This window comes from Panicum virgatum, chromosome 9N (genome assembly GCF_016808335.1).
Source record: "Panicum virgatum strain AP13 chromosome 9N, P.virgatum_v5, whole genome shotgun sequence".
Taxonomy (NCBI): domain Eukaryota; kingdom Viridiplantae; phylum Streptophyta; class Magnoliopsida; order Poales; family Poaceae; genus Panicum; species Panicum virgatum.
In genome coordinates this window covers 43166302-43238390 of record NC_053153.1, presented here as the reverse complement: position 1 = coordinate 43238390, position 72089 = coordinate 43166302, and the positions used below count along the sequence as shown (strand labels likewise).

The 72089-nt window shown below is 46.8% G+C and overlaps 2 pseudogenes across 1 annotated transcript; both read right to left on the bottom strand.

The window, feature by feature from the left end:
- Positions 1 to 14398: 14398 nt before the first annotated feature.
- On the bottom strand, positions 14399 to 22606 carry LOC120689023 (annotated as a pseudogene).
- An 8828-nt stretch (positions 22607 to 31434) lies between these two features.
- LOC120690969 lies at positions 31435 to 40239 on the bottom strand (annotated as a pseudogene). The gene is made up of 10 exons (XR_005682056.1): positions 40002 to 40239; positions 39745 to 39881; positions 39556 to 39605; positions 38215 to 38555; positions 37290 to 37372; positions 36833 to 36908; positions 33441 to 33502; positions 33193 to 33298; positions 32948 to 33109; positions 31435 to 31748 (listed from the first exon to the last, which is right to left on the bottom strand). The product of XR_005682056.1 is annotated as an alcohol dehydrogenase-like 4 (transcript).
- Between the last annotated feature and the right edge of the window lie 31850 nt (positions 40240 to 72089).

The following is a 72089-nucleotide window of genomic DNA, read 5'->3' as shown; positions in this document are numbered from 1 at the left end:
CACCTTATTCATGAGGGTCATGAAAAAGGCAGGGGCATTAGTCAGACCAAAAGGCATCACTGTGAACTCATACTGGCCATAACGGGTCCTGAAGGCTGTCTTGGAGATGTCCTCTTGTCGCACTCTGAGCTGATGATAACCTGACCTTAGATCTATCTTGGAGAAGAACTTAGCTCCCTTCAGCTGATCAAACAGGTCATCAATCCGAGGCAGAGGGTACTTGTTTTTGATGGTGACTGCATTCAGGTCACGGTAGTCCACACAAAGTCTCATGCTTCCATCTTTCTTCTTCACAAAGAGCACTGGGGCTCCCCACGGAGAAGCAGCGGGTCTAATAAATCCCTTTTGTTGAAGCTCTTCAAGCTGCTTCTTCAGCTCGGCAAGGTCTGGGGCTGCTAACCGATAAGCATTCTTTGCTATAGGCTTGGTTCCAGGGACTAAGTCAATAGTGAACTCTACATCTCTTTCTGGAGGCATACCGGGTAATTCATCTGGAAACACATCTGCGAATTCCCGAACTACTGGCACATCTTCTGGGGATTCTACTTGGATGTGGTTCACCATGGAGTCTGACAGGCTAGGCTGGATTTGGCATGTGACTGTTAACCCTTGGCGGTTGGTGACTGTCACTGCTCTCTCAGCACAGGCTATGTTTCCTCGGTGCTTGGTGAGCCAGTCCATACCGAGTATGACATCTATCCCTTTGGAAGCAAGGACTACTAGGTCGGCGAGGAATACTACCCCACTTAGGTTTATAGGGATATCTAAGACACCTAAGTGGCAAGGTATATGGCCTCCAGGCGAACGTGTTATTAGCGGCCTCTTAAGGGCTATAGTAGGTATATCATGCTTTTCTACAAAGTGGGAGGATATAAAGGAATGCGACGCTCCAGAATCAAAAAGCACTGAGGCTAGAGCTGATTGGACCAGAAACTCACCGAGAATCACTCCTGGTGCATCCTCTGCTTCTTCAGCATTCACATGATTCACTTTTGCCTTGCCGTAAGACTGTTGCTGACTCTTAGCTGGTGTTGCACGGTTGGCTTCAGTCGGCTGCTTTGGTCCTTGAACCGAGTTGGAGAAAACAGAAGGGGCGGGCTGATTAAGATACGGACAGTTGGCCTTGTAGTGTCCGGCTTCGCGGCAGTGGAAACAGGTCTTCACATTGGTCACTTGACTTCCACCAGACGGTTGGGTGCGGAAGGTACTCTGGGTCTTCATAACAGGAGCTGATTGGGCTGGCTTCTGGAAAGAACCGGGGTGCGCTTTGAATGAAAAGGCACCCTGGCTTCTCGGCCCTGAGTGAGCCGGATACTGAGTCCTCTGAAACTTCTCCAACTGCTGGGGTTTCTTGCTTTCAAACCGACGTTTGCGCTCACTGAGTTCCGCCTTCCTGTTTCTCTCAGTGGTGATAGCCTTATTGACCATAGCATTAAAATCACTATGGGTGGTGACTTCAACCAAGGTCCTGATTTCAGGGTTAAGCCCACCAAGAAAAGCTTCTTGCTTTTTCTCGTCATCATTGATATCTTCTGGTGCATAACGGGACAGCTCTGTGAACTTATGAAGATACTCTGTCACAGTCATACCACCTTGACGAAGCTTTCTGAACTCATACCTCTTGAGCTTCATAACACTACTGGGAATGTGATGTTCTCTGAAGATCTTGACAAAGTCAGCCCATACCATCTCGTTGGCATTTTCATTTATTTCCCGGTAACTTTGCCACCAAGCAAGGGCTGGTCCCTTTAATTGCTGTACTGCGAGCAAAACCTTGTCTCTATCATCTGCATGGACCACTACGAGCTTCATTTCAATCTCTCGCAGCCAATCATCTGCCTCAATGGGGTTATCAGATCCTCCAAACTTAGGTGGCTGCAAGCGGTTGAAATCCGCAATTCTGCTGCCATTGCCATTAGGATGCATTGCAGGTCTATTGTTGCCAAGATTGCCTTGAGCTTGAGCTGTGAGAGTGGTCACAAGAACTTGAAGGAGTTGATTCTGCTGCTGCAGTATGGCTGCCAGATCAATGGGTGCTGGGGCACGGGGAGGTAGCGGCGGTAGGTGTCCATTTTCTGGTGCTTCTGGGGCTACATTCAGAGGGGCCTAGTTTCTCGGGTTGACCTCGTCACCGTCTTCCTGAGCATGGAGTCCCTGGACTCGGCTCGAACGACGGGACATCTACGGTCAGGGAGCGATAAGGTAAGATTAGGTGACTCTCCTAATTTATTACTGGCGTAGAGTTGTATATATTATAGCACACAACACAAACAAATCATTCAAGCACCACATAAGCATTCATTCAAACAAGCAGGGATACATGACACGACATATTACAATAATGCGGCTCGACTTTTAAGAGTCGGCCGGAACAACTTGACTACTGGTCCCTACGACACGGTCTTCGGGGTCACTGTTTCCGGGATCTCTGGCAGATGCGGGAGGCGTGGGTGGCACTGATTCACCAATCCTCCTGCGCGGTTGGGACAAGGGATACAGCGGAATTCCCTCTAGTATTGGTGGCTCCGCGGCAGTCCTGGGATGGCGTTCCTTGCGCTTGGCACGGTCCACTAGATAGACACCCCTAAGGAGCTGACTGTGGCGGTCTACTTGCTCCTAAGATTCTCTTCGGCTGTAGCAAGGCGGCTTTCAGCTTCAGCTGCTCGGGCTTTTGCTTGGGCTAAGGCCAGCTTGGTCTTACGCCAACGGGACTCCGCACTCTCAGCACGTTGGATGAGATCTTTCACGCGCTGGTGCAGTTGGTCGCACAAATCGTCAAGGCTAAGCAAATAGGCAGACATAGCGACAACTAAGGGGTCCTTCTCGGTTCCTGCGGTGCTTTCCAAGTTGCGGATCCTCGCCGCCCAAGCAGGACGGTTACGATCCAGCGGGGGAAAATACTTCATGGGGGTGGAACCCAAGTGCCATTCGAACATTTGGCACAGGTACCACAGCGCCTTGCGAGCTACAACCTGAATGGTGTCAGTCATACGGGCTCCAGTGGCGGTGACGCTCCAGGGTTGCATCTCCAAGTACTTATCACTGGCGCCAATATGGATGGTGACCTCACAGCTTTCGGTGCCATGCTCCATGAACTCGCGACCCACGTACTCCGGACGTTCCAGAATACCAAGTCACACAGTGGCAGCATAAAGCACCTTGGGAAATCCATCTTCGTTGATGCAGTAGGTGGTGGTCCTGTCATCAGCCATCTGATTTACAAGGGTAGGGTTAGCATAACAACGATAAAGTTTAAGGAGTAACAGGGTTTCAAGGATTGACCATCCTAGGCCTCCTACGGTCATTGTTCACTATGGTTCGCGTCCTACAGCCAAGCATGGCTCTGATACCACCTTGAAGCGCCCCGACCCGAAGATCAAGGCTAAACCATGTATTAATTACCGAATAAGGTCTCCGGCATAATACATGTTACATCAAGTTGAGTCCAGAGTCATACAGAGCTTTATTTAACACGTACATGAGGAGTAAAGTGACAACACAGCGCTACACAGAATAACCACAGGATCACAACTAGCATAACGACATGCAAGACTAGCTCTTCGTCCATCCCGGCTCCACTCAATCACCTTGGGTGAGGACGCGATCTACTCGTAATCTTCAGGCACAAAGTCAGGATCCTCTGAAAAAAAATGATCAACAAGGGTTGAGTATGAAAGTACTCAGCAAGTCCCACCTCACCCTTACGGGGAGGGAGTTACAGATTAATATGCGAAGGTCCATTAACCAACTAGAATAAATAACAAATATAGTATTAAAGGTAACCCAACCAGTCATCCATCTCATATGCTAGGTAGCTCATCTAGTTGAGATGTCCACACCGTAACCTGTCCAAACCGAGGACACGGACCATTCGAATGGATTGTACACTCTGCAGAGGTTGTACGCTTTACCCACACGCACTTCACCGTCCAGAGACGGCTTCGTCATAGCCGACACCCAGCCGTGGCTCAACCCCGACTAGTCGCCCACAAATCCCCGGGTCTTGACCAATCCAGGTCTCACCCCAAACATAACCACCTCGGACGACTACCAGGTTAGCCAGTGGGATTAGGCTAAGGCTTGCCCATACAAGCTCATGTGGTCGTACTGAAAGTAGGTTAGGTGAGATGGCACCACAACACACGGTCCTTAAGGTTCATCAGGGCAGCCACAACCATAACCAACCAAACCCGAGATGTCACAACGACAGAGCTTGGTCGCATGTCTACCACCACGGTAGCGCATGCACCAACACATCCCACACTGCCCTGATCTCATTACCAACACAATTTCATCATTTAACAAGATCTGATCAGCATGCAACATGGCTTCATCCAGTGGTTTCTCTCATTCTCTCAGTGTTTCATCTCATGTCATCCCTATGTCTATCGAGTTTTATTTAACCTCACTTAGGATCAATCATGGTCAACGTAAAGGATCGATGAGACTTGCCTTCGCTTTCGTATGCGTCGGTGGCGGCGCCTTCCTGGTCTCCTGGTTCCTCCGGGTTCTCCTCTGGAACCGGTTCTACTTCATCGTACGCAAACAACAGAGCACATACATCAATACATTATACAAATAAGTTGTTTTGGTAGAGTTGATTTTAGATGAATTTAGGAAAAAGAATCAACTCAATGGGAGCTTAGATGAGTGAAATATGAGGCGTGTAGTATAGGCTGGTGATTAAATCTAAAATAAAATGAAGGGGTTTAAGGCATGGCTCTTGCTTGCACGTGATGGGCTGGGTTTCTCTCTTTTTTTTTCTTTTAGGTGAGCTAGGCTTGTGTGGTCTGTACTTGGGCTTTTAAACTGGAAGTGTTTTGGGCCTGGATGAAGAAAACAGGAGGGGCACTACACACAGGGTCTTCGTGCTCCCCAGCTCCGGTCACCATGCATGGACATGCCGTGCTCTCTGGAGCTTGCCGCACGGCAGCTCAGGCTATCATACGGGAAACTGAGTATACGGGGAGAGAGAGGAGGGCGAGGGCGTTCCATTTTGGTGACTTCGAGCATGTGAGGCGCAGGTCGGCTCCGGCCGCCTGGCAATCATGGCCGTAGCATCTGAGCTCGTCGAGCTCGGCTCAGGAGAGGAGGCTACGATGGGGATGTGGTGAGTTGATGAGAGAAGCTGCCATGGGTCTCACCTTCACTGGGAACAGCTCGAGCAAGGGGACGACTCTCGGTTCTTGTGAGCGGTGGATTAGCTAGTGGAGCGGGAAAGCTTAGCAAGCACTAGATGGCGCGGCGGGGAAGGGAACTCGGCGTCGCCTTTTATAGGCCAGGGATGGGAATGCGGTCGGCAAGTGCGGCCGAGCGTGGCGCTGTGCTTGACGGCGCTGGCGACGAGGCCGGGTAAAGGCCGGCGACTGTGCGTGGCGACGTTGGCATAGCAACATCGCAGAGTTCCGAGGTGAGCAGGATGATGCGGCCTGCGGTGGGGGCACGGCTCAGGCGTGGATTGCGGAGGGTGGCTGGCTGAGGGCGTCGTCGAGCTGCTTGCTATCTCTCTGCTGGTGGAGTCACTTCGAGTCTTCTCAAGTCCGGCGTGCTCTCTGCACGACGGGTCTTCCCACGGTTGGCAGCGACGCGTCGGAGTCCGGCAGCGTGGCGTTCTCCTTTGGGCAAGGTGATATAACCAGATGGCAAAGGCTCGACGGTGCACTGAGGCGGTGCAGCTTCTTCACGTTGCTTCTCTTCGTCGGTTTGCAAGTAACTGCGGGTAGGTGCTGCCACTAGTTGACGATGAGTTATGGCACGGTACGACGAGCTCGAGAGGCTTCCGATGGGAGAGACATGGCGAACCAGTTTCTAGAATGGCTATGGCGTGTGCTAGCTGCTGTGTGCGTGCTCTTGGAGAGAGAGAGAGAGGAAGGAGAAGGTATTTGCTTTTGCGTGGACAGGGAAGGAAGAGGGCAGGAGCACGTGGCTGGTCAATGGAAATGAATGGGCTGTTGTTCAAAGTTGGAGTAGCACAATGATTTTCGTAGTCTTTTGTGAACAAATTTTGGTGTGCGTGATTACGAGAGTGAGCAGGAAAGTTAACTTGAGAGAAGGAACTAGCTTGACTATTAATTATCTAGTATGTAATACCATCCACATAAAATAGTATCACTGGCTCTAATTATTTGTATTTTTTTTTAACTAGTAGTGAAAATCAGGATGTTACACCGAAGTCCTAGGAGAAGTCAAGAAAGAGGTGGAGAAGATGTTAGATGCTGGGTTCATCAGGCCATGCCGGTATGCAGAATGGATCTCCAGTGTGGTACCGGTGCAAAAGAAGGATGGCCGATGGCATGTCTGCGTCGATTTTAGAGATCTCAACAGAGCGACACCAAAGGACGAGTACCCGATGCCTGTTGCAGAGACATTGATCAATGTAGCTGCCGGCCACAAGATGGTGAGTTTTATGGACGGTAATGCCGGCTACAACCAGATCTTCATGGCCCCAGAAGACGTGAACAAGACCGCGTTCAGAGTACCAGGCGCAGTCGGCTTGTTCGAATATTTGGTTATGACCTTTGGACTGAAAAATACCGTACCAACGTGCCATGAATTACATTTTTCATGATCTCATCGGCAAATTGGTAGAGATCTATATTGATGATGTCGTGGTAAAGTCCAAATCAGCTGGGGGGCATCTAGAAGATCTGCGTCAAGTTTTGGAGCGGACTCGAAGGTTTGGGCTTAAAATGAACCCAAAGAAGTGCGCCTTTGGAGTATCGGCCGGTCAATTTTTTGGATTCCTGGTGCATGAACGGGGAATTGAGATCGGCCTGAAGAGTCAAGAAGCTGTGAAGACGATGAAGCCACCAACTACGAAGAAAGAGTTGCAGAAGCTCATCGGTAAAATTAACTTTGTCAGACGATTTATTTCTAATCTGTCTGGGCGTATTGAACCGTTCATGGGTTTAGTAAAGATCAAATCCGATGATGAGTTTCGCTGGGGGGCAGAACAGCAGCAAGCTTTCGATGAAATTAAAGAATATTTGTCCAAGCCTCTAGTGTTGGTTCCTCCTCAACAAGATAGGCCGTTCTACGTGTACCTATCCGTGGGTGACACTTCCATTGCTTTGGTGTCAGTCCAGAAGCACGACGGTCAGGAGAGGGTGGTTTTCTACCTCAGCAGGCGCATGTTAGACGCCGAGACCAGGTATCCTGAAATTGAGAAGCTTTGCCTTTGCTTATTCTTTACATGTACAAAGCTTCGCCATATTTTGCTCTCGGCGGAAACAATTGTCATATGCAAATCGGATATCATAAAGCACATGTTGTCGGCTCCTGTCCTGAAAGGCCGGCTTGGAAAATGGATATTTGCATTGTCAGAGTTCGATATTCGGTATCAGCCTGCAAAAGCAGTCAAAGGACAGGTACTGGCGGATCTTGTTGCAGACAGGATCAGCACGGATATTGCTGCACTATTTGTTCGTGCTTGGGCTATGTTTTTTGACGGATCGGCTTGTGATGATGGATGTGGTGTGGGAATTCTGTTGGTTTCGCCTCGAGGGGCGACTTACTCCTTTTCCATCAGGATGACTGCCCCGTGCACCAATAATTTGGTTGAATATGAAGCCGTTCGCAAAGGGATGGAACTGCTCCTCGAAGCTGGTGCAGAAGCGGTGGAAATTTTTGGAGATTCAAAGTTGGTGATTTCTCAGCTCACGGAAAAATATAGATGTGAGAGCGAGGCTCTATTTCCGATATGTATGCAGTGTCGTGAGTTGATGTCACAATTCAGGTACATCAATTTCCACTGGATACGCAGAACTCTGAACAATGAAGCCAATGATTTGGCACAGATGGCTTCCGGGTACAGGGAAGCGGCCGATGGAGTTGACGTGGAGATTCAGTTTCTAGAACCCGGAGACTGGAGAGCCGATATCTTCAATTACTTGAAGGATTTGGCTCGGGGGGCACCCAGAAGGATAAGACTCAAGGCCATGAAGTATGTTCTGATAGGGGATAACATATTCTACAGGACCTTGGAAGGACTACTACTTAAATGTCTGGGACCTTCAGAGTCAAATCGGCTCTTGCATGAGGTTCATGAAGGAGCCTGCGGTACTCACCAATCAGCTCATAAGATGAAGTGGCTGATTAGGCGATCAGGTTATTACTGGCCCACTATGCTTGAAGATTGTTTCAAATATTACAAAGGGTGTCAGGCATGTCAGAGGTTTGGCAAAATTCAGATAGTGCCAGCATCAGTAATGAATCCTATCATCAAGCTGTGGCCATTCAGAGGTTGGCCCATGGACATGATTGGTCAGGTCAAACCGTCGTCTAGCAAGGGTCACCAATGGGTCTTAGCTGCCACAGATTATTTCACAAAGTGGGTGGAGGCAGTACCCATGAGGTCAGTAGCGTCGAAAGATGTGATCGGCTTTGTCAAAGAGCATATCATTCACAGATTTGGGATTCCTCAAACCATTACGACCGATGGAGGGTCGGTTTTTATATCAGAGGAATTCAGGAAGTTTGCCGATGACATGGGAATTAAGCTGATCAGATCATCTCCATATTATGCCCAAGCTAATGGACAGGCTGAAGCATCCAACCAGAGCCTCATCAAGCTCATAAAGAGAAAGATTGATGAATATCCTAGGCGTTGGCATGAGGTGTTATCAGAAGTTTTGTGAGCATATCGTATTTCATGTCATGGGTCCACCAAGACGTCGCCGTACCATCTAGTCTACGGCCAAGACACTGTGTTACCATGGGAGATCACGGCCGTATCAAGGCGTGTCGAGTTCCAGAATGATCTGACAATTGAACAGTATGCAGCCTTGATGAATGACAACGTGGAGGACCTGACAGAGCTAAGGCTTTGGTCGCTGGAGAAGATCAAAGAAAATAAGGCTAAAGTTGCTCGTGCATACAACAAGAAGGTCAAGCCGAAGAATTTCCAGATTGGGGATTTGGTTTGGGAGGCAGTTTTACCATTGGGAACTAAAGATAGAAAATATGGCAAGTGGTCTCCAACTTGGCATGGGCCGTACAAGGTTGATCAGGTTTTGCCTGGGAATGCATACATGCTCGAGGAATTGGACGGTGTCAAGTTTCCTGTCGCTATCAAGAACATTGACTGTATCGGCTTGTTCCTCGTTTGCATCCATCAGTGCATCAGGAGTTGCAGCCATCTCATGTTGATCCAGGCTTTCTGCATTGGGGATTTCTTCAGCTGCGTCCTGAAAATAGAATTACAGTCAACCAGAGTACACATGTATGAGATAAAGAAAAAGTTATAGAAAAATGAGTTACCTGGTTGGTGTTGGACTCTGATGGACTCGGAGAAGCTGGTGCTGGTTTTTTGATCACTCGCCTCGTGATCATCTTTCTTTTCTTGGTCAAGACTTGGGGGGCAACGCTTGCAGGAGTTTGTCTTCGTTTGGAAGCCGACTGAAGTAAGTCTGGCTGAACAGTTATTATCACTTTCTTCATTGTTGGTGACCCCTTGCAGAAGAGTACATTAGGGGCAGTTGGAAGAAAGTGGAATGGCTCCCCGTTGCTGGTCATAGGTTCTGGACCATCTTGTTGCTGCAAATAGAGTGAGTTAGAATTAGACAAATGGAAGGATGGATGATCTGGAAAGAGCAAAATGCATAAATTCAATACCTCTTCTTCGGGGATTGCATATTCAGGATCAATCTGCTGCAGGCGAGGACCTAGAGCTTTCCTGAATACATGTGTTTTCCACATTCCCCACCATGTGCTGAAGCCGATTGATGAGGAGATGAAGGGTAGATCGGCTGGTATTGGAATGTGGAGGTCATCGAACATGCTGTAGCATCTTGAGCTGGTGAGACCATCAGGCAGATCGGCTCTGCTCTCCACCAAGTGGTGAATATGGAAGTGGGGAGGGACTTGTCCTAGGCCAAATTGCCGAGCTGCTATGACTGGTTGGTAAGATTCATAACCTGGCTTGATAATTCTATTAGAGGTGCTGATGCTAACGGGGAGGAAGCCAGGTTGAATCATCAAAGAATACAGATGCCGAGTGCTGTCATCATCAGCGAAGTTGTCTAATCTGAAGACAGTTGGGTTCTCAAAGGATTCAGATTCAGTAAATGGGAAGTAGAGAGGATTATCTAGTCCTTTGTAGAAGACTCTGAACCAGTTTGCTGCATCTGATGAATTCAGCTTATTGCCAGGGAGACTAAATAAAGCTTGGCCGTAACTAGTACATCTAATTGGTTTGCCACTCTCATCAGGGAAAGAGTTCTTGGTCAGGCCTTGGAAGTTGGGAATATGACACTGGAAGTATAGTTGTGCCCACAACTGAATAAACCACCAAGGGCCTCCAGTTCTCAGTTTCTTGTGGTTAAGAAGGTTAGATGTCATCAAATGGAGATATCTGTAAATTTCTCCAAGGAAGAGTTTGCCTAGGCCGGTGTGGTTGCCATGGGCTAGGTGATAGGCCAAGGGAAGATAATTCTTAGTTGGAGCTAAAGAAGGACCACAGAAGATGAAGTGCTCTAGCCAAAGATTTAAGAAGGTTGTGTGTTCCTTCTCAGTCACTGGACCTTTTGTTTTCATGTGCTGGATCATGTAAGTGCCCCAGTTTGTGCAGTTAACCTTGGATGAAAGTTTGAAGGGGACTTCTGCCATTTTGTGGGCGGCAGGATTAGGAGAACTAATGTCTAGGCCAGTGATCATGGTAACGTCTAGCAGAGTAATGGTCATGGGTCCATGAGCAAAAAGGAAGCAGTTCGGAGCATCAGACCAGAAATAGCCGATGGTTTTTAGAAGATTTTCATCTTTGTCAAGTGGAGACAATAATAAGCTAAGTGCATCGGCTATGTTCAAATCCTGCCATGAGGGCATGTGAGCTTTTGCTACTCTGTTGTACCATGTAATCCAGCTCTCAGGGGGATTAGGCCAGGCTCTTAAGCAGTCGGCCCAGAGGTTCAGATCGATGTTTTGACTCACAAAAGGGATCCTATTTGCTTCACAAGAAATCAAATCTATGGGATTTTCATGGGTTTGTGGACCAAGACAGAAAGATTTTGGATTGGAGGGATGTGGCAGAAGGATGTCTGACACCCGAAGTTCAGAAATTCAGAAGTATGCGTATGGTATCAAGTTTCAAAGTTTTAGTTTCAGAGGCTTGGTAAGCTGAAGAAAACTAAAAGATTAGGCCGAATATTACCTTCAGGCCGCAGATTGCCACATCGTCGGTTGCTGAGCTTGTCGTCTGAGCTGCAGAATCTGTCATGGTTTAGATCTGTTGACTTAGGGTTTGATTGTTGTAGGCTCTGATTCGAATTCCGGCTGCTTGGAGAGTTCTTGCTCGGATTTGTAGAGCTTGGTTTTCGAATTATGCTCGGATTCAAGAGTTCGGTTCAAGCTGGAAGTGATGTTCTACTCTTGTGCGGGTTGCTTCTAGTTTGAATTTCGTCGGCTCTTGGATATTTATGGAAGTCTGATGCGTTGCCATCGGCTTTTTGGAAAGTAAACGAAGACACATGGAATTGAAGGGAAATTCGATTTCATTAAAGGAAAGTTCATTACAAGGAAAGCCGATTTTACAAAGGAAATAATCCTTCGGCTTTGTGATCCTACCCCTACAATGCTGTCTACATCTACCAGTCGTAGGTGTCTGTATTCCTACGGCGCTTCGGGCTTCGCGACGGTGCGTCTCCGCCGTCGTCGTCGTCGTCATCATCATCGCCGTCGTCGCCGCTGCTGCTGCTGTCGTCCTCGGCGCTGCTGCTGCTTCGCCTGCCGCCGCTGCTGCTTACTTCTTCGCTTCCCTCCAATGGGGGCTTTGAGGAACTAGTGGGGGTTTCCTCCTGCCGCCGTGTCGTCGCTGGAAGAAGAGCCGATCTCTTCGGAGGAGTCGGCTCCTTCCCAGGAGAAGGCGTCGCCTTCGCTGCTCTCTAGTTCCTCTTGGAATAGGAACTGGAGGTCTTCCTCTCCCTCAGTTGTGGGTTCGTCCTCCTCGGAGGCAACCCCGAAGTTGAACTCCTCTGCGTCCCAGTGCAGAGGAGCCAGCACCTCGTAGGCTGCTGTTGGGTCCCATTCGGGGGTCAGCTCTCGGCTCTCTGAGATAGGATCAATGGAGGAGGCGGAAAGGGAAGAAGAGGAAGAGGGAGAAGAGGAAGAAGAGGAATCTCCAAAGGAGTTGGAGCCGGAGGAAGAAGAGATCGCCATTGCTGGTGCTGGAGGATTGGGGTTTTTTCTGTGCTACTGGCTTTGGGAGGAAGAAGGAGTTCACTGTGAAGAAGAGCTGATTCGGGGCGAGATTAAATAGTGAAAAGATGGAAGACGGATCGGCAGTTTTCACGTTCTACGAGGAGCCAGTTGCAGAGATGTTGCGTCTTCCTTGGTGGTTGCAGTGTGTTTAATGAGCATCAACGAGAAGATGAAGCGACGGATTGGTTTTGGAACTATCATTACCAAAACCAGGGGGCATGTGTTATCGCCATAAATTAACATGATTAATTTATGGGCCGAAAGCAAGATGGGCTTAAAGCAGAAGATTGAAGAAGACTTGTAAATCGGCTCCTGCGTGAGCATCTGGGCCACATGGGCCATGTATCTTAGATTTAGTTTAAGATTAGAGATAGAGTCCGATCGGGACAAGGTTAGTTTAGATTGTTTCCCAAGTCTCCAGACTATAAATATGTACCCTATGTTATTCATGAAGGGAGAGCGTCAACACGTCTCGCAAACAACAATCTCGGCACATCGCCACCCCTAATCCTAGGGTTTCATTCAAGTAAGTGCCATGCTACCCTGATCGCTTCTCGCGATTAGGGCAGCGTTGTTCATGCTTTTACCTTGGCATTACTCGTACTGAAGCGTTTTTGATGGCGAGTAATGCTAGTTATCTTGATGTTTGTAGCATGGCTTTTAGTAGATCTATCGTGCCTTGTTGTTTATCATCTACGAATATCATGTTGTCTCTGTGCAGTCACGTTTCAATCTTATGCTAGTTCTTGTCATATAGGATTAGTTGCACAGAGACGACACCCTGCTTCTTTCATGTTTAGTAGATTTGATCTGTTACGGTTTGCTCTTGTTCTCAAGAGTTGGCGTAATATCTGCTAGGTTAGGCCTTGCAAACGGATTGGACGATCCGGTGGTGTCTTAGATGCTTTGCTTTAGTCTTAACAGGGAATTGATCCGGAAATCGGCTCTTGCTAGTTCTTAGGCCTCTGTTTTAGTTATGGTTTAGTTATCTGTTACGTTTATTAGGCCCAGTCACGTGTAAGATGTTCCGATCTAGCAGTGAAGCCTTTACCGTTGTGGATTAGATCAATTAGATTTAATTGAAGCAGCTTTACAGTTGTTTGCTTTATTCATCAATATCCGGATAAATACAGATCCAATCTGACACCGGGACTCGATCGGCTCTTTAAAGCCGATGCAAGAGTCGTCCCGGGGAGCCGACCACGGCTCGGACTTATATTTCCACGTGTTTGTGTGTGCAGGTCAATCATCGCAAGCACGTCCGCACCTTCCTGATCGGGTATAGGTCAGGTGGCACGCCCTGCGTCTTCACAAGCCGCGGCGCGTTGCTGGAATTGCGGGCCGTCGACGAGGGAGCAGTGCCTGCCAGCGCCCCGGCGACCTCCCGGCTATTCGTGTTGCCTGTCGCTGCTCGCCGGTGGGTTTCGACCGACAACAGAATGCCAGTAGTATCTAATTTATTTCTGTTACAGGATATGTTACACGCTAACTCAAGGCAGGCACCCGGGCCATTACCGGTCTCTTTTTGTTGAACAAGAAAGAGATGCAATGCCTCCTCCAAGACTGACCACTGCAATGGAAAAAGGCAGACTGAGAAGGGCAACAGGGACTAGAGGTAGCACAAGAGGACGTGTTCAAATAAGGGATGCAGGAGGAAACACAAGAGGTAGGATAGGTGGTAGTACTAAAAGTACAAGAGGGCGTGGTCGGAAAAGGACTAAGAGAGATGATAGTATAGGAGAACTAAGTGCCGCAATAGATATCAAGGAGGTTAGCATTACACAAGTCAGCAAGAATCTCAAGAATAATTCAATGTTTTTTGTGTGATTGTTATGGACTAGGCACGAATCTCTAGTACTATCACTAGTTTTCTTATCACAGTTTTTAAATGTGGAATTAATATAGTTTGTTGTGACTACAATATTCTTGTTTTTTCAACTTATTGTGTATTTGCTTATAATATTCTAGGCCTTGAGAACTCAGAACAAAATCAAACAACAGATATATGATCATGTGTAACAAGCAATTGACCGATTGAACTGGGTAGATAGATAGCGTGAGCATCATCACATGGCAGAGACCATCATCAACCAAGAAATATTTTGCATTATGGCCCCCCCTCTTCTCCACATTAAAGCTTGTGGCCAAAATATTCTTTGTGGTGTATGTGTGACCGTAGATGCACACTTTTGACAAGTTCATGCATCTATTCGTGCATTTTACAATTTGTTAGACTAAAGTGATACAGCCGCACAAATTGATGTATGACAGGTGCAATTTACTCTTTTGGGAGAAACCGATGCTGCAGGCACGATTTCACAGCAGAAGATGCGATAGGTGCAAAGGAAGTGGTACCCCATTGATGCACTTGTCGACGAGATCCGGCAGCTGGGACTTTCCCTTGAAGTCGCCGAAGACGCAGCCGGTGATCCGGCGGCCGTCGAAGAGCTCCATTGGGTGCAGCGGCATCATCTCGGGCGTCACCACCACCGTCAGGCCCCAGCCCTGCGTACACCAGGGTTTCGTCAGACTTCAGAGTTCAGACTAAAAAAGAAACAAGTTTTTTCGATAAGGAAAATAGAAACAGTGCTGGGCCTAATTGGCCTGCCAGAGAAAGTGCGTGTACAACGTACATCATGCGTGGACACGAAGGCCTCTCGCAGTACATCATTGATCCCAGTGCACTCGAAGCTGTAGTCGACACCTCCATCAGTCATCTCCCTGATCACCTGCACGTACATCAATTCAGCCCTGATGATACTGCTGGTCTGCTGCTGCGTCTGATGATACAGTACATTTGTGCACCTCATGAACAGGTTTGCCACAGGCCTTGGAGTTGATGAAGTCAGTGACCCCCATCTCTTTGCCTGCACAAGCTCATTTTCTCTCAGTGGTGGTGTGAATCACATTTCGTGTTGTTGAAGTTGTTAGTGATTCATAAACACTTCTGTCAGATCAACTCAGATCTTTCACATTTCAATACCCTACTGTCTAGTGCCTACTGTGGTGTGTGGATCATCACAAGTCAGCAATATTTTTCCGAGAAATTTAGAGTATGTACTGCTTGCTAGTATTTACCATTTTATACACTATACTCGAAAACAGGTAGTAATTAGTACTGATTGAGAACTCCTGTTTGAAATGCAGATGGTAAACAACCAACAGTGATCGCAAGTTGAAATATTTAATTTTACAAAGCAAATCTGAAAGCCTGAAAATGGACGTTCCCCCCTCCAACTTGATCTGTTTCTTTTGGTCTTTGATAGAGATGCATTAACTTTGCCAAAATTAAAATGCAATGCTCCCACCACAATTTTTTGACAGCATGAGCTTCCACTTAATGAAATGGCACACAAGACGTGTGGGGGTCGAACCCTCCAATCAATTGGCAAATTGATTTTTTTCCTCCTTTGTGCTAATTGACAACTACTCCCTCCGTTCGAAAGGATTAGTCGTTTAGCTTTTCTAGATGTATAAATTTTGCTATGCACCTAGATATATATTATGTCTAGATGCATAGAAAAATATATATATCTAAAAAAGTCTAATAATTTGGGACGGAGGGAGTAACATAGAGGGTTGGATGTTATTCTGTTGAAAGTTTACATCAATCACAAAAATCAATCACAAAACCAATCGAAGGCCAAACAAGTTAATGATTTTTTACCTGAATCAATGGCAATTTTGGGAATTTAATTCTTGGAAAAGGGTCATTGCAAATCTTGAAACGAGATTTCCCTTTCTTAGATATTTTTTAAGACTAAACGGAGATTTTCTTACTGACTTTGTAGCAACTTGTTGTATCCTTCTTGTGCTCTGACAGAAATGTTAACTTCAGTAACTTCTGAGCACATGCATGGAACACCCTTGGTGCGAAAACCCAAGGGAACTGATTATTCGCATCATTTACCTCAGTTTTTTTTAAGAAAGGTAGTTCGGTCTAATTGGAATAATAACACACAAGCTTGAATTATTTGTATTAGTAATTTTTGTCAGTTGAAAAGAACAAGACGTGTGTATAGAAAAGATCAATGCACACCGTGCTAGCTACTTTTCAAAATCCTCACATTTTTGAAGAGAAAATATTGGTTACATTGGTATCTAGTCCACCATGAAAATTCTGCCTTGTTGCTAGAACAAGAACAACTATATTGATATCTTTTTTTTATCGTTGAGATGAAGTTTGGTCATTTCCCATTTGTTTCAGTTTGTTTGATTAAAATTTTCTAAATTGTTCACTTTTTCAGGTCATGTTATCGAGCTTACAGATAAGCGTATTTATGAATGTGCGAGATCTCATAGGTTCAACATGGATTGTGTTAAGAGGTAATTTAAGCACATTTATTAGCTCATTCTTCATATTCTTTTCTTTACAACATCAATTCACTGGCCAAAATTACTTTGTTACAGGAGCAGGATACCAAACGTAGCTTTTACAAGTCAAGAGATGAATGCAGACTGAGGCTTATTGTGCGGGCTGTCAGCCAAGTGACAACACCAGAGTTGTTCTGTTCTACTCCTAGTGACATCATATGGAAAATGACATCCTCATTCCTTGAAATTGACAAGCTAAGTGTTTCCTCTACTTTATTGACAATATCAACAAGAGAAAGTTGTCTTTCTTTCATGTTACAATTGATTGCCGTCTATGTAAGAAACTCTGATTAAAATGTGTTTCTTTAATGTTGTTTTACCTCAGAAACAGGGACTGTTATCATCCATTTCTTTATAATGCCCTTATGTCAGCGTCTGACATGAGAAAAAGATAAGAGTCTGTTGAGAAAACAAAAGCAATAAAATAAACTGCTGGTCAACAATCTTTTGGGAGGAAGAGTAATAAGTTGGAACCAGTGGATTGTTTAATTTGCAAATCAATTCACAGATCCAAGTTTTACTTTGCAAGCTTCTGATGCTTGTTTTAATTCGGGAAAAAACAAAGAGTCAGGTGTGCAGGCTAGGATTGTCTAATCTACACAGAATCATTTAAAAAGATATTGCGTTCCCGTAAGTCACTTGTAACACTAGGCACAAAAACAAGACACAAAAATAAAATAAAATAAAAATAAAAATAAAACAAAACAAAACAAGACACACAGATCGATCCTGAACGGGATTCAACGGTCCAAGTTGGTGACTTACACGAATACAAGATTTAAGTTACCTTAAAAGGAGTAAATCTCATTTTAAAAAGTGAACTTGTTATTTTTGAAGGTATATATATAACATGACTACAGTGCAACTGGGGATTGACCAAATTGTCAAATCATGCTGACGTGATGATGTGATCGGCCAAAAAGAGTGACGCTCACGAAACTACATTTTGTTTCGTATAACTTGACCAAGATGTCAAAATGTCTAAAGGAGAGCAATATATATATATATATATATATATATATATATATATATATATATATATATAGAGAGAGAGAGAGATACGGCTAAACACACACCTTTGATAAACTTTTCAGGGTTTATGTCAACACCGATAATCCGAGCTGCCCCTCGTAGCCTGGCACCCTCGGCAACCTAGAACATAGATAGACTGGCAGTTTAGTGAAGTAAATTCTTTTGTAAGTTGGGCAAAATAATTTGATTTTACTGACCGCAAGACCAACAGCACCCAGACCGAATACTGCGACCGTTGATCCCTTGGAAACGTTTGCAGTGTTCCACGCTGCTCCCACCCCTGATACCAAAGAGAAAACATTGAAAATTGAGAATATTAAATAAGTTCTTAGTAAAATAAAGAGAGTCGACGTTCAAAACAGAGAAAAGCTGAACAGCTTCTTTATAACTAGTACAAGAGCTGGTCTCTGTTTACATTAAAAATTCATGCACACTGCACCTTGCATCTCTAGTCCACCTGCAGACATCCTATTATTCTACACTAAGCAGCCACCTTGCACGCAACAATTTCATCTCACAAGTAAACTATCTTCGTTTGTCAACCGATGGGCATAATTGTGAGGCAGAGAAAGCGAGTAACCAGATTAACCATCACTATTAATCTTGCCTCCAAATACAGAAACTATTGCAAAACTGGTATAATGTCTTGTTTTCATGTCGTCTGTCGTAAGTTCTGGTTACAAGTTAGGTAACCGTGACTCAGATTACAAGAAGAGCTCTTTTATGACGTATAGAGGTGTAAATTGGTGACTCTTAGGTACACCTCCAACCCTCTTTAGTTCAAAATTTTATACTAATTTTTCAAAATGATCTCATTTTTAGAATTAGTACAAAATTTTAAACTAAAGATCGAGGGTTGAAGGTGTACCTAAGGATCATTAATTGACACTAATGGCGTACAATACCACCACTTAATGGTATAGAGTATAGAGATGTTCTAACCTTTCATTAGTAAGGGTAATTTTATAGTTATAAATAAAGATGAAGACATGAAATTAGAAAGATAAGGAATTATTTCCCTTTGGCTACCGATACTGCTCATATATTCTACTGTTGAACTTTTCGGTAGTACACAATTGATCTAAACCATCAGATGTTTCCTTTTCAAACACTAGTATAGATCTGTATTGTGTACCATAAAACACCTCTACAAGAAAGATTGCAGAACAACCTATATATACATACATAACTAGCAGTGACAAAGCATATTGCTATAGTTTGCTGAGATGTTTGGATAAAGATCTGTGGGCAATTACATCTGTTGGTTGTCAAAGTTTGCAGGGACCAAAGCACCTCCGTCATCCATGACAAATACTATACAGGACGATGAATAGTATGCCTGGGCCGAGCACATGCATGCCTCGGTTGTTATATGACTAATATATCAGGACAGGGCTGGTGGGGGCACAGGACATGTTAGCTAGATTAGTCCAGCACAATGGCACGAGCATGGATGTATCAAATCAACCAAGTTGTCAACACTTAGCAAAAGCATAGAAGTAGATCGATCGTTTACCCGTGGAGACGCCGCAGCTGAGGAGATACATCCTGTCCAGGGGTGCCTTGGGGTTGATCTTGACGGCGCAGGCCGCGTCGAGCACGGTGTACTCGGTGAAGGTGGACGTGTTAAGGAAGTGGTAGACCGGCTGGCGCACGCCTGATCGGTCCACCACGGAGAACCTCGTGCCATGTCGGAGACCATGGTGCTCTTGAAAGGGTTCACACGGTAGGTCCCGCAGAGGTTTGTCTTGTCAGACTCGCAATATACGCATTCCCTGCATTCCCCAGCGAAGATGGGGATTACATGGTCTCCAGGAACAAAGTCTTCTACTCCTTCGCCCACGCTTTCCACCACTCTGTAAGTAATCACTTCGTCAAATGTACTACTATCACCATCCTAAAATATAGCAACTTTTAGACTTGGTCAAAATCAAAAAAAATTATCTTTGACCAATAATATCTCGTAAATAATTAATTTTAAATAAAAAATATTATATTCTACGATAGTTGGTTTCATTTTTATGTTATCTATCTTTATGATCTTTTTTACTAGCTAGAGTTAAAGTTTAAAAAGTTTGACTTAAAAAACCTAAAAATAGTTATGTTCTTGATCAGAGGGAGTAAAAAATATCATTTACAAATTATAATGCACAAGACTAACCATAAATCCTTGATATCATTTTGTATATTAATATCAACAATCTAATGTTCACTACCAGCACTACAATAATTATAGTGTTTTTATATACACGCTGGTCCCATTTTAAATAATTATTTTTCAAACTGCACAGATTTTTTTGTTTATTAACGTCAGGGCAACTGGACGAGAAAAGTCAGTACAAACAAGAAATTTGAGGTGTGTGTGTCCACCAAAGCTACAAAGGCATGTGAACAGAGCTGCTCATCGGTGGCGTTTGCAAGATCCAAGACAGGTTCTTTGTCGTTTGCATCTACCAATGCCCAACTGATTGCCTATAAATTATATATACGCGCTCCCCGATTGGTTCTAATTGATCCAGATTTTTGCAAAACAAAGAAAAAGTATTTTTTACCGAAAAATATTTGTACAGAAAGAGGTTTAGCTAGCAATGAACTAATCGTAGCATCAAAATATATGTTCATATTTACTGCAAACTCATCGCATGACATGTAGTAGTATCTGATAAACTGTTGTTCATACATTCTCGTATGAAACCAGAGTTTGCAATCAAGTACACGACTACACGAGCTACCCTCATCACTCTCCGTTGAATGGGTCGTTGCTGGATAATAGTCTATGGTGATGTGATGGCACGTGACCGCCGATTCTAGAACCAGCAGTGATGCCCAGTGGAAAAAAATTCAAAAAAAAGGAAAAACATGCGCTGCCATGCTGCGGTCCCATGTGCCGTGCACCGCCCACTCACCCATATGCGCCGCATGCTGCTCTGAGCCACGTCATGCGCTGCGCTCCCCGCCCGTGCCCGTGCGGAGCTGCTCGGTGTTGCCCGCATGCCCGGGTTGTGGGGGGGAGAGGGACGGTGGAGACAAGGAGGGAGGGTCGGCGGCGGGAAAAAGGAGGAGGGAAGGGGTGCTGATGGCGAGAGTAGGTGGAGGAGGAGCCGCGCTGCACTTCCTGTCCATGCGGAGCTGCTCGGCACCGTCGCGTGCCTGGGACATGGAGGAGGGGACGATGGAGATGAGGAGGGGAGGGTCGGTGCCGGGGATAAGGAGGAGGACAGAAGGAGGTGGTGGTGGGGAGAGTAGGTGGAGGAGGAGTTGCGCTGTACTCCCCAACCGTGCCAAGCAGTTCGGTACTGCCCGCACACTCGCAACATGAAGGAGGAGGGGATGGCAAAGAGGAAGGGGAGGGTTGGCGGGGAGGAGGAGGAGGAGGAGGGGAGGGTCGGCGGGGAGGAGGAGAAGGAGGAGGTGAGGAGACGAGGGAGAGAAGTGAGATTGTGAATGAGAAAAAGAGATAAGAAAACATCTAAGTGTGGTGCGGGCATCACCGTCGGGTCGTACCACCTATCATCGTTGGTTTGTAATACAAACCAACGGCGATGTCTACCATCACCGCCGGTTATAAATGGGACCGGTAGTGATAGAGTATTACTATCACGGCCGGTTCATTTCAAACCAGCAGTGATGGAACGTTTGCAATAACTCTATCTGTAGCAGTGCAACTCCCTAAAGAACACAAGTTTTCTGCGAAAAACCTTTATTAAAAGATTTTTTCATGAATATGAAGGAAAAGGTCGCTTTGTGCGGAAAAGTTTTTACAAAAAAAGATTAATAAGAACAGAGTTATAATTGAGGGAGCCTTCAGCCGTGTGGGAACTACTACCTTCGTCCTAAAATATAGAAATTTTTAAAGTTAATAAAATTCAAACATTTTCATCTTTGATCATTATATTATTAAAATATTAATTAATATTATTTTTATGTTGCCAATTTATATGATTCTTGTACTATCCTAGTCAAAGTTTATAAGATTCAACTTAGAAAAAGTTCGAAAAATAGGTATATTTTGGGACCGAGGGATATATATAAGGTCAAAGCCTCCTCATTTATAGTTTTTAGATTAAGGATAATTCCAACCTCTGCATTCACAGATTGAATGCTCTAGGTACACGTTTCGAAGTGGGGAGACCACATGCTGGCGCTGAAACAACAATTTGACCAAGAATTCCTGCCTAGGAAATCAACAATTCAGGGCACCCTTTTTACCAGAAACCCCCCAAACGAGATTGAAATTTTCAGATAAATTAACTCTAGGGTCTCATACTCCCATCAATTCATATTTCACCCCCATGCCATGAAAGCTACATGTAAACTCTAACATCAAGCCACGAGTATCTTTTCGAAAACAAAAAAGGCCACGAGTATTAATGTCAACGTTGCTGTATTCAGAAGAGAGATGTGCCATTAACTCCATAAAAAAAGATATCTTCAGTAAACACACTTGAGAAATACCAAAGGCAGATTGTAAGGCCTTGAAAACAAGATTCCAAGAGTAGGATTACGCACCCGGCTGCCTCGTAGCCGAAGATGCGAGGAAACTTGCGATGCAGCTCGTTCTATCACGTCCATGCCGCATCATAAACAGCACCGGCACATGCATTTCGGAACAAATAAACAGATTAGCTGAGTAATCAAGGAAACAATCAAATCACCGATAGACAGGATCTATCCTCAAAACATGAATGAATGAATATATAATTAATAAGGTGAAAGCTCAATTACATATATACATATACATATACATATACATATACATATACATATACATATACATATACATATACATATACATATACATATACATATACATATACATATGTCATATACATATACATATACATATACATATACATATACATGAAGTACTTATACCCGTACCAGAGCTGCACAAAAAGAAAAGTTGTGTACGTACCTCTCCCTTCCAAAGGCTGAGGTCGGTGTGGCAGACGGATGTGAAGAGCACCTTGACGCGCACCTCCAGGCGCCAAGGCAGATATTCTTCCATTTCTCTGTTATGCATCTTTTGTTCTCTTGTGTGATGATGGATGAAAAATCAGACGTGGACCCGTTAATATGCTTATAAATTAATATAGACGTAAAACACGCAAACTTTGGCGGATTCAATGTACTCTCTCCGTTCCAAAGAAAACAAGTCAATTTAGAAATTTTAGGACATATTAAGAAAGTGGTAAAATGACCTTAATTGTCCCTATATATTAGCCATATTTGGTACTAATTAATTCTTACATATATATGCACAGACTAAATAGGGTAAGATGATATGTTTTTAGAGACAAAATTTGAATCCTGAAATAACTTATTTTTCTAACGGTGAGAGTAGCTGATATCTAACGCAGAACGGTTGTCTTGTTAATCCATCAAAATCTTACCTGGCCACATCCACCACTTAGCCTACCATTTGATGGAATATGAGTTTGACCCATCTATTATTTCAGAAATTCTAAATAAATCTCAAAGGCTGATCTGTGCATAAGGAAGTGATACAATAGTGCAAACTTTTAGTCCCAGAAATTTCAAATAAATCTGAAAGGCTGATATGTGCATGAGGAAGTGATACAGTAGTGCAAATTTTTAGTCCCACTTTGCTAGTTAAGGTAGAGAACGATGAACAAAGATATAGAGTAGGAAACACCATACCACATGGCACCTATTTGAATGGACCGTCCAAGTACGATTTTTTGTTTTTTTGAAGAGAGAAGAAAGGTGCGACTAAAGGGGTAGCTTCATTTTATTATCTTATTTTATTTTATTTTTATACTTAGCCTATGAGTATGTGAGATAAGAAAATTGATCAACTTGTGCGCCACATGGGCTTGTCGTCTTCAACGCTAGCTCTTGTCAATGTCATCAACCCATCAATAACCGATCGCAAGTTAGCTCCACCTTGCTCCCTCACTTTCTCTTAGCCAAATCTAGCACTAACACTTACATAAGCATGTGCTGAAGGCACTGGATGTGATCACTAAGCACTATGGTGGTTTGGATATCTTCTTCATTGCGTACGAGCTTCCTCTACACTGTAGCAACTTAAAATGGGCGAGCTGAGGGGTACAAATAGCCCAACAACTCAACATAGAAGTTGCTCCAATGGTAGAAAAATCACAGTAGTATCGGATGAACCGATACTCTAACAAGGTGGGTACCAGATGATCTGGTACCCATTTTTAGCCACATAGCTATTAGCTCCTCTCTGCCCACATCTTCTTTTGCTTGCGTCATTCCTCTAACATGGGTCAGTTCATCTGGTGCTAAAGAGTTTTTCTTCCGAAACCTTCTCTCTAAGAAAAAGACGGCCTGGATTCCCCGAAGGATGAGCAAAGGAGGAAAGATGTGTTGATAGACGGAGCCCACGCATCACGCGGCGACCCGAGGGTCAGGCCACCCACCGGTGAGCCACGTGGTAGTTTCCCGACCCCTCACGGAACTCGGGAGGCTGGCGCCCTCCAACGGGTAAATCTGATAACCCCCCGCCCCCCTCGAGAGGTATTTAATGCGCCTAGGATGATGGGACGAGTGCACGCTCATCCCCATTTGACAAACCAAACAGGGTCCCGCTGGAGGACCGGAGCGTTAGAAATATGCCCTAGAGGTAATCATGAAGATGATCATATTTCTATGTATCCATGTTGTATTATGTGTTCATTGAATATATCCATGAAAAGGCAACTTTTATTGATTGATGATTATGTGAATTATTTGTGAAACTATTTACTTGTATGGTTATTCTAAAGATATTCCTAGTCGGAGTTTACGAGGACACACATGAATATTAGACTAGTACATATATTAGTTGATGATTATGTTTCACAAGTTATGGACATGGAGATGTCAAACTAATAATGTGGCCGCATGTATAACATGAGGCTGGACCGACCCAATGCGAGAAACAGTGTTCTCTCATTACACAATATGTATGCTATATCCTTAGACCTGAGATTGTCGCATGTACTCAAGATATGAACTGGCCTACTTAGGAGCCATGAAACATTACTCCGTAACTAGGTAGTCATAAAGGTGGTTCTTGAGTTTGTCAAGAAGCATGCTATGAGATATGATTTGTCAAGATGGGATTTGCCCCTCTCTACTTGAGAGAGATATCTCTGGCCCCTCGAGTGATCAGATCAAGAAATGAATGGACATGCTAGGGTTAAGTGTTAATCAAGGGTTCCGGATCACGACATCGAGAAAGAGAGGTCAGCTTGGAGCTAGACTAAATATTGCGAGGCAAAGAGAATAGGAACTATATGATATTTTGACGGCTCGTCTAATATGACCTTTGCGTGCGCATATGAGTTTACATGTCTTGCTAGCGACCGCTATCAACTATTGGGCCAAGTAACAGTACCTTGGTCATGTCTATTCGAGCGTGAGCCCCCTAGGGTCACACACTTAAGGGGCCGGAAACCTAATGAGAATCATATCTGAATTAGATTGGGCTTAGGTGCACTAATGGGGCTCGACAGGGAAGGCCATTAGGGGGCAACTAAGGGGTAGCCCATTAAGGGTGCGCCCCATGGGGCTATATAAGTAGGGGTGGGGGCGCCATAGGGCTAACCCTAATCCTCTCCATGCCCACGCCTGCCGTTTGCTCGTGCGCCCAAGCCCTAGGTCGCCCTTGTCGACCTAGCAGTCCGAAGTGCGACGCTTCCGCCACCGTACGTGTGGATACATTGGAGGTGCTGCATCTGCTACACAAGGACAAGCCGCACGTAGGGAGGTCTCACAACTACACTGTTGGCTACCATCTGCACGACACCGATGCACTTCAGAAGTTCCGCACCAGCGCATCTAGTGGTAATCCCGTGATCTATAACAGTATTGTTCCTGGTTTATGCAGTAGAAAATTTTGTTTATAGCTAGTGTAGCCCACCTCATATCCCTTCATGGAGATTCGGCAAGCAAACCCCTGGCCAGCCAAGCCACTATGACGCTGTGGACCAGCGGCCATGTCGTCTGCGCCCGCCTCGTCCCAAAACAATCCTAGTAGGTAAGGCGAAACATGTCGCCCTCCGCCATCAAGCCTAAGATGAAGGAGGCGCACTAGGCTAGCAGGCTCGCCATGCACTAACAAAGCATGGGGAGGAGGGTCCGACCCCACCTAACCCCCTAACGAAGAGTTGACCCCGAGCAGTTTAGCAAAGGATGCTAGCCGAATCCAGCTGAGGCGACCGTACTATGGCCACGGCCACGGCCACGGCCACGCCATGTCCTGCCAAGTGTATGGTAGGCATGACCAATGCCACGCCGGCAACGCCACAGTTCAGATAGACAAGACTTGGCATCTAGCAACGACCGAGCACAACCAGCCAAAAAGCTCTAGACTAGGACACATGTAGAGCTCCCGACTTCCTCTCCGGGATGTCAACCCTAGGGGTGAGGCAGCTGTGCCTTCACTCTGTACCGAGATTCACGCTCTCAGACTCTAGCGCTCTCTCCACACACACGCACTCACTTGCAAGCGCCCCATTGTAAGCAACCAGCACTCGAACGCAAAGAATATGAAGAACACCACCCGCCTTGGATGTAGGGAGATCATTCGAACCAGTATAGATCCTTTGTCTTTGAGTGTTACCCATGGAGCTACTGAGAAGCACGGCACAAATTACTAACCGGTGAACAAAACACTGACACATGCTCCCATGCTTCCTGAGTAATCAACTAGTACTTGCACGGATGCTACTGATGGGAACTTCTCCGCGAACCATCTATCACCACTAAGTAAATCACCAGATCGAGACCAATTGTGCACAATATCGATACTCAGCTCGAGAGTATCGGATCATCCATTGCTACTGAGTTCTTGACTTCCTATACAGAATATTAAGCCAAACAATGCTATTCTAAGGTCGTCGAATCATCCAATACAGTCATCCATTTCAGCTCTCATTTGGACATCCTAAAAATATTCTCTCTCCGAATTTTTACTACGGCTTGCACTTGATATGATTTGGACCACTTCTTTTGGGCATCTTTGCTATGATTTGACTTCATCCATGGAACCTAGAAATGCTACAATTTTAACTCACAAATTTTTTGCTCCCATTTACTATATTGTCATCCGATTACCAAAATCACAATAATAGCCTACTAGGGCCATTTTGGTTACTGGCGCCGAATCAGGGCCAACACATGAACGAACTCGAATGTGTGGCGCAAGGAGAGGCTCGATGCAGTGTCTCCTGCGTGGAGTAGTCAGACCGGTCGCCGGGGTGAACCGGCGAAGTCCGACGAACACATGCTCGGGAGGGACCCCGTCAGGGCAGGTGGATGCAAGGTTGTTCTTGGGTCGGCAGGCCACCTAGAACACCTTCAGACATCGCGAAGACGCAAGAAGAATAGCAGATACGAGGTTGGAAGAGATAGGGTTTGGAGAAGATGAAAAGTAATGCAAAGAAAAGGAAAAGACAATAAAAGTAATGAAAAGTAGTATATTGATGTGTTTTCATCGACTGGATGTCTCAATCTGCCGTGGCCCTTTATGTTTATAGGGTGGGGATGTCTTGCCCCACAAAAAATCCTTTTAAAAATCTAAATCTACGAAAACCCCTAGTTGTACTCGGACTCTGCATGGACCGGTTAGACTGGTCGGACCCACCAGCCAGACCGGTCGGTCGCGCTAGACCGACTACAGACGTCTAGACCGGTCAGACCACTTTGGGGCATCGGTCAGACCGGTCTCTCTAGGTTGCTGCCAATTTTGGTTATCAACATATGCCCCCTATTTTTTTTTGCAAAGCTTGCATGCCAAAAAATATTCCTCTAAACCAAAATCGTCTAAGGACGATGATTAATAATACACCGGCCTTATATTTGTGCTAAGGGCGATAAAATTTTTCGGTCATGCCTTGCTTTAGGTCAAGTTGATAATGAAACAACCTGCTTCGGCCGCCATATTTTCTTTGTAGTTGTTGGTTTCATTGGCACAACCTCAGCTTGCAGCTCCACTGATTCTTTCTAACGCATCCGTTGTAGCCTCCTCTTTTGGGAGTGAGATAAGCCTGAGGGACACCACCTCGGCCAAAAATACTTTTAGTCTTGTTTTGCGTTCTTTTCACCCTCCTTGCTGCAAGATCTCTTTTGACCTGATTATTGCTAGCAACAATCGGCCTTCGTGCGATAAAACTTGGATATATAGAAGGATATTTAGTAAAATATGATAGCATATATGTCCTACTATAATCCAAGGGTTCGTGATAATAAGGATACCAGTAATACCATGGAGCAATTGGTTCACTAAAAGGTGCATAATTAGCTTGACTTGTACGAGAATCCAATTGCTCTTGATGCCTTAATGACAATTTTGTATCCTTAACTTTGTTTGGCCGTCCCTTCTGCTTCTGTGCGGCTCCCTCCTTCTCATATTTGGCCAAGAGCTCTTTGAAGCTCGGCCTTGTTCTGTTCTTGGTCTTGGAAGAATTTCCAAACTCACTAGAGGCACTGGTCAGACCGATCTTAGCACCGGTCAGACCGGTCGACTTGCTATCGGCTTCTTTTTTCTTGCTTTGCCCCCCGAGCGTTGAAGCCTTTGCTGCAACTCAAGAGGTCATGTTCTGCAGCACCTTTTTCTCAGGCTTTTCTTCACCAATGATCACATTTTCCCCTTTACCTGATTCGGCTTGATGCGGCCGAATCAACACTTTTGGATTTGTCAACTCAAGTGTATGAACGGGAAAATGATTTTGATCAACTTGCATTGCAGGAACAACCAATCGTCCTTCATTTATGGCCGATTGTAATTGTCTTTGAAGAACATAGCAATCATTGGAAGCATAAGAAAAAGTATTGTGTAACTTATAGTATGCGCACCACTTCAATTCATTCATTGATGGAATAGTGTGACAGAACTTAAATTTTCCAAGCTTTGCCAACTCATAAAAAATCCTATCACACTTAGACACATCAAAATTGAGTTTAACCTCATCATGCCGATTTTTAGGAATTGGCTTTAAAGGAGCACAAGTGCTTGGTTTTATTGCTGGATGACCATACAAATTCAGCAACATAAACCTCATTATTCTCATCATTTGAAGAACCACCATGTAGCACATGAATATACACCAAGACGATTAGAATTAAACTTAGCATCTTTACTTCGACTTTCTTAAGCCAAAGCCCTTTGCAACACTTGATTAATGGTTAAGAACTCATAACCTTGCAGTTTTTCTTTAATATGAGATCTTAAACCATTAAGAGCTAATTCAGCAAGATCTTTTTCAGAAATAACTAAACTATAAGATCGGTTTTTTTTATCTCAAAATCTTCTAATATATTTAGCAACAGTCTCATCATGGTTTTGCCTAACCGATGTTAAATGATGACATAACCTCAATTCATTATCGCCATTGTAAAAATGCTCATGAAATTTATGCTCTAATTGAGATCATGTCTGAATGGAATTAGGAGATAAGGTCAAAAACCATGAAAAACCTGTACCAGATAATGACAAGGGAAACATTCTAATTTTCAAATGATCAAGACTACCATGAATACCCATTTGTGCATTAAAATGACAACATGCTCTCATGTAGTGCTCCCGTGAGGATATGGAATAGTATCAAACTCTCAGGATAAGGTTTTTGACATACAAGAGTTTTGTCTTTAAATTCTATGCCAAAAGTTTCTTTAAACATAACAGTGAAATCCCTCTTATGTTTCTCAAGTACTTGGTTAAAATAAGTATCACTTGGCTTTTGGCACAATAGAACTAGAATTATTCAGCGTATGTTGTGGTGCATGGTTCGGTTGTGTAGACGGTGTTTGCTGCATATAACCATTATTTGGCACTACACCATATGAAAAAAATTGAACTCTGAGAAGACATATTATATGGAGTATATGTCACAGTAGCGTATGGAGGAACACAATAACTAGTAATTCCATTTGTTCGGGCAAAATTAGCCTGAACTGGAGGTGCATTAGTAATTGGTTCAGGAGACGACTGATACACCACCAGAGCACCAGGACCGGTCTGACGGGTTGGAACGGGTACTCCATGATCGGTCTGACCGGTTTGACCACTCCGTTCGCATTGTATTGCTTTGGAGGTTTCTGACCATCATAAAAATTCATCGGCATGCCATACTGTGGTGCAGGTTTTGTCGATGACTCAGAAATCATAGCATGGTTTTGAAAAGTACCAGCAAGACACTAGATACAGGAGCACTACTATCATTGGCCAAGGGTTGCTTTTCTAACGATTTATCAATCATGTTTTGAACAGTAGCAAGCATCTTTTCTTGACCATTAACCAGTAATTGACTAATTTGCTCCAAAGTAATAGATGATGCCGAAGTACTTACATTATTATTTGCTTTGGCCTGCTCTTCTTCATCTGAAAGAATGACCACCTCCTTGTCCTTGGAGACATCACCCTTCCGATTCTTGGAGAAGTGAGACAAGAAACACTGACGCTTTTCTTCAACTTCTTTTTCTTTGCATCGTATGCTATCTTCTTCGCATTCCTTGATGAAAGCTTCATAAGCCTGACGATCTTCAACCGACAATTCATCAACAGTTGGCCTAACGATGTTGCTAGCATCAACATCGCTAGAACTTGATAGCTTCACCATGGTAATAACTGGAGTAAACTAGATCGGTTTTAAATAACCAAGATCTTTGTCCCTAGTAGAGTCGCCAAAAATATGTTGGCGCCGAATCAGGGCCAACGCACGAACGCACTCGAACGTGTGGTGCGAGGAGGGGCTCGATACAGCGCCTCCTGCATGGAGTGGTCAGACCGGTCAGAGGGACCGGTCAGACTGGTCGCCATGGTGAATCGGCGAAGTCCAACGAACGCTTGCCCAAGAGGGACCCCATCAGCGCAGGTGCATACATGGTTGTTCTAGGATCTGCAGGCCACCTAGAACGTCTTTAGACGTCGCGGAGACGCAAGAAGAACAGCAGATACGAGGTTGGAAGAGCTGGGGTTTGGAGAAGATGAAAAGTAATGTAAAGAAAAGGAAAAGACAATAAAAGTAATGAAAAGTAGTATATTGATGTGTTTTGATTGATTGGATGTCTCAATCGGCCGTGGCCCTTCATCATATTTATATAATGGGGGAGGTCTTGCCCTGCAATTTTTTTTTTGCAGATTTAAATCTATAAAAATCACTAAATGTACTCGGACTCTGCATGGACCGGTCAGACCGGTCGGACCCACCGGTCAGATCAGTCGGTCACGCTAGACCGGCTACAGACATCTAGACCGGTCAGACCGTTTCTGGGCACCAGTCAGACCGGTCTCTCCAGGTTGCTGCCAATTTTGATTGTCTACACAATGACCCAATAATCTCTTTTTGTGTTAGATATTCCCGAAATGTTGGTGCAGGCAACACCCATATCATCCATGTAGCAGAAAAGGCCTAACGAGGTCATTTCTTCCTGAGAACGTGCGCGTAGCGCAGCGGCAAGGACAGCGGCTGGCATACCTTGCCGTCGGGAGTTCGGCTCCCCGTCCACCCAAAAAAAATCCCCTCGTCTGTCCCCATATCCAAAGCACTGCTGGGCCCGGCTTAACTCAAGGCGACGGGCCTACGGACAAGGGTTCGGGGATTTTTTTGACCTGCGTGAGAAGATCTTCTTCTTAATACAATGCCGTGGGGGCGGTCTCTCCCCCGGCAGGTCAAGTTTTTTTTAGGTCATTTTTTCCTTTTTGGAAACGCCTGCCAAGATTGCTAGCTCACGTGCTCGCGCCTTATTAATCAGTCACCAGGATGATGAAAGGTAACAGAGAGAAGGGTCTGCAGCAATCAGCAATGACAGAAAATCCCCCCTTTGAGTGGAGATAACTGGAGACGCTACGGCACACATATATATACAGAAGAAACAAGCTGGATAAGATATCACAGATGATAAATATTATGTACTCCTAAACAATTGTCTCAACGCGCCCTTTTTTTTACAAAAGATAACATGATGCACATGTGTCCTACATGTGTTATACAACTCAACACTGGTGAAAAAAAGAATCTACATTTATTTTTGTAACCTAAATAAGGCTAAGCTCTCCATCAGAAATGGAGCACGCTCCTAAGGGACTTGCCTTCCTCCAGAAGCTGGAAGGCCTTGTTGATGTCCGAGAAAGGCATCTTGTGTGTTATGAACCCATCAAAGTTTAAGTTCAGCTTCTGTTAAAATAACAAGACATCAAGTTACCATTCAATCAGACTTGCTTTGGTACCTCTTTAATTCATCAAAAATGGTACTTTCCTCACAATTCAAAAAATATCATTGTTCCTATGAGGGAAGATAAACAAAAAGGAACAAAAAAAAGAAGGGATAAGTCTATTTTACAACCTCAAACTAGTCAAGAAGTCTGTTTTTCAACCTCATACTACGAAACCGGGTAACATAGGCCCTCGAACTGGCAAAACCGTCCGAATCAAACCCTCGAGCACTGTAGCAAGCTGTTTTGAGGGCGGTTTTACTATAGTAACATTTTTGAATTTCTGGAATTTCACACCTCTCAATTAAATAAGAAAGAAAGCATAGTTAATATTGTCTAAAAATCATGATATTTTTTGGGGAGGTAGATAAAAAGACAAGAAATTTATTTTGGCTAGATGTGATACATTAAACATAATGAAATTTGAATTATAAAATTTTAAAAATGGGTAGAATTTAAAATTTCTTGAATTTTTGGGTTAGCTAAACATTTGATAAAAATGAAATAAAAATATGATAATTCATAATTTTTTATTTATTTTAATAAGGTATTTTTTATTGGCCCAAGTTTTTATGAAAGTTTTTGAATTCCTTCGCAATGCTCAAATTTGAATCAAATTTGATTCCTCAAATTTTAATTTATGAATTTTCTATAGAACTTGGGCCAATAAAAAGTACCTAACTAAACTAAATAAAAATTATGAATTATCATATTTTTAATGCATTTTTATCATAGGTTTAGCTGACCTAAAAATTCAAGGAATTTTGAATTCTACCTATTTTTAAAATTTTATAATTCAAATTCATTTATGTCTATTGTAGCACATCTAGCCAAAATAGATTCCTTGTCTTTTGATCTACCTCCCAAAAAAATATCATGATTTTTAGACAATATTAACTATGCTTTCTTTATTATTTAATTAAGAGAGGTGTGAAATTCGGAAATTTTACTGTAGCAAAACCGCCTTTGGGAGTCAGGGTTGCTTTTCAAACGGTTTCGTTAGTTGGAGGTGTAGGATGTCCGGTTTCGTAGTTCAAGGGCCAAAATCGGACTATCGTGATAGTTCAGGGTTGAAAAACAGACTTTTCCCAAAAAAGAAATGGTAGAAACTAGAAAGTAGAAACGCAATATTACAGCAGAAGATGCAGTGTGTAAGCATACCCCATTCATGCACTTGTCGACGAGATCCGGCAGCTGGGACTTTCCCTTGAAGTCGCCGAAGACGCAGCCGGTGATTCGACGGCCGTCAAAGAGTTCCATTGGGTGCAACGGCATCACCTTGGGCGTCGCATGGATCCCTAGTACCACCGTCATGCCCCAGCCCTGCATACATATCGGGTTACATGACTTTCAGAGAGAGCTTTTCTTTAGATAAAAGATAGATAGAGCAAACAAGCACAACTTACATCATGCGTGGATACGAAGGCCTGTCGCAGCACATCGCTGATCCCGGTACACTCGAAGCTGCTCGAAGCTGCAGTCGACACCCCCATCCGTCATCTCCCTGATCACCTGCAGTTTCATCCATTCAGTCCAGCTTAAACAGCATTTTTTTTTGATGAAAAAGGTATGTACAGCTTGCTGATAACAAGCTAAGGTTGATGGTTGATACAGATTTTCGCTACATACAAAAGAAGTAAAAAGGCGTATGTACCTCATGGACCGGCTTGTCACAGGCCTTGGAGTCGATGAAATCAGTGACGCCCATCTCTTTCCCTGAAACCCACATTTAAAATCGTTAGTCAAATGTTTAGTAGTTCAGCGGCAGAATGAGTACCTCTGTTGTAGCGTATACATCAAAATTAGCAGTTTTTCAAAGGAGAAAACTGCATTTTTCATGGCTATGGACTCATATGTACAGCTGCGAAGTTCTGCTTGTACCCATTGCAACTAGGCGTACAGTACGCGCATTTGCGCGGCTAGTATTGAAAATTTAAAAAATTTGCATATTGTTGTATCCTTACTTAAAGATTATACTATTTTTTTTACCATACATCAACCTGTTCATTATCGTAAATTATATCTTATTGCTGGTAAAACAATTCAAATATAATCTGCCTGTAATAACAATGTGATTTGTTGAGCTTTAATAATATTATACATATAATTATTGTTATTTTTGTTTTATTTTGATTGATAATTGTTAGCTTTAGTTTTTATTAATAGTATATATTTGTAACTGACACATAGTTAAATGGTATTTTATATTTAATTTTTTATAATGGCATTGGTGGGTAATTTTTAATTAGACACAGGGGTATTTTAGGCTAATTTTTATCATAATGGCATTGGTGAGTGATTTTTAATTAGACACAGGGGTATTTTAGGCTAATTTTTATTATAATAGCAGTGGTGGGTAATTTTTATTTTTCTATTTTTCTTCGAGTAATATGGAAATTTCTAAATCTTGAGAGCGAACGTGGAGGCTCTGTTTATTGGCCAAATAATAAGATAACTAGGCGTATAGCCCGCGCATTTGCGCGGCTAGTATTGAAAATTCAAAAAATTTCATGTCGTTGTATCCTTACTTAGAGATTATACTTTTTTTTTATCATACATCACCCTGTTCATTATCGTAAATTATGTTTTATTGTTGCATTGGTTAAAGCAATTCAAATATGATCTACTGATAATAACAACTTGATTTGTTGAGCTTTAATAATATTATACATATAATTATTCTTGTTTTTAATTTATTTTGATTGATTGTTGTTAGCTTTAGTTTTTACTAATAGTATATGTTTGTAATTGATACATAGTTAAATAATATTTTATATTTAATTTTTCATAATGACATTGGTGGGTGATTTTTAATTAGGCATAGGGGTGTTTTAGGCTAATTTTTTTGTAATGGCAATGGTGGGTAATTTTAATTTTTCTTTTTTCTCCTATTAACATGGGAATTTCTAAGCCTTGAGAGCGAACGTGGAGGCTTCGTTTGTTGGCCAAATAATAAGATAATAGATAAATTAAAGAGACTTTCAATTTCACGATGGGGTTTACTGAAAATCTTAGAACAGGTGTTTCAACACTGCAACTTTATTTGTCCTTACTCCTTTATGTTTTTTATATGACAATGTACTAGAAGTTGACAAAAATGAAGTGCAATGCCTGCACAAGACACTTGTTGACTTTAATAAGAATAAAAAAACTCGGGAAGCTTCCTGCCTATGAGGTTGCGTGCAATTCTCCTATGCGTTTTCATAAAGAAAACATTACAATTTTTATAATACCAATCAAGACAGTGTGTGCACCGTTTAGCCCAACTTCAAACAAAAATGGATGGTTCAGCAAGACACGGCTTCAACGAATATGACAAATTACATTTACATTTTACCAATTGGTAACATACATCAGGTACGAGATTTCTTGAGTTAGAAACTTACATAATTCACTATATAATCAAAGCAGTGCCAAGGTAAACGAACTGAGGAAGTTTAATTTTTCAAAAGTTGAAAAGATATTTGATTGTTTTTCTTTGGCAGAGAAATACATCGAAACTTTTCAACGGGGCAGTGCACGCATTGGTACCCCACACTCCAAGCTGAAGAAAAGTGCTACAAAACTGGAGAAAGACGGCTCATGATTTTCCTCAGTTTTTTTTTAAAAAAAACAGGTACTACCTCCAGTCATGATAAGTTGATTGCTTGCATCTTGCCTAGCTTGAAATCTTGTTAGTGTGCTTTCTTCAATAGGAAAATAATTATGTTAGTTTATCTACCTACCTAGGGTCTTTATGTTGTTTGCTTTAGTTGTTGGATTCAAAATTTATAAATTGGGAAATAGTATAGTTTTAGGCTAAGGTTTGCTAAATTGAAAAAAATGACCCAATTCATCCTTTTTTGGTCCATGATCCTTTCAATCATCCATCACATGCAATATATATATATATATATATATATATATATATATATATATATATATATATATATATATATATGCTAGCAAGTTTTCGATCTTAGCATTTTTGGGTTTTGCAGGAGAATTTTTTTGCGTCTAGTCCAGCATACAAATTCTACGTTTCAATAGGATACGTCCTCTTTTCAGATTCGTTCTTAGAATGAAAAGAACTGTAACAGTTTTGTCAGACCATCAATAAACTTGACTACTTTTCAGTATTTAATTTTTTTGTGGAACTCAGTATTTTAATTAAAATTCTCTAAATGCTGCGGTTTTCATGGAACATGCTTAAGATTTTTTTGTTTTTGTTTCATCAAAAAAAAGATTTTTCTGTTTTCCAGGCTAGCTCTCAGGTTATATTAGCAGTAAGATTATCCATGAATGGCTGAGATCACGTATGCGCGAGATAACTAAGCAGGTGAAAGTGGAGTGTGTTAAGTAATATTTCAGGCACAATTATTCCTTAGCTGAGTTGTCCCAAAATCCCTAAAAGTGTACCTGAGTAGTAGCACTTACATATAAAAAGTCAAAAGTTCATGGAACTAATTGAGCAATAATTGATCGGTAAACAATCACTTCGTCCCTGGATGCCAAATGTACCTCTCACAAATCAACAGATCAATGCAGATTGAGACCTATCGTGCGTGCTGTCAACCTCGTGACAATGCTTGAGTTGTTCTGTTCTACTCCGGCTGGAATCACCGGCGAAGTGACACATGCCTCATTCATCCTAGCTAGAAATCGACAAGGTATGTTTGCCACAAATGCGTCTTTTCACTTTATTAAGCAACTCGGCTCGATTTTATTTTATTTTTCTTTTCCTTGGAAGCATGCTTTTATTTTGCTTCCAATTAGCTCCGAATTTCGTTTACATGATTCTTCTTCTATCAATTCCAAAACCAAAGAAAAACAAAAGAACAACCATATTTTTTTAGATAAAAGAACAATCATATGCATGCGCATGTTGAACCTAAACCATGTCAATTACAGTGCACTTTGGACTTGAAGGAAGTGTCAAGGTCTTCTTACGTGATGAGAAGACATTTTGATTTGTAACTTGACAACGATGTGAAAATGGCTCAACAAGAGTAACAAATATACAACACACACAAAGAGAGAAGGGAAAAGATGGGGCTAAGAACACACCTTTGGTGAACTTTTCGGAGTTTATATCAACACCGATTATCCGAGCCGCCCCACGTAGTCTTGCACCCTCAGCAACCTAGTAAACAATTATTTAACACCTTTTCTGGCAAGAGCAACTCCAAAAGACTCTATATTCATCCTAATTGTTAAAAATAGAGATTTTGATGGAAAAATAGTCTCCAAGAATTTCTCTAAGTGGTTATCCAAATGTAGTCATCATCTATTCCGGATTTCTCGCTAGCCAAAGATAGATAGTGAAAATGACTGTCTAGAGTGTAAACAAAATATAGAAAAACTATTGGAGAGTGAAGATATATAGAGAGCGATTTTTATATACATGACTCTCCAAATAATGATTTAGATAGTGAAATTTAGAAAGACTCTTGGAAATTCTCTAAGCTAGGTATATGTACATACTTCTTTAAAAGTTTAGAGGAAATATTTAAATTTTACTGACCGCGAGACCAACAGCACCAAGCCCGAATACTGCTATGGTGGACCCCGTAGAAATGTTTGCAGTGTTCCATACAGCCCCCACACCTGATTTCAAAGAAGACATATCACAATTCAAACAGTTGTTTGAATGATCAATAACTGATTGAACTTTCGGGGAAAAGTCAAACAATCAGCTAAGAAAGAGGGGAACACGAACAGCTGCTAGCACATGGGAGTATCGCAGACGTGGTACGAGAATGGTCAGATCACATGAAAAAAAAATCCTGCAGCATTTCTATTTTACCCAAAAAAAGAAGATAAGCCCATGAATGAGATCACTGAAGTCTCTGTCTCTGTCTAATTACAAGAAACTGAGAGGCATTGACCGGATGAACAATGGTCACAATTTCGTACACTTTCTTCCAAATAAAGTGACAAGCGAAACTAGTCAAAGGTCTTCATTTTCTCTCTGTATTGCAATCAGTCTATTTCGCAAACTTATATCCTGAGTATAAGAAAAAAAATATTTACAAATCTTACGCAACCGAGTGTTGACAAATGATAATAACACGTAACTAGTGGGTATAAAAACTCTGGTTATAGACTTATAGTTGGTTCCAAAAGTCAATAGAGATGTATCAATTGTTATGTTTGGGACCAAAATGTGTACGACTGTTGTCAATGTTCAACCTATGCTATGAAACGAGGGTACAAAGACTCTGAACACAGCCTTCCCATGACTAGTAACGCACAGGATGGTGGTAGGAGGTCCGGGCTGGGCACATGCCTTGGTTCCGCAACATCAGACAGAGTTAGCCTGGCACAGCCATCACCAGAATGTCCCATCAAAAAAAAAAAAGGTCTCATGATTGAGCATCCAAGCTCCCAAGTCCCAAGCAGACCAAACCAAACAGAAACATCTTACGGAGCACAGGAAGATGCAGCACCTGTGGAGATGCCGCAGCTGAGGAGGCACATCTTGTCCAGCGGGGCCTTGGGGTGGACCTTGACGGCGCAGGCCGCGTCCAGCACGGTGTACTCGGCGAAGGTGGAGGTGTTGAGGAAGTGGTACACCGGCCGGCGCTTGCCAGACCCGTCCACGACGGAGAACCTCGTGCCGCCGTCGGAGGCCATGGTGCTCTTGAAAGGGTTGACGCGGTAGGTCCCGCACAGGTTTGTCTTGCCGGACTCGCAGTAGGCGCACGCCCCGCACTCGCCGTTGAAGATGAGGACCACATGGTCGCCGGCGGCGAGATCCTCCACTCCCTCGCCCACGCTCTCCACCACTCTGCGCACGACACACAAGTTCCATACATGTCGCCGTCAGGGGCACGCGCGTCACCAAACGAAGATGTCGTTTTCAATAGCACACAAGTGGATCAATGAACTGTTGCTAGCACCATCTGTATTGCTGTGATCGTGGCGTGCTACTATTATACTAGTAGATGGCACCATCTACTATTATGATTTTTCAAACAAACTTTTCAAATTTTGTTGCCCTACCTGTTATATACATATTCATCCAAATGTTTGATTCATCACATGGAAACTACAGTACTCGGAGATTCATCTCTAACAGATGTTTTGCTAACTGTTCCTTGACTAATTAAGCATCGGTAGCGAACTAGTACATCAGTGCGTGCATTGCCACCAAGATGTGTCGGTTGATTTTAAAGCTAAAGCAGATCGATGCATGAATGCTAGGCATGTGAGCATTTAGTCGCCAACAAACAGGCTCTCGTCTCCATCTGCGAACGCCCAATTAGTTAGTTGGCAACAAAGTAAGTTTGGTGTATATGCATGCAGTGCATCCATCATCCAGGCTATCATGCATGGGAGAAAAGATCACTCTTGCCGCCAAGATGCAAACTAAACGTGTAGAATTCCAGCATATATACGTTTGGAAATGGTGCATGCTGGCGCTGATCGCGAAATTTCTGCTGCCTAGAATGTCAGCATATATACGGTTCATGGCACACTTTACAGAAAAGCCTGAACTATATTTCGAAATTCCTGACAAACTTAACCTCGAAGACCCGTAACCTCGTATTTCAGAATGAAAAGCTGAAAATGACCCAAACATAAGCTCGATGCCTTGATCACACTGAGTATATATATCAGGTAGTACAAAGGCACTAGATCATGTTTATTTAGGCTAACTTCCAAAGCAAGTTGTGTTAAAGATATCAAAGAGAAGTTTTTTTTAGGATATCTTGAGAGAAGTTAAGGATAAGAAAACATGGAAAGAGATTGAGAGAGGGGAGGGGGACGAATTGAATAACACGCACCCGGCTGCCTCATGGCCGAGGATCCGGGGAAACTTGCGCTGTAGCTCGTTCTACGGTCGACGTCCATTTATATATGCAGCATCAATCGCCGCCCATCCACATGGCCGGCAGCACAAACAAGTAGAGATTAGTCAAGGGATCAAGTAAAGAATCATGCCACTGACAAGTCGAGGCAGACATCATACACACCTCTCCTTTCAAGAAGCTGAGGTCGGTATGGCAGATGGAGGTGAAGAGCAGCTTCACGCGCACCTCCAGACGCCGCGGCGGCGCCACCTCCACCTCCTCCATCGCCAGCGGCTCGCCGGGGCCCCATGCCACCGCAGCTGCACGCAACAAACACGGGCGACGACCGAGCCGGTGCGGAATTAAGAGCAGAGAGAAGAAAAAGAAGGGTGGGAAGAATATAAACTAAGAAGAGGCCGGCTAGCTGCAGGCAAGGCAACCTTTGCATTTGATGGGCTTTCCCCGGGTGGAGGCGCCGTTGGCCAAGCTGCCGTTGCCGTTGGACGCCATGGCGCCTTGGATGGATGCCTTCTTGGTTCTCGCTCCCTTGCTGCTCTTCTCTTGAGAGCGAGGAAAACAAATGGTGCTAGCTCTTGGCTCTAGCGAGGCGGCGAGCGAGACAAAGGCACAGGCCGGCTGCTCGTTGGACTGTTTATGTAGCAAGAGGCAAAGGGACACGGGAATGAAGGAGAATACCTGCTACTATTGCCATCTTTTCTACTCTTGTCATTTTGTTTTCTTGCGAGGTAAAAAAAAGGGAGCTGGGGCCTACTTTAGCTAGTAAAAGGTGCAAATCTGTTTTTGTTTTTTTGCATCGCTAACACAGATACTCATCGTCATATTTATGTTTTTACTCATCATGGTATACGCCTTCATTATTTATGCCAAATGTGTATATAGACACGCTGCTTGAATCTCGACCATGGTCATGAATCAAAGACCACACAAAACAAAAGGTGCGCCATCCTTTTCGGTTTACTTAGCAGCTTCCAATAAGCAAGGGATTAATTTACTTCCGGCCAAGGAATTTCCATTGACGAGTTGAAACGTGGGCCGAGTTTAGCCTCTTAAAAGCCGTTGCTCCTGCTTTTCAACCAAAGACGTACACGTTGCACACGAATGCGTGGGGCCCACTCGTCGAGACCAGAGTGCTGGCATGCGCATGTATCAAGTATCATGTCAAACTGTTTTCAGTCTTTGTCATCTTTGCCTACTTATCCTTCTTCCAGTTGCAGTAAGTGATGTACTTTGCCGGACTCACCTTAGTGGCCACTGGCCAGGGATAAAAATTAGATACGGTTAATCCATTATATCTGATTTCACACCAGACATTATAAACATGAAGAAATAAATATCCACATTCAGTTTAGTTTTTAAACATGGAGATATTCATATTTGAAACATCTATATTGAATTTCCGAATAACATAAAAAAATATCCGCATTCATTTTTAAACATGGATATGAATGGGGACTAGAGAATTTTCAACTCATATAGATAATATACATATCTGAATATAAAAAAGATATCTTATTGCAACACATTGCTAAATGCGTTGCTATTCAAAAAATAGAAGACTAACTAATAATGTTTTTTATTCATCTAACTTGATATTTGATTAAATACTAACTCAGTATTTTGTTAGATTGTTGATTATTTTAATTTCAATACTAGTATCAGAATAATGTTAACTTGATGCTTGTTTATCTTTGGGCTGCCAATGGAAATACTTGCATACAACAACGCTTGCTAGGTACTGTACTGTTATTATGGAATTATGAATGAAAAGTACCGAGGAAAATTGTGAGAGGATTGAACACTAATAGCACTGTTTGTCAAAGCTTCTACCACACGTGTAGAGGCTCCTTTAGTACTTTTGCCAAAAAAAATAATGACAGATCAAAAATATTGTTAATTGACATATGTGTAAAAGCGAATAAGAGCATCTCTAGCAGATTGCTCATCTCCATCAAGAAGTTCCATGAAAAATAAGCAGCTAATTTTAGTGAAGAACTTTGACTCAAGAAAGACTTCCCAATACATATTGGGTACTGCTTCTACACGTTTCATTTGATTTATTATCCATATGAATACCTGATAACTTATTTTTTCTTAAAGTATTTTAGGCAAGAACGGGGCTATAATTTATATGGATATTATGTTTGCAAGTTCAAGCATTTTCTAGTAGGTCAACACACAAAAATACTAATTGGGAAAGAGAAGTAAGTAAACAACATTTATTAATATTTTGTTTTATTTGTTTCACTAGCAGGAATGTTTTTAATGTTTATAATTCATGTTTTCAAATTTGTATCTCCTAATACGAATCTTGCACCAAAAGCTGGCCTCCCATCCCCACGTCATCAGCTTTTACCAGTTGTCAGATCGGCTGGACAAACAGTCCAGATCACTAAGTGTCGGTCATTTTTCAAAAAACTCTCGAACATTACATAATCAAGTGTCGCTCCTCTCGCAGGGCTTTTTGCGAAAAAGAAGTTCCCTCCCTCTAGCGAAATCAACCGGTAGTCCGGCCACCTCTCTCAGATAATTTTACAATAGAATCCTTAACCTATCTCAAAATCAATCCACAGTCCAACCATCTAGTTCAAGAAACTTGGCAAATAAAACTTTAAGTTTTCATTAAATCAACCCGCCGTCTTGATTCTCTCTCAACATATCTTTTAGAAAAACCCTCACATTTCAATTAACTCAAACCATAGCTTGTTTTATTCGTTACTTCTACCCGAGCAACACTAGAAGTACAATTTGAACACCAAAACGCGTTGGAATCAAAAGTCGTTGAATAAAAATTTTACCTAAAATTTGAAAAACTTTATTATAGAGCAAATTTTAAAATTCAAAATACTTTCACAATTCGTTTGCAGTACAAGTACTTACAGATGACCCGTTGTACCTACAATTTGCACACCAAAACATCTTCAAATAAAAAATGTATAGTACAATTTGAAATGCTTCTAAAAAATTTTGAATATAAAATTCCTCAAAATTTCAAAAGCTAAAGCTTTGCTACATAACACAATTGTAAATTCAAAATAGTTTCATAATTCATTCAACATAACATCTTATTTTGCTAAAAAAATATAATATTGTACTATCGTTCTTCTATAACTTCTCATGCGACCTCCACAATACTGCACCATATTTTAATATAACCACAACTTCCTTAAAAAACATCACATCTATTAATTATCTCTTGATTTTGCATATACATTAAGTATCCAACTAATTATACTCTGCCCTCCTTAATAAATTATTTTACACATTCTTTGACCCCAATAAATACAGCAAAAAAATATATACATCCATTTCGATACCCAGAATAATATACTACTTAAATAATAGTGTCAAAATAATAATAGAATGCCAAAATATATACCTAGATCAATAGTGGGCTACTGGCCATGATACCTATGTGAAAAAACGAAACGATGAATTTATCCTAACTACGTTGCGTAAAAAAATTGCACATTTGCCTATGCACAATAACTACTATATGCATAAACTAAAGTTCACATCAAATATAGTACTACGACGCGAGACACGGGCTCCACGCGGCAAAGCGGTGGGCCTTTTAGTACATATCGAGGATGGGATCAGCTCCTTCCGGTAGAAATAATTTTTACAATTCATTAAGCCATAACAGGATTTATTTATGAAGGGGTTGTCAGGGATGGAAAATAATACGATCAAAATAGTAAGTATTAGGAAAATTATAATACACAACTTTCTTGATTTCCCATTTTGAAATATATATGCGTGTATATATATATATAATTCACTTGCAATAAATATATCAATTTGTATATATGTTATAGTGGGCTTCATACTCATCAAAGCTCGAACATGTAAGGATGTATATCGGAATTGTAGAATTTGTGTACATTTGATCGAATATGAAAATATAATTGAAGTGAAAAGGAATAGAACTTTCAGAATCCCTAAACAAGAACTAAAGCACAAAACAGAGCCTGAAGACCCAAGTAAAACCGGTAGGAGACCATGTGGCGTATCAGCGATCAGTGTCTGGCCTCAATCAAAACCGCACGCCTTATTGCTTTCAAAAATCACAAGAGTGCGAATGAGTCCCACTCCCCGCCCGGAATGGTACGAGGGAAACTTGTGTACGTGACGGAACCACCAAATTAAAATTCTAAATTAAGTGTAATGGCCGCCGTTTTGAACACATCGGGCACATTAGTTTAATAGTTTAATTTGACAGTCCTTTCTCAGCCCACTTCCCGATCGAAACGACACCGATAGTCTCACGCGAAGGTAAGCGCAGATGGTACAAGCACGACATATAATTGAAAATATAATAATGTACACAAGATTCTGCCATAAATTTTACAAGCCAAGTTCGAACACAAACATCAAATACAAACTTTACAATATCGAAACTAAGATTTGAACAGAGGGAAGGGGCCAACAACTACCACACATGTATGCCGAGGAGACCCCTAACTAAGTGTCTGGCTCCACAACCTCTCATCCCTCTGTGTCCCGACGGATGAACTTAACGCAGCAGGGACAGAAGTCAACGTCCGGGTGTCCTGAAATAATTGTGGCAACAAACCCTGAGTATACTAATACTCAGCAAGACTTACCCGACCAGTGGGTATAACTTAGCCCACATATCTAGACATGCAAGACTTTTGGCTGGTGGTTATTTTACAGAAAACAACGACTAAAGTAATTCCTTAATTTTCATATTTTAGCTCCAGATTCTATATAAATTAACTATAGTCCAATATTTGCGTAAACCAACTATAGCAAACATAGTGGAGCAATCCATAATAATTCAATGTGTTCATTATCATATATATATCAATATACTCAACATTCCATCATAACACTACGATGCGACGTAGTGATCAAGGTGCTCATATCCGAGAGCGACTGACGGCGAATTGATTCGATTTAACCTTGCAAGGTAGACCTAACCAACACGGCACGCATTTGCCCCGTCGGACTATACGAGCCAACCATTCCCCTCCCCGCCTCAAACTACAGGATCGCCCCACCAGCGTATAGTCAGCCGAGCTCAACGAGAGACCACCAAAAATAAATACATGCTTCTCGATTCTCCGCGACTACTCGACTCGCCCTAAGGGGTGGGAAGGAGTCCTGTACTTTCGAAGTAAGGCAGTACTAGGCTTACCGATTTTGACTACCTCCTACTCCCGGCATGGCAGTACTAGGCTTACCGATTTTGACTACCTCCTACTCCCGGCATGCGGTTAGTACAGTTCAAACATGATCAGCAGGGCCAACAACGGCTCGGTCCTTGACCGACACAGACGGAACTACACTTTTCTCCGTCCGGTCTCAAACTCTATTCTTCATTTCCTTCCAAGATTAGTAACTCATATATGGAAACATGAAATAACCTTTATCTCGCGAGTAACTGGAAATTACTCGACTTTTACCGAACCCTATCTAGCATAGCATTTCTATCGTCCTATACATACTAGTATAACTCAAGGAAACCTAGGGTTCATGCAACTAGAGTTTCAAACAACTCCTAAACATAATGCACAAGTATTAAAATACATATATAGGTGTCATAATTTAAATTAATAGGATGTGCACCAGGGCTTGCCTTGTAGCTGTTGCTAAGAACTAGTGTCAGACGGGCCTTGGGCTGGGTTCTCACGCCTCTCCTCCTGGGCTTGCTCCGGCTGCTCCTGCGGTGCCGCAATCACCTCATATACGGCGCCCTCAGCTACGGATGGTCCATGAATGCATATGAAATGATTGAGTGCAACTCAAACTATATAATCTCTATACCCAAAATGAAATGTCATGCGGACTGTCTGCAATCAAATGGCGGACCGTCCGCAGTTCAACTTCGCAGACCCACCAGAACCACAACGTCTCTAGAGAATTTCTAGACTGACTGGCGGACTATCCGCGCCTCAGTAGCGGACTGTCCGCAACATACTTCTGCAATCCCACCAGAACCAACTACTTCTCTGGTCAAATTTCAAATCTATACTGCGGACTGTCCGCTCTCAAACAGCGGACCGTCCGCAGTTTAACTCCGCAAAACCACCAGAGGCAACGATGCATTTGCACAATTTTAAACTCTACGGCGGATCGTCCGGCCCTCCTTGGCGGACCGTCCGCAGTTCACTCTATCAATCCACCAGAGACGACAACGTCTCTGGACAAAATTCTAGACTCTACAACGGACTGTCCGCTCTCCAATAGCGGACCGTCCGCAGTTCACTCTATGAAACCGTCAGAGACAACAACGTCTCTGGACAACTTCTAACCCGACCGGCGGACTGTCCGGCCCTCCTAGGCGGACCGTCCGCGATTCCTATCTTTTGACACCGTGCGCCGCCACCAGTGAGGCCGGCCTGGCTTCGCGGCGCGCCTTTCCCGCCAACGGTGGCCCGACCGACGGCGAGGCTAGCACTACACCATCTACTAGATGAGGCGCACACGGGCATGGGTGATGCACGCGAAGAACTCAAGCCTAACCAAGTCGGCGATGTGCGGCCCGTGGCGGTAAAATCGACATCGTCGTGAACGTGCATGGAAACAACAAGAATGTGGAGGAACGAGGGGAGCATGAGCATTAGCGACTCACTTACAATTGAGTTGAACCCTTGGGCGAAGGAAACGGTGCCCGGACGATGGAGTTCCACGGCGAGATCGAGTTTGGGCAAAACTCGAACTGGCGGCCGGGGAATCCGGGATTCCCGGCAAGGTGGAGGTCGTGGCTATGGTTTTAGGGGTTGAGGAGGAAGCTAGGGAGGTGATCGAGCTCTGGGTGCGGTGGATTTGAAATCCATGGAGGGGAGCTAGCGAAATCGGCTGGCGACGGGGAGGGCGCTCAAGCATCGCCCATGGCGTCGGGAGGGAGAGGGAGAGTGAACCGAGAGAGAGAGAGAGAGAGTGAGGGAGTGGGCGCGGGTGGGTGAGGAGGATGTGCTCGCCTTGAATGCGGCGTACGGGGTGGCCGGGGAAGAGCTCGATGGCCGGCACGTGGCGGCGACCGATGATCCTCGGTCACGGAGCAGGTGAAGCAGAGCCTTCGCGGATCGTCCGCTGGTCCCAAGCGGACTGTCCACGAGGCAGGGCGTTACAATCTTTCCCCCTAAAAGAAATCTCGTCCCGAGATTTAGAATGAAGTTGCTAATTGAAACAGGAGCGAAAAGTTAGGTACCTCGATAAGCTTGCAGCAACTCAGGACACTTGGATTTCACAAATTCTTCCGTCTCCCATGTAGCTTCCCGCTCGGAGTGATTACTCCATTGCACTTTATAGAAATCACTGGTTTGATTCCGAGTGACCCTGGTCTTGTGATCCACAATTTTGATTGGATACTCGGGATAGACAAGATCGAGCTCCAGTTGCAATTTCTCTATGTCAATCACCTTTTCTGGAACACGGAGGCATTTCCGGAGTTGAGAGACATGGAAAATATTATGAACCGTGGATAATTGGGTAGAAAGTTCCAGGCGATATGCTACCGGCCCACACCGCTCAATGATAGAAAAAGGGCCAACATAGCGAGGGGCGAGCTTTCCCTTCACTCCGAACCGTTGGACTCCTTTCATTAGAGATACCCGCAAGTAAACATGGTCTCCCACTTGGAATGAGACGGACTGACGTTTCTTGTCCGCATAACTTTTCTGTCGATATTGGGCTATTTTCAAATTCTCCTGTATAAACCGGACTTGTTCCTCTGACTCACTGACCATATCAGGGCCGAACACATTCCTTTCCCCGGCTTCTGACCAATTTACTGGAGTTCTACACCTTCACCCATATAGTGCCTCAAAAGGAGCCATTCTGATGCTTTCTTGATAATTGTTGTTATAAGAAAATTCCGCTAAAGACAGGCATTTATCCCATTTCTTGCTGTAAGAGAATACATAGGCTCTAAGCATATCCTCTAGAATTTGATTGATTCACTCAGTTTGACCATCGGTCTGAGGATGATAGGCGGAGCTGCGAATAAGCTAAGTACCCAGAGATGCATGCAACTGTTCCCAGAAACGTGCAACAAACTGTGAGCCTCTGTCTGATATGATTGTCTTGGGTACACCATGAAGACTCACAATCTGAGCCATATATATCTCAGCATATTGGTGAGATGAATAACGGATCTTCACTGGAAGAAAATGAGTGGATTTAGTGAGGCGGTCAACGATAACCCAAATAGAGTCATATCCCTTTGACGTGGGAGGCAAACCAACAATGAAGTCCATACTAATATCCTCCCACTTCCACGAAGGGATATCCAATGTTTGTAGCATACCAGCAGGTTTGAGATGACTCTCTTTGACCCTTCGACAGATATCGCACTCAGACACATATTTGGCGACCTCCCGTTTCATCCTTGTCCACCAAAATCGCTGCCTGAGATCTTGATACATCTTGTTACTGCCCGGGTGAATGGAATACCTAGAGAGGTGAGCCTCAACAAGAATTTGTTTTCGGAGTCCTAAATCCTTAGGTACCACCAGCCGGTTCTTGAACCATAAAACACCTTCGCCGTCTAGACGGAAGCATGCCACTCGAGGGTCATTTTCCTTAAGTCTTTGCCGAATCTTTTCCATGCCACTATTGTTTTTCTGAGCCGCAATAACTTGATCTCGGAGGGTTGGAGTTAGAACAATGTTAGCAAGAGTACCCTCAGCTACAATAGCCAAATTCATCTTCTCCATTTCTTGACACAAAGTCTCATGCAAACCAGTAGCTGAGATGCAGTTGCAACTTGCCTTGCGACTCAGTGCATCGGCTACAACATTTGCCTTGCCCGGGTGATAATAAATTTCCAGGTCATAATCCTTAATCAACTCTAACCACCGTCTCTGGCGCAAATTTAGCTTGCTCTGGGTGAAAATATATTTGAGACTCTTGTAGTCGGAATATATATGAATCGGATTACCCAGAAGATAATGTCGCCAGATATTCAATGCATGGACCACAGCTGCTAGCTCCAAGTCGTGAGTAGCATAATTCTCCTCATGCCGCCTGAGAGCTCTGGAAGCATAAGCAATCACCCGCTGATCTTGCATAAGGACACAGCTGAGGCCCGTACCTAATGCATTACACACAAACGTCAAGGCCAGAGTAATACCTGGCTAAGCCAAAGATAGTAATGAGAATGCGGCCGAGACTCGTACCTGATGCATCACAATAAACATCGAAGGGTCGAGTGATATCTGGCTGAGCCAGAACAGGGGCCGACGTTAAAAGCTTTCTCAAAGTCTAGAAAGCCGGATCACATTTGTCGTCCCAAACAAATTTCACCCCTTTCTTAAGCAATTCTGTCATAGGCCTAGCAATTTTGGAGAAGTCCAGTACAAACCGGCGATAATATCCTGCTAGTCTAAGAAAACTTCGAATTTCTGGAATTGTCTCAGGGGTCTTCCAATCTAGCACATCTCGGATTTTGCTGGGGTCGACAGAAATACCGTCCTCCGAGATGACATGGCCTAGAAAATGCACCTTTTTGAGCCAAAATTCACACTTGCTGAATTTGGCGTATAACTTGTGCTACCTCAGACGTTGAAGGACAATGCGAAGATGCTCTGCATGCTCGCCCTACGCAAAAATTCATTTTTTTTATATTTTTAGAAAAACTTGAAATTAGTCATGCTTGTACCACCCTGGGTTTGATTCGACTCTGATACCAGCTGTGACGGAACCGCCAAATTAAAACTCTAAATTAAGCGTAATGGCCGTCATTTGAACACATCGGGCGCATTAGCTTAATGGTTTAATTTGACAGTCCTTTCTCAGCCCACGTCCCAATCGAAATGACACCGATAGTCTCACGCAAAAGTGAGCGCAGATGGTACAAGCACGACATATAATTGAAAATACAGTAATGTACACAAGACTCTGCCATAAGTTTTACAAGCCAAGTTCGAACACAAACATCAAATACAAACTTTACAATATCGAAACTAAGATTTGAACAGAGGGAAGGGGCCTACAACTACCACACGTGTATGCCGAGGAGACCCCTAACTAAGTGTCTGGCTCCACAACCTCCCATCCCTCTGCGTCCCGACGGATGAACTTAACGCAACAGGGACAGAAGTCAACGTCCGGGTGTCCTGAAATAATTGTGGCAACAAACCCTGAGTATACTAATACTCAGCAAGGCTTACCCGACCAGTGGGTATAACTTAGCCCACATATCTAGACATGCAAGGCTTTTGGCTGGTGGTTATTTTGCAGAAAATAGCGAATAAAGTAATTTCTTAATTTTCATATTTTTGCTCCAGATTCTATATAAATTAACTATAGTCCAATATTTGCTTAAACCAACTATAGCAAATATAGTGGTGCAATCCATAATAATTTAATGTGTTCATTATCTTATATATATCAATATACTCAACATTCCATCATAGCACTACGATGCGACGCAGTGATCAAGGTGCTCATATCTGAGAGCGACTGACGGCGAATCGATTCGATTTAACCTTGCAAGGTGGATTTAACCAACACGGCAACATTTGTCCCGTCGGACTATACGAGCCAACCATTCCCCTCCCTGCCTCGAACTACAGGACCACCCCACCAGCGTATAGTCAGCCGAGCTCAACGAGAGACCACCAAAAATAAATACATGCTTCCCGATTCTCCGCGACTACTCGACTCGCCCTAAGGGGTGGGAAGGAGTCCTGTACTTTCGAAGTAAGGCAGTACTAGGTTTACCGGTTTCGACTACCTCCTACTCCCGGCATGCGGTTAGTACAGTTCAAACATGATCAGCAGGGCCAACAACGGCTCGGTCCTTGACCGACACAGGCGGAACTACACTTTTCTCCGCCCAGTCTCAAACTCTATTCTTCATTTCCTTCCAAGATTAGTAACTCATATATGGAAACATAAAACAACCTTTATCTCACGAGTAACTGGAAATTACTCGACTTTTACCGAACCCTATCTACCATAGCATTTCTATTGTCCTATACATACTAGTATAACTCAAGGAAACCTAGGGTTCATGCAACTAGAGTTTCAATCAACTCCTAAACGTAATGCACAAGTATTAAAATACATATATAGGTGTCATAATTTAAATTAATAGGATGTGCACCGGGGCATGCCTTGTGGCTGTTGCTCAGAACTAGGGTCAGACGGGCCTTGGGCCGGGTTCTCACGCCTCTCCTCCTGGGCTTGCTCCGGCTGCTCCTGCGGTGCCGCAATCACCTCATATACGGCGCCCTCAGCTGCGGATGCTACACGAATGCATATGAAATGATTGAGTGCAACTCAAACTATATAATCCCTATACCCAAAATGAAATGTCCTGCAGACTGTCCGCAACCAAATGGCGGACCGTCCGTAGTTCAACTTCGCAGACCCACCAGAACCACAACGTCTCTTGAGAATTTCTAGACTGACTGGCGGACTGTTCGCGCCTCAGTAGCGGACTGTCCAAAACACTCTTCTGCAATCCCACCAGAACCAACTACTTCTCTGGTCAAATTTCAAATCTATATTGCGGACTGTCCGCTCTCAAACAGCGGACTGTCCGCAGTTTAACTCCACAAAACCACCAGAGGCAACGACGCCTCTGGAAAATTTTAAACTCTACGGTGGACCGTCCGGCCCTCCTTGGCGGACCATCCGCAGTTCACTCTATCAATCCACCAGAGATGACAATGTCTCTGGACAAAATTTTAGACTCTACAGTGGACTGTCCGCTCTCCAATAGCGGACCGTCCGCAGTTCACTCTGTGAAACCGTCAGAGACAATAACGTCTCTGGACAACTTCTAACCTGACCGGCGGACTGTCCGGCCCTCCTAGGCGGAACGTCCGCGATTCCTGTCTTTTGACACCGCGCGCCGTCACCAGTGAGTCCGACGTGGCGTCGCGGCGTGCCGTTCCCGCCAGCGGCGGCCCGACCGACGGCGAGGCTAGCACTACACCATCTACTGGACGAGGCGCACACGGGCATGGGTGATGCATGCGAAGAACTCAAGCCTAACCTAGTCCGCGACGTGCGGCCCGTGGCGGTCAAATCGACATCGTCATGAACGTGCATGGAAACAACAAGAACGTGGAGGAACGAGGGGAGCATGAGCATTAGCGACTCACTTACAATCGATTTGAGCCCTTGGGCGAAGGAAACGGTGGCCGGACGATGGAGTTCCATGGCGAGACCGAGTTTGGGCAAAACTCGAACTGGCAGCCGGGGAATCCGGGATTCCCGGTGAGGTGGAGGTCGTGGCTATGGTTTGAGGGGTTGAGGAGGAAGCTAGGGAGGTGGTCGAGCTCTGGGTGCGGTGGATTTGAAATCCATGGAGGGGAGCTCGCAAAATCGGACGGCGACGGGGAGGGCGCTCAAGGGCCGCCCCTGGCGTCGGGAGGGAGAGGGAGAGTGAACCGAGAGAGAGAGAGAGAGAGTGAGGGAGTGGGCGTGGGTGGGTGAGGACGATGTGCTCGCCTTGAATGCGCCGTACGGGTTGGCCGGAGAAGAGCTCGATGGCCGGCACGTGGCGGCGACCGACGATCCTCGGTCATGGAGCAGGTGAAGCAGAGCCATCGCAGACTGTCCACCGGTCCCAAGCGGACTGTCCGCGAGGCAGGGCATTACAGTGTACACCACGCAGGAAGTCCTCGTCCGGCAAGTTGGCCAGTGCCCATATCCGTACCAAGAAGAGATCCTGCGCGTGTTGCATGTCGTACAAACTGTGTTGAAATGCATTAAACCTTTTATCGAGTTATACTCGGTACCTAAAACTCAATAGAGTATCAAAACCAAACAAACAAACTCTACGCACAATATAGTATCAAAACCAAACGAAAACTCTACAGTACAGTAACTTACTAGTTGCAACGGTTATTCACTCGTACTTAATGCCGTAGGGCCCATTTCATATGGAAATGCTAAAGAATGAACAAGAGAATACACAAGCACTGAAATTAATCCACTAATTTCTTGGTTGACTAAACTGGCATATGTGTGACAGATCGTGCACACTCCTTCCCCATGCATGATGATAGAGGATCACACGGATGCATGCCAAGCGGGAGGAAACAGATGGATCGACGCACCTCACCTGTACATTTGGAGCACAATAAGATTAATTGGTGGACTTGTTGTACATGTTTGACATGCATGCTTATATTAGTAGCCGCTGGTAGGTCTTTATGTCCATTCTGTTTCCAATATATTATTTTCCTGTGGGAACGATATTTCTTTGCGCCCCCCCCCCCCCCCCAAAAAAAATTTGGGTGATAAAGTAAGTCCTTACCATATGTCGTGGTGTGGTAAACCACAGCCGGGTGGCGTAGTGCACCCGCCTATGCCCAGAGGGTGAGTACTCGGGGGTTAGCTAGGACTAGTTCTATCTCGCTGGAAGAACACGATGAACACAGCAGGTTTAGAGTGGTTCGGGCCGCCAGAGCGTAATACCCTACGTCCGCTGTGTGTTGTATTGCTTGTGTTCTCTTAGTCTCGAGAGAGTCTGAGAGAGCTTTTTTGTGTGCAGCGAGCGCCTCCCTTTTATATCTCAAGGGAGGCGCGTACATGGCCGTTGGGTCCCCGACAGGTGGGCCCAATCGAAGTAGTATAAAATAATGTACTGTTCATACATTATGGCGTTACAAGCGAAGGAGATCTCATTCCTGGATTTCCTTGCTCTGCCCGCGGGAATCCTCCGTCCAGCATATCCATGCCCTGTCTTGTCGAAACGGCGCCTGGGTGTAGCTTGCGGTGTTGCCTGTAGCATAACTGAACGGGCCGTGTAGCTTGCGGTGTAGGCGGTATGATGGAAAAGTGTCGTACCATCGTATCCAATTAAAGCGGCAGACGGGCTCTGCGCGGATGCGGCGCAGGCGGCTGCACTGTGTACCTCGGTAATACGCGGTCTACAGTGAGACCTGACAAAGGCTGCACCGCGTGCCGCGGCGGCAGAGCACGCCTCAACACTCCGCATTGAATGCGGTGGGTGGGCGAGTCTTCCAGCGGAAGACCCGCGCTCGCGCCTGCGGGGCACGTGGCGCCTCCGGACCCTCCCCCCTCGGCGGTATTTTGGTTCTACACGCGTGGGAGGTCCGGATGGATGCGGGAGGTCCTGGACCCCTATGGGGGGTCCGAGCCCTCGGCTGTTGGCTCGGAGCTTCCCCTCCTCAGGGACATGTGGCGTCACCGGACCCGTTCCAGAGCGGGGTGCGGGTCCAGGGCCGTTGGCCCGGTGAGGAAAGAACCTGACTCGTGGGGCCTGGCTGCTCTGCCCCTCATCGCGTAATTATGGATGACTACGCGAGTCCTGCCTTGCTGCAGTAAGAGTGGGTATCCCTGCTACAGGGTACTGACAGTGGCCCCGAGCCTACCTCGGGAGAGGTGACGAACCCGCAGGTGGGGCCACTACTGCGATTTGGCTCTGCATAACTTGAAGCCTCTTACTGCAGGAGTCTTGACCGGCTTTGCCCATCCATCGGGTTTTTTGCTGCCTCATCACATCGCAACGGCTTACTTACTCGCGGTCCCCACATACAGTGGTACACCTAGTCACGCGAGCGACGCTCGGCATTGTTGCGGCCGGAGTAAACGGGATATTTACCACCAGCGTAGTTCCCGAAGAGCCTGGTCATGCCAGCGCTTTATGCGCGCACATCAGATCTCGCCTTTTCACACCTTTCTTTGTTACCCGCCCTCCCTGACAGGCGGGCCCTAGCCCCCTTATCATGGACTGGGCGGCTAACACCAGGAGTGAGCGTCGCTTGGCTTCCAGTGACGGTTTCGGGGTGCGCCTGTTGGGTTAGGCTTCATAAAGAGATGAACCGCATACCGCGGTTACCTTTCCGCATTCGCCTTCTTCCTTCCAACCTTTGAGCCCCTTTGCCTTCGAGCCTCCTCGCCCCTTGCTCTTCTGTGTAGATTGCTCCTCACCTCCATAGCGAGATGGCGTCCTTCGTTCGTCCCCGCCGTTTCCAAACTGAGGAGGAGCTTAACACGGTGTGCCGCCTGCTTGGGTGGAGTCCACAGGAGACTGCCTGGGGGATTCGAGCAGGCTCGGTTCCCCTCGGCGATCTGCGCACCGGGGAATTTGTGCTGTTCATCTAGCACATTTCCACCGGCTTGGGGCTGCCGGTCTCTTCGTTCCTACTGTTGCTGCTGGAAGATTTCAGCCTCCAACTCCAACACCTCACGCCCCACTCCCTCCTCCTGACGTCAATCTTCGTCCATCTATGCGAGATGTTCGTGGAGGTGCGGCCCTGCGTCATCCTCTTCCGCCACTGTTTCGTCCTGGTGAAGTCCGGGAAGGGGAAGGATGAGGTGGGGGCGTACTACTTCCAGACGAGGAGCGACCTGCCGACGCCCTACATTCCCAGCCTCACTGGCGGGAAGTGGGAGGATTGGCGCAAGGAATGGGTGATCGCCACCACCGAAGCCAATGAGTGCCTCGCCTTGCCGACCGAGGGACCCGCCTCCGACCGCCAGTCTTGGCGGGCTAGGCCGTCCCTGTCGCCGGCGTTCGATCCCGTGCTGAGCAAGATCAGGTCGCTGGCGGAGGGCGGCCTCACCTCGCTACACATGCTCGGGGATTTCCTGAAGCGCTGGATCGCCCCCCTGAAGCAGCGGCCGCGTCCTGCTTGGAGCCTCACCGGCCCCAACGACTGCAGCAGGACCCACCGCAGAGAGGGGAGCGATCTGACCTAGGAAGCCTTGGAGGTCCTGGTGCGGGCGGTGACGGGGGAGATCTTCATCCCGGAGCACCTGATCCTTCCTTAGGGTGTCGTCCCCCTCTGCGAGGACTCACGCCTGAGGACTGCGGTGCTGACCACCCTGTCGACCCTCGACGACGGTGGGCTGGCAGCTCGACGATGGTGGGCTGGCAGCGCCAGAAGAGGCGACCCGGACTGTGAGATCCGGATCCCTGGTGCGTCCGGGGAACAGGCCGTGCCGAGCGCCGCGGGGTCCGGCCCTTCTGCCATGAGCAAGCAGGCCGTGGCTGGTAGCGCCACCACGGGCGGTCCCAGCCAGTGCTGGGGCAGCTCCGGCGCGTCGTCAGGGGAAGCGGGCAGGTGCAGGTTGCACCGCGGCGTCGGGACCCCAGTTATGGAGCCCGCCGCAAAGCGTCAGAGGACCGCTGAGGACGCGGTCCTGGGTAGCTCCCGGGCACCCGGCCCCTATGGAACCCCCGGAGTAGCTGCGCCGCCGCCGCCATGGGAGCAACAGCAGCAGGAGCAGCCACGGGTTGCGCCTCCGCCGCCGCCACGGGAGCAACAGCAGCAGCAGCCGCGAGGTGCGCCTCCGCTGCCACCTCGGGAGCAGCAGCAAAAGCAGTCGTCAAGCCTCCGTGGGCGCTGGAAACCCGGCGCTTCGGGATAAGTGTTCTTCCGTTCACTCCCCTTATTCTCGGTGCTTCGCTTTTTGCCAAAGGCTTCTTCTCTTTGTTTGCCAGGGCCCCTCGCCCAGGCAGCTCTTCCACCGCCGCTGGCTCGTCAGTGGGGGTCCAGGCGACCGGGGCCTCGGCGGCGACGGCGGAAGCGACGGTGGGTGCGGGGAGCTCGGGTGTGGCGGCTTCGGCTAACCCGATGGTGCCCAACGCGGCGGCAGCGGATGCGCCAACACCAGGCGAAGCAACGCCCGATGCGATGACGGCGGGTGCGCCAGTGCCAGGCGCAGCCACACCCGATGCGGTGGCCCCCGAGCCCCTAGCTACGGCGGCAGTCGCGCCGACACTGGGCTTGGCGAGCGCAGTGGCAGCGGGCGCGGCAACGGCGAGCACATCGGCAGCGGGCTCAGCAACAGCGAGCACCTCGGTTCATGAGGTCCCGACGCCTGTACCGGACGTCCCCTCCCCCAGCGCCCAACCTGCGGCAGAGGAAGAGCTGGAGGAGGTCTCTGGTAGGCGGCTCCTGCAGGGTCCCCCGGAGGTTTTGGGTACAGAACCGGCTAAGCGGCTACAACGGACTCCGGACCACCCCAAGAAACAAGCACCCCCTCTCCAGAGCGGGTCCGTAGGGGTCTAGACCCCTGTCCCAGCAGCAAAGGGGGTCCGGACCTGTACGACAGTCTAGCAACTCAATACAGATCTTAGCTGTAGCGACAAGAGTGGAAGTCCGCACGGGGGTTAGAAATGGAAAAGCTCGAGAATCGAAATGCAAAATAAAATTCGACACAAAGACAGAACTAGGAGCAAATCTTTTCTTTGCAACTTGATATACATGGCTTGCGCGATGGATGCCAGATGCCGGGTTTATGAGGTCGGACCTCTACCGCTATGGGCCGCGCGTTAATGATAGCCGACGGTGCGATGGATGCCAGATGCCGGGTTTACGAGGACGGACCCCCACCGCTCTGGGCCGCACGCTAATTTTATCTTATTACAAAGGAAAATTTCATTTCCCTGCCCTGCCTAAGTGTAAAACTTACGCAGATGCTCTATATTCCATGGGTTGGGCAGCGGCACCCCATCTTCTGTGGCAAGGCGAACGCATCCAGGCCGGCATACTTCTGTAACCATAAAGGGCCCCTCCCAACTGGGGGAGAGTTTGTGGAGCCCTGCTCGGTTCAGGATCTGCCTCAGGACGAGGTCACCAGCCCGGAGCTCCCTACTGTGCACGAGCCATTGGTGATAGCGCCTGAGCGCCTGGTTGTAGCGTGCATTTCGGATTGCTGCTCGCCACCTTCGTTCATCAACGAATTCCACATCGTCACGCTGCAGTTGTTCCTGCATGGATTCGTCAAAAGCCTGGACCCGTGGTGAGCCCAGGTGAATTTCCGGGGGAAGGCATGCTTCAGCCCCGTAGACCAGGAAGAATGGAGTCTCCCCGGTGGCTCGGCTGGGTGTGGTCCGGTGGCCCCATACTACGCACGGAAGCTCATCAACCCATTTGGCACCATGCTTCTTTAAGCAGTTGTAGGTGCGGGTCTTGAGTCCCCTGAGGATCTCTGCATTCGCTCTCTCGACCTGTCCATTGCTGCGGGGATGTGCCACGAACGCAAAGCATAGCTGGATGCCGATGTCCTCGCAGTACTCTTGGAAGAGTCTACTTTTGAATTGGGTCCCGTTGTCCGCGATGATGCGGTTTGGGACGCCAAATCTGCACACAATGGACTTGAGGAATGCGACTGCTGAGTTTTTAGTGATGTTCACCACAGGGGTAACCTCCGGCCATTTTGTGAATTTGTCAATGGCGACGTAGAGGAACCGGTACCTGCCGACGGCCCGGGGGAACGGCCCCAGGATATCCACACCCCATACGGAGAATGGCCATGAGGGCGGGATCATTTGCAGAGCTTGAGCCGGTGTGTGTATTTGCTTTGCATGGAACTGGCATGCTTTGCAGGACTTTACCAGCTCAGCCGCATCCTGGAGTGCTGTCGGCTAGTAGAAGCCATGCCGAAAGGCCTTACTAACAAGCGTGCGAGATGAGGAATGACTTCCACACTCGCCTCCATGGATCTCCGCGAGCAACTCGCGGCCCTCTTCCTGGGAAATGCACCGCATGAGGATACCATTGGCGCCACGGCGGTAGAGATCCCCTTCTACCACCGTGTAGCGTTTAGCCAATCGTACTATGCGCTCAGCAGACGCATCGTCATCAGGAAGAATATTGTCTTTCAGGTAGTCCTGGATCTCGGAGATCCATGCATCGGGAGCTCCCTGAGCAGGTGGGAGTGGCTCTATGAGGTCTCAAGGATCCTCAACAGAGCACACAACCCAGGGCGGGCACCACAGGTGGAATGCCGCCGGGACCGCTAGCTTCGAGGTGCTAGCTTGATCCCCTTCACCCAGTTTGGCAGGCTGGGCGGTAGGTCTCAGCAACCGTCTTTCGAAGACGCCCTCGGGCACGGATGCCCAGGTAGATGCTCTGGTAGTGAGATCATCTGCTGCTGTGTTGAGTTCGCGGGGAACATGTTGCAGTTCCAAGGCGTTGAAGTCCTTCTTGAGCTTCCTCATGTGGATGAGGTATGCCGCGAGCTGGGGGTTGTTGCAGCTGCAATCCCCTCGAACCTGCTTGATGATTAGTTGAGAATCTCCCTTCACCAGAAGCTGCCGGACCCCCAGAGATAGGGCTTGTGTTAGGCCAAAGATTAGAGCTTCGTACTCCGCCATGTTGTTGGTGGCCTTGAACTCAAGGTGCACCATGTACTTCAGCTGATCTCCGTTTGGGTCGATGAGGACCACACCAGCTCCAGCCCACTGCTTGCGGACGGACCCGTCGAAGAAGTGTGTCCAGTGGGGCTCGGTGAAGACTGGTGTCCTGACTTCCGGCTCCGGGGGTCCGGCGTTGAGGTCCGGACCTCCAGAATTGCTTGGGGAAGGAGTCCATTCTGCAATGAAATCAGTCAGGATTTTGCTTTTGACTGCATGGCGGGGCTGGAAGTCTAGCTGGAACTCAGCCAACTCTGCTGCCCACTTGGCGATGTTGCCCGTGGCGTTGGAGTTGTGCAGGATCGCTCTTAGCGGTAAGAGGTCACTACGACAACTCTGTGTGCCTGAAAATAGTGGCGCAATTTCCTGGACGCAATAAGTATAGCATAGATAAGCTTATGCGTCTCAAGATACCTGGCCTTTACCTCATGGAGGACTTCGCTGACGTAGTAGACTGGCTTCTGGATGGTCCGGACCCTGGTCACCGAGTCCGGCTCACCCTTATCCACCACGTCAGGACCTTGGGGCCCCAGCGGTTCTGGGTTCCCACTGGGACGAGCCTCCTCTGGACCCCCTTGTCCGGGGTCCGGTCCTTCAGACAGAGGAGTGGCTGCCGGACCCCCACGTCCGGGATCCGGCTCACAACCCTTGGCCGGGGAGACCCTGGTGTCCCCCTGGCGAGCTTGCTCCATCCTCTCGGCGACCAGCACCATGCTGACCGCCTCTGCAGACGCAGCAAGATACAAAAACAACGTCTCACCTGGCTCTGGAGCCACCAATACTGGCAGTGAGGTGAGGTGCTGCTTCAGTTCCTGGAAGGCTTGCTCAGCCTCTTTAGTCCAAGAGAATGGGCCGGACCTCCTCAATAGCTTGAAGAAGGGGAGGGCCCTCTCAGCCAGCCTCGAAATGAAGTGGCTAAGAGCGACCAGAGATCCAGTAAGCTTCTGGACGTCCTTGATGCGGCCAGGAGGCCTCATCGCCTCGATCGCCTTGATCTTGGCTGGTTTGCCTCGATGCCTCAATGTGAGACCAGGAAACCCAGTAGCTTCCCTGCCGATACGCCGAAAATGCACTTCTCGGGATTCAGCTTCGTGTGCGTGGCGCGTAGCCGGTCGAAGACGAGGGACATGTCCTCAACTAGTGTTGACCCTACCTTAGTCTTCGCCACAATGTCATCAACATACACCTCAACAATACCTCTAATTAGATTGCAGAAAGTTTTGTGCATAGCTCATACAAACGTGGGTAAGGCATTCCGCAGACCATATGGCATGACAATATAGCAACAAAGTCCATCCACTGTTACAAAAGCAGTATGCTTCCTATCCTCTCTAGACATCTGAATCTGGTGGAAACCAGAGTATGCATCTAGGAAAGACAAAAGGTCACACCCGAAGGTGGAGTCCACGATCTGGTCGATACGTGGAAGAGGATAGGGGTCTCTAGGACATGTCTTGTTGAGGCTGGTGTAGTCGATGCACATCCGAAGCTTCCCGTTGGCCTTTGGGACGACGACCGGATTGGCCAACCACTCGGGGTGGTGGACCCCCTCGATGAAGCCAGCGTGTAGCAGCTTGTGGACTTCTTCACGGATGAAGTTCTGCCACTCCACGGACTGCTTTCGAGGCTTCTGGCGTACCGGCATGGCGTCGGGGTAGATCCTCAGATGGTGCTCGATCACTTCCCTGGGAATCCCGGGCATCTGTGATGGTTCCCAGGCGAACACGTCCACATTTGCCCGGAGGAAAGTGATGAGCGTGTCTTCCTATTTCTCCTCCAGGTTTCCCGTGATGCGGGTGGTCTTGGAGGAGTCCGCTCCGATCTGCACCGTCTTCACGGGAACGTTGTCCGGATCAGACGGCTGAACCTTAGGTGCCTTTGCAGGCGCCCTGGCTTGCGAGGTGGATGGGTCCTCCTCGGATCGTGTAGCCTCTGCCGCCAGAGCATGCAGTCTTTCAACTGCAGCGACGGCAGGAGTGCAGTCACCCCGCACGATGAGGACACCGGCAGGGGAAGGCATCTTAGGGACCAAATACCCGTAATGGGCAATGGCCATGAAGCGGTAGAGAGCCGGTCGGCCAATGATGGCGTTGAACGGGAGGTTCACCTCCGCAACATCGAACTGGACGCTCTCTGTGCGGAAGTTCTCCTCGGTACCGAACATAACCGGCAAGGTGATGCTCCCCAGAGGGAACACCGGATGTGGGCCCATTCCAGAGAATGGGCGAAAGGGAGTCAGCTTGGACTCCGGGATCTGTAGCTGCTTGAATGCTGCATAGCTGATGATGTTGAGGCTAGCCCCACCATCTATCAGCACGTGATAGAGCCTGATGTTGGCTATGATAGGGGCGGTGACTAGAAGTAGTACACCACCCCCGGCCATGTTCTTCGGGCAGTCAGATGGCCCGAAAGAGATGGTGGCGTTCATCCACATGTGGTGCGGCGCCGCCTTCGGGACCCCCGGTTCACCAAAAGGACCTCTCGGCGAAGGGACTTCACGTCCCACCGGGAGACAATCTCCCAGCTTCCGCCGTACATTACGTACAGCTTCTTGCGGCGCTCCTCGTTGTCGGAGTCGGAGTTGTCGTGGCGGTAAACGCCCTTTAGCTCCCTAGCGGGGGATTGGTACCCCAGCTCCTTCTCCCTGGCAGCGGTCTCACTGTCGGAGGCTTTCTCCTTGCCAGACCGCTGGCGAGGAGGGGGTGAGCCGTCCTTGGAAACCTGCTCACGCCGCCCACTGACCCGCTTCGCGAGTTTCTGGATCTCGCGGCAGTCAGCGGCACTGTGGCGAGCGGTGGGATGCACTGGGCATGAACCTCCGCTACCACCTTGCAGGCGCAGGCGTTTGCCATGCGCATTCTGGCCCCCAGCCGCTGCCGCTGCAGCTGGTGCCGCTGCTGCAGCGACTGGACCGCCGGGATGTGGCTCCCCGCGACTCCGGTTCTTGTTCTTCTTTTTCTTGCCACCGCCCTGGGCGGTAGCCCCGGAGCCACCAGCCTTGGCGTCTCCGTCTTGGGGGGCTGAGTGCCATGCGCGGCCCTCAACGGCCCTGACACATTTGTCAGCAAGGGAGAAAAGTGTGGTAACGCTTTCCACCTCGTGCGTCGTCAGCTTCTCGAGCATCTTCTCATCACGTACCCCCTGATGGAAAGCAGTGATAATAGATGCATCAGAGATATGAGGAATGGTAGCCCGTACCTTGGTGAAGCGTGAGATGAATGCCCGGAGCGTCTCTCCGGGTTTCTGCCTCACGGCGTGGAGGTGAGCCTCCACACCATGCTGCTGGTACGCACTGGTGAAGTTCGCAGTAAACCTCGCACAGAGCTCCTCCCAGGACTGAATCGTCCCAGGTGTGAGGTTCATGAGCCAAGTCCGGGCTGGCCCAGTCAAGGCTACATGAAAGTAGCTCGCCATGACGGCGTCGTTACCACCAGCCACTGTGATGGCGGTAACGTACACCTGCAGGAATTCCGACGGGTTGGTGGTACCGTCGTACTTCTCCGGCAGGTGCGGGTAGAACTTGGACGGCCAAGCCACCGTGCGGAGGTGATCCGCCAGCGTAGCGCAAACCACCCCAGCCACCGGGGTGCCCGCCTGTATCCGGGCGTTTACCGGTGGCTTGGGTGCCGCTACATCCAAGTTGGCATTGAGGTTGCGGCCCTCAATGTTGAGGCGGCGCTCTCGCACCCTCTCCACGGAGATGCGAGCGTCCACACCCGCACGCCTGCGGTGGAGCTCCGCCCGCAGGTCTTCTGTTCATGCACCCCTCACTGTGGGGGAGCGCACGGATGCCGATGCACTGCCCTGGTGCTGGTGGTAGGATACCACCGCATTGTCAGGCGGAGGTCGTTGCCCAGCCCTTGCAGAACTGGGGGAGGCCTGAGCCAGATAGAGGAGACAGTCAATGTCGTCCCGCCACTGCCTCAGGGCGTCTAGCGAGGCTGCAGCAGCCGAAGGGTTACGAAGCAACTCCCTAGCTGCCGCCAGCGCTCCGCCGCTCGCAGCTTGTGAGGGGGCCCTTTACGGGCGCCCCGACTCTTGCCGACGTGCAGCGCGCGCCGCCGCCGACGGTGGCTGCTCCACGGGCACGGTTGCCCCTGGTGCAGGAAGGCGAGAGGCGTGTGGCACGGACGACGCCACACCCTCCGTCATCTCCACATCGTCGTCGTCGTGGGAGTGCTCAGCCACCCGAACCATGGAGACGAGCAAAAAACGAACTAAAACCAGCTAAATGCCCCTACCTGGCGCGCCAAATGTCGTGGTGTGGTAAACCACAGCCGGGTGGCGTAGTGCACCCGCCTAAGCCCAGAGGATGAGTACTCGGGGGTTAGCTAGGACTAGTTCTATCTCGCTGGAAGAACACGATGAACACAGCAGGTTTAGAGTGGTTCGGGTCGCCGGAGCGTAATACCCTACGTCCACTGTGTGTTGTATTGCTTGTGTTCCCTTAGTCTCGAGAGAGTCTGAGAGAGCTTTTTTGTGTGCAGCGAGCGCCTCCCTTTTATATCTCAAGGGAGGTGCGTACATGGCCGTTGGGTCCCCGACAGATGGGCCCAATCGAAGTAGTATAAAATAATGTATTGTTCATACATTATGGCGTTGCAGGCGAAGGAGATCTCATTCCTGGATTTCCTTGCTCTTCCCGCGGGAATCCTCCGTCCAGCATATCCATGTCCTGTCTTGTCGAAACGGCGCCTGGGTGTAGCTTGCGGCGTTGCCTGCAGCATAAATGAACGGGCCGTGTAGCTTGCGGCGTAGGCGGTATGATGGAAAAGTGCCGTGCCGTCGTATCCAATTAATGCGGCAGACGGGCTCTGCGCGGATGCGATGCAGGCGGCTGCACTGTGTACCTCGGTAATACGTGGTCTACAGTGAGACCTGGCAAAGGCTACACCGCGTGCCGCGGCGGCAGAGCACGCCTCAACCACCCGCATTGAATGCGGTGGGTGGGCGAGTCTTCCAGTGGAAGACCCGCGCCCGCGGGACACGTGGCGCCTCCGGACCCCCCCCCCCCACCTGCGGTATGTTGGTTCTACACGCGTGGGAGGTCCGGATGGACGCGGGAGCCCTCAGCTGTTGGCTCGGAGCTTCCCCTCCTCAGGGACACGTGGCGTCACCGGATCCGTCTCAGAGCAGGGAGCAGGTCCGGGGCCGTTGGCCCGGTGAGGAAAGAGCCTGACCCGTGGGGCCTGGCTGCTCCGCCCCTCATCGCGTAGTTACGGATGACTACGCGAGTCCTGCCTTGCTGCAGTAAGAGTAGGTATCCCTGCTACAGGGTACCGACACCATATATAGTACACAAAATGACCCACCAACAAAATTGTTAGATGTTAATGTGGTAGACTAATTGTATACTCGTAGAGAAATTTTACAATAATTCAAAAAATAGAAGCAGTACATCTGATAAAATCCTACGGTCGTGTGTGAAGTACTTGGTTACACCCACCTAGTACTTCCAAAATGTGGGACCAAGTACCAAAAAATTGAACCAAATACTAATTTAATTTAATTTTTATAAATATTTTTCATAGATCAATAGCTAGAAAAAAGTTTAAAGTAAAAGTATCTGAAAGTACCTATTGGTACTTTACAATTATTGTAAAATAGCTCAATATATTTTCTTAATTAACTTAGGACAAATTAAATGTTTGTGCTCTCTCCTGTAAATTTTGATAAACACAAAATAGTTTGATTCAGAACAAACAAAAATATTTTATATTTCACCACGGACTGAGTATGTTTATACATAGGCCGCTTTCTGCGTTTAATTGACGGCATCGATTAGAGAACTCCTATCCATCATTTTCACTATGATGCACTGATAGTTACCCTGTCCGGTCGCCCCGATCTGTTGTTTCTACACCGTCGACTCGCGTCGCATCCGCTGCTCTGTGTTCTGCTGTTGCAGACTTGCAGTGCTGTTCCTCTTCCCCTCCACCCATTACAACGCTTCTACTTTTTCCTGTAATCCACGGAAGCAAACTCCAGGCGAGCTCATGGATTCTAACAGGGACGAAGACGGGCTTGCCGATCAGAGATTCAGAGTGCATTGAAGTTTGAGGAGCAGTAAGCTGAAACGAGCATGTCATGCAGTAAGTGAGATGTAAACCATTGCTGACACAGGGCACGGACACGTACTGTCAGGGTGACCCTGAAACCTGGATCGTGTGGACTCGACGCTGCCAAGACACGACGCCTCCGGCCGCGGATTGACTCCATCACGCGGCGGCGCTTAATTAACATCGTTGCCGGCACATGTAAGCACTGGAAAACCTCCCGTCCGGCACCAATCAAGCAGATCACCCATGTCGTCGCATTCATTCATGGCCTGGTGTCGCAAGGTCAAGCTTGCGCGTGATCGACATGGTGGCATGGACGACAGAGGTGAAGACAAAACGACGGGGGTCTCAAGGTGGCTGCCCTCCTGCAGCCGTAACCACTCTAGCCACCCGAAATCTTTTAAGAAATTCTGTATCCACCGGATTTTTCTATGAGATTCGACTGTTTTTTTCCTAGGTCCACGACGAGCACAATTGTTCCGAACAAGAATATCTCGATGGATTACTGAATATATTGTAGTAACAAACTGGCCCAAGCTTGAAATCAGAGAGGTGATACAGTCATGGATCCACAGTGCCGTCATCCTGTCATTTTTGTCTACTTTAAACATTGCATCAAGCGCCATGTTTATCGTCTCTCAGTTAGAAATGAAAATAAAGAAAATGGAAATGCCCGTGTCAGCTGACCTTCACGAGAAAATGACCCCTGCACAGGGAACACAGATGCATCTCAACTGCACAGATTAATTTCTCAACGGTGTTGCTTTTGGCTTAATTTGTGGCATATATATCAACTCAAAATGGGCGATTCTAGCTGCAATAGTGTTGTTTAGCTTCATCAAAAAAAAATAGGAGTGTTGTTTAGGAACTAAATAAGTCTGTGGAGTGTCAATGATATGGTCATGCCGCCAACGCGATATTTTATTTGCTAATGGATATAATCAGCCACCTATAAGATAACATCAATAACCATAGCCTCACTTCTTTCCTATTAGTTCTATCCCCCAAGGAAGATAACATCAGTAACGACATGATCCAAACAATATTCTAAAGAGGGGTAGTATGGCTGTGCGTGGCATTATAGAAAAGGGAAGATGGTAGCATATGGATAGCGAGTGCGGACAAGCGGTCTGAGTCAAATCAAGTTGATTATTTCAATTTACAACGATTTTTTAGTATAGCGTAAATTTGAAACCAGCTTCCACCCATTTGTATGGCTGGATTTGTTTTTTTATTACATTGATACATCGTTGATGAGAGAAGAAAAGAGAATCAAACATGAGTCCATTTTTATAGGCAATAAAATAGAGAATGTGTACAGCTAATGAGATGCATTGAACTTCTAAGCACAAACAATCAAGATCATCAAATGGAAACTAATAGGAAGGGACGAAACCATAACCGATGTTTTATTTGGATTATGCTGACGTCGAGATTTGATCTTGTGATTTTTGTTATTATTTTGGTACACATGGATCACATACTCACATTACATGTGCCCAAGGGTGCAAAGGATTCTGATATTCCACAACCACCTGACCGATCAACGAGGGTCAGGTACTGATTTGGAGCAATTTTCTTGATATTTGGATATTGTTTCAGTTATTAAATATGCCAGATTCAAATATAAGAAGGGCAAAAATACAGTTGCATATCTGGTTATAGAAATCTAAATAGTTAAGTCAGATATCAAAATCAGATACATGTATCATATATCCAATTGGCCGAGCTTGCAAGCCTATTTTATGGCCAAGCAAGTAAGTGAAGCAGAGTTTTATTTCCCTTCTAAGGATTTAAAAGTTCAAATTATAAACTATATATGTTTAAATTCCAATTCCAATAATATTTGGAAAAATGGAAAAGAAATGAAAACTAAAAATGGTCAAGTTAATGTAACTTTTTATTATATAGAAGTTTGAATTTGAGAAAACAAATACGGAGTAGGTATTTGAGGCAGAAATCATAAAACTTTGATATTTTAGTGGTTCTCATGAGAAGTTTAACTTAATTAGGAAAACAAAAGGGTTCAATGATTGGTTCATTGCTACGTCCCCTATACGACCATCTATCAATTTTTCTCCATAATGTATTAGAATAGCGTGAATCAATATAAGGTACAAAGATATTTTACTTCTTTAAGCAAAATCTATTTGAATTTAGACTTATCTAGTGGCTGACTGATTAGAGCATGTGTGATATATATGATTGCTGTTGCTTTTACTCAATGCCTAAAGAAATATTCGTGACTGTCCTCATTCAACTGGTTTCATATTCATAACTAACACAGTCTGCATCTGTATCTGTATTTAAACCCTACCCATGTCTGACTCCAACTTCAAAGAAAATTGTAGAAACAAGTATCAGCAATATTCTTTCATATATTTATACTACAGTCAATTACTTGTGCCCATCGTTACAATGTTTGTTTTACAAATCTTGCCAATCTGCTGTGTTTAGTTATAATAATAACATTGTCGGTACCCCAGGACTGGGGTACCCCCTCTTGCTGTGTCTAGGCAAGGATCTTGTAGTTATCCTAAACTACATCCAAACAGCCGGACCCCTGCTGTCCGGAATCCTGTTCCCCCAGCAACGGCCTGGGCCGATCCTCAGATGGGATGGGTCCGGAGACACCACGTGTCCCGGAAAAGGCAGGAACCCGTGCGCAAGGAGTCGGGGCTCCGGACCTCCCCGTGGAGACCGGACCCCCGCAGGGTCCCGGACCCCTCATGGGGTCCCGGACCCCCTGTATAAATAACCGGACCCCTCGCTAAGGGAAGAGATCGACGCCCCGCGTCGGGGTGGTCCGGGGCCGCCACGTGTCTGCAAGACATGGCCGTTTGGGTTTCCATACCAACGTTCACCCACCATTGCATTTATTGCAGTAGGTGAACGTCTGCATTGATATGACAGAAGCTGAGGCGTTTCATTGACCAGGGGATATTATTGATCGCGTATTACCAAGGCAGTGGAGCCGCTGGCGCCGCCCATACTGCGTCTACCAGATGGATACGACGGCTCAGCTTCGCCCATTATGACGCTACATAATAGCCTCAGCAGGCCACGCCGCAAGCTACGCTACTCCAACGGGCGCCTAGTTGACGGGACAAGAAAAGACCCCCCTGAGTCAGGAGAGCAGCAGTAAAGATTCGCTACCACTGTAGCCACAGTCACGTTGGGCCCACCTGTCGGGGCATCAGCACCCTATGTATCCGCTCCCCCTTGATCTATAAAAGGGGGGACGCCGCTAGAAAACCTCAGGCAAGGCAAGAGCCAAGGCCAGCAGAGGATAGGTTCATACACACTACCAAGAACAATACATCTTCCAGTGGACGTAGGGTATTACGCTCCGGCGGCCCGAACCACTCTAAATCGTGTGTTCTTGGGTCCTTACTCCGGCCTAGATCCAGCCTCATCGCCTAGTTCTTCCCCGAGTACTCCCTCACTGGGAATAGGCGGGTGCGTTCCGCCACCCGGCTGTGGGTACCCCTAGAAACCCCACCACATTTTGGCGCCGTCCGTGGGGACGACAGGCGTTGGCTAGATCTTCGGGCCTCTGGGCCGTGTTCATCCTCTGCAACGACGAGCGAGAAGATGAAGGAAGGCAGGGCCACACTCACTCCACATGCCATGGCATCGGCGCTCCAACGCCCTCGGTGCGGCGGCGCACGGCAGCGGCGCCTGCTGTGCGTCGCCACTGCGACACCTCAGAGCCGGCGTAGCAGCGCACAGCGGAGGCGCCGCTGCGCGCAGCCGCTCCTGCGTCGACTCAAGGTTTTCTCTCAAGCAACGGCCACGCCTCCTCTGCGGTGGCATGGCGTCGGCTCAAGGCTTTCTCTCAACATGGAGCCTGGAGCCGACGGCCATCCCGGAGGAAGTTGACCATGTCGTCCTGCCGTCTCCAGCGCCAGAGATCCACCTCAGCGTTGCTCGGTGCTGCTGCAGACAGGACCCCGCCTCCTCGTGCGGGGGCCCCTGGCGTTAGCACCAAGGACAAGCCGGCGAACGACCGCACTTCTCCACGCATCGCGCCGGTCCATCTGCTGCGCAAGCGCTCTGGTTTCCATCGGCAACGGCGACGGCAGGGGAAGGGGACCTCTTCCATTCAAAGCCAAAGAATTTGTCTCATGCCGTGTAAGCATGTGACAGCTCTTAGGCAAGAAGGGGTCCCCCGAGCTCCCGAGGCGATGCTGGATGATGCGGTTCAGGCACATCCAGGGCGTCTTCACGCGCTGTATAGCATGCAGCCGTAGGTTACTCCTAAGAAAGGAATGAGAGTTTTTTCTCCTTTGTAATAGCGTGGCGTCTACGTGTGTGTCCAGAGCGGTCAAGGTCCGACCTTGTAAACCCGACCTCTGTCCCTATCACACAAACAGGCAAAAGCGGTCCGGAGCGGTGGAGGTCCGACCTCGTAATCCCGACCTCCGATGTATACCGCGACAACCACAATAATAAAGGAGATTTTCTTTCTCAGTTTTACCTAGAATCCACCCTGATTACATTTATTCGCCTTGGTTAAACTATTCTTTCCTCTTGACCGAAGTTTCCCTTATTGCTAACAATCCAAGTTAAAGTTGCTGGCTTGTGGTCAGGTGAAGACACCCCTTCCAGCTGGAAGGCAGTCCGGACCCCTAAGGACCCGCCCTGGAGAAGTGGTATTTGTATCCTGGGGTAGAGAAGCTCCGCGTGGCTTAGCCCGGTAATATACCCTAAGTTTACGTACTTCACTACCCTGTTACAAGTACTCTAGTATCCAGGACTGCTGTCTTTAGAGGTCTCGGGCTCTCTTCTAGTATAAGGTTTGGTTTCTTTGCACCTTACTATGAGGTCCGGTAACATGCTTCATCGGATTGTCAGTTACGGTCGGTCCAAGTCCACTCCGGTGGCCCGCTCCGGCGGAGACCGCTCGCCACGGTCGCTCCAAGTCCACTCCGGTGGCCCGCTCCGGCGGAGACCGCTCGCCACGGTCGTTCCAAGTCCACTCCGGTGGCCCGCTCCGGCGGAGACCGCTCGCCACGGTCGCTCCAAGTCCACTCCGGTGGCCCGCTCCGGCGGAGACCGCTCGCCACGGTCGTTCCAAGTCCACTCCAGTGGCCCGCTCCGGCGGAGACCGCTCGCCACGGTCGCTCCAAGTCCACTCCGGTGGCCCGCTCCGGCGGAGACCGCTCGCCACGGTCGCTCCAAGTCCACTCCGGTGGCCCGCTCCGGCGGAGACCGCTCCCCACGGTCGTTCCAAGTCCACTCCGGTGGCCCGCTCCGGCGGAGACCGCTCGCCACGGTCGCTCCGAGTCCACTCCGGTGGCCCGCTCCGGCGGAGACCGCTCGCCACGGTCGCTCCAAGTCCACTCCGGTGGCCCGCTCCGGCGGAGACCGCTCGCCACGGTTGCTCCAAGTCCACTCCGGTGGCCCGCTCCGGCGGAGACCGCTCGCCACGGTCGACTAAAGCCAGGTCCGGGAAGCAGTGCTTGCTCCCTGAGCGATCCGAAGTCTGTGTAGCCGCTTAGCTTGGTTCCGTACCCTAAGCCTACACCTTCGTCGAGCACTCTAGTACCTAAACCTAGCAACAGGCATACCGGCCTCAGGGGCCCGGGATGCCCGCTCTCTCCGAGGGCACACCAACGCAATCAACTTGCGTAGGAACTCATCACGATGGTGGCCCCACCTGCGGGTTCGTACCTCACCCGAGGTGGGCCCGGGGGCCACTATCGGTACCCCAGGACTGGGGTACCCCCTCTTGCTGTGTCTAGGCAAGGATCTTGTAGTTATCCTAAACTACATCCAAACAGCCGGACCCCTGCTGTCCGGAATCCTGTTCCCCCAGCAACGGCCTGGGCCGATCCTCAGATGGGATGGGTCCGGAGACACCACGTGTCCCGGAAAAGGCAGGAACCCGTGCGCAAGGAGTCGGGGCTCCGGACCTCCCCGTGGAGACCGGACCCCCGCAGGGTCCCGGACCCCTCATGGGTCCCGGACCCCCTGTATAAATAACCGGACCCCTCGCTAAGGGAAGAGATCGACGCCCCGCGTCGGGGTGGTCCGGGGCCGCCACGTGTCTGCAAGACATGGCCGTTTGGGTTTCCATACCAACGTTCACCCACCATTGCATTTATTGCAGTAGGTGAACGTCTGCATTGATATGACAGAAGCTGAGGCGTTTCATTGACCAGGGGATATTATTGATCGCGTATTACCAAGGCAGTGGAGCCGCTGGCGCCGCCCATACTGCGTCTACCAGATGGATACGACGGCTCAGCTTCGCCCATTATGACGCTACATAATAGCCTCAGCAGGCCACGCCGCAAGCTACGCTACTCCAACGGGCGCCTAGTTGACGGGACAAGAAAAGACCCCCCTGAGTCAGGAGAGCAGCAGTAAAGATTCGCTACCACTGTAGCCACAGTCACGTTGGGCCCACCTGTCGGGGCATCAGCACCCTATGTATCCGCTCCCCCTTGATCTATAAAAGGGGGGACGCCGCTAGAAAACCTCAGGCAAGGCAAGAGCCAAGGCCAGCAGAGGATAGGTTCATACACACTACCAAGAACAATACATCTTCCAGTGGACGTAGGGTATTACGCTCCGGCGGCCCGAACCACTCTAAATCGTGTGTTCTTGGGTCCTTACTCCGGCCTAGATCCAGCCTCATCGCCTAGTTCTTCCCCGAGTACTCCCTCACTGGGAATAGGCGGGTGCGTTCCGCCACCCGGCTGTGGGTACCCCTAGAAACCCCACCACAAACATTAAAGATATATGATAGTTTGGTGCTGTGTAAAAACTTTGCCAGGATGAAAGGGGAGGGAAGAAGAAAATTAAAATTTAGTTTGAGTTCTCTTTCCTTCTTTTAGAATTTTTTTTCTTGTATTTTGAGACCCCCATTTGAGGTTTAGATTCTAAAAACTCTTGTAATCCTTGGCTATATATATCCACCATGTGGATATAGAGGCTGGATTATCCTCTATATAAAAATAGTTCGCTGTGTTTATTGTACAATACATCTCCTTCAATTGAGAATTTTTTTTATTAGGACAATAAATGTCTTGTCATTTGTATGCTTATGCAGAAAAGGACCCTTGATTATATAACCTTTGAACATATTCATCTGAACAATTTATGAATTGCAATAATGCTGATTTGTGGCGTGAGCACATACTGCATTCTGAAATGTGTGTGGTTGGTTTAGAAGTAAACAATTCTTTCGAGAGTCAATGGCGTGGAGATGCTAGTACACTCACGGTATTGGCAGGACCCGAAATAAATACTAAGCAAGGACGATAAGATGACCCTGTGAAAATTCTAGAAAACGACAGCATGGATAGCAGTTCGACAGTGATGCAGTTTCGGTCGACAGCAAG